Here is a 70,473-nt window from a genome sequence, read left to right as displayed (position 1 = left end):
TTTCTAAATGATATGATCAGTTTAAGCACATGCAATGTAATGTAATGCAGAAGAGAAGACCGAGGGATCATGTACACTGCAGGGAGTTGTGTAAGATACCACCACCCTCATGTGGTTTTCATTGTACCTGACGTACACATGCGGAACAGCCCACTGGGCACAAACTGATTGAATCAACGTTGTTTCAATATCAGTTTTCAACATTTTGTGAAGTGGAAACTACTAATTGGATTTGAAGAGTCACCTCTTCACTGTTGATGTTGAGACTGGTGTTTTGCGTGTACTATTTAATGAAGCTGCCAGTTGAGGACTTGTGAGGCGTCTGTTTCTCAAACTAGACACTCTAAAGTACTTGTCCTCAGGCTCAGTTGTGCACCGGGGCCTCCCACTCCTCTTTCTATTCTGGTTAGAGCCAGTTGGCGCTGTTCTGTGAAGGGAGTAGTACACAGCATTGTACGAGATCTTCAGTTTCTTGGCAATTTCTCGTATGGAATAGCCTTCATTTCTCAGAACAAGAATACACTGATGAGTTTCAGAAGAAAGTTATTTGTTTCTGGCCATTTTGAGCCTGTAATCGAACCCACAAATGCTGATGCTCCAGATACTCAACTAGTCTAAAAAAAGGCCAGTTGTATTGCTTCTTTAATCACGAGAACAGTTTTCAGCTGTGCTAACATAATTTCAAAAGGGGTTTCTAATGATCAGTTAGCCTTTTAAAATGATCAACTTGGATTAGCTAACACAACGTGCCCTTGGAACACAGGAGTGATGGTTGCTGATAATGGGCCTCTGTACGACTATGTAGATATTCCATAAAAAAATCATCAGTTTCCAGCTGCAATAGTCATTTACAACATTCACAATGTCGACACTGTATTTCAGATCATTTTGATGTTATTTTAATGGACGAAAAATGTGCTTTCTTACAATAATAAGGACATTTCTAAGTGACCCCAAACTTTTGAATGGCACTGTACAGGGAGCACCAGTACTGAGTCGATGTGCAGAGTACGAGGTAATTGAGGTAGCCGTATACTGTACATATAGTAAGGGTAAGGTTTCTAGGTAACAGGATAGATAAGACGGAAGCAGCAATGTGTGTGTATGTGGCATCAGAAAATAATGTATGCGCTTGCTACAGTATGTGTGTGTGGGCATACAGTATGTAGCGTGTGTATGTGTACAGTGCATTCGGAAAGTATTCAGACCCGTTGACTTTTAACACATTTTCTTAAGTTACAGCCTTATTCTAAAATGGATTAAATAGTTTCCCCCCGTCATCAATCTACACAAAATACCCCATCATGACAAAGCAAAAACAGGTTTTTAGACATTTTTGCAAATGTATTAAAAATGTTAAACTGAAATATCACATTTACATAAGTATTCAGAACCTTTACTAAGTACTTTGTTGAAGAACAATACAGCCTCGAGTCTTCTTGGGTATGACGCTACAAGCTTGGCACACCTGTATTTGGGGAGTTTCTCCCATTCTTCTCTGCAGATCCTCTCAAGCTCTGTCAGGTTGGATGGTGAGTGTCGCTTCACAGCTATTTTCAGGTCTCTCCAGAGATGTTAGATTGGGTTCAAGTCCTGGCTGGGCCACTTAAGGACATTCAGAGACATGTCTCAGAGCCACTTCTGCGTTGTCTAGGCTATGTGCTTAGGGTTGTTGTCCTGTTAGAAGGTGAACCTTCACCCCAGTCTGAGGTCCTGAGCGCTCTGGAGCAGGTTTTCATCAAGGATCTCTCTGTTCTTTGCTCCGTTCATCTTTCCTTCCATCTTGACTAGTCTCCCTGCCGCTGAAAAACATTCCCACAGCGTGATGCTGCCACCACCATGCTTCACCGTAGGGATGGTGCCAGGTTTCCTCCAGAGGTGACGCTTGGCATTCAGACCAAAGAGTTCAATCTTGGTTTCATCAGACCAGAGAATCTTGTTTCTCATTGTCTGAGAGTCTTTAGGCGCCTTTTAGAAAACTCCAAGTGGGCTGCTATGTGCCTTTTACTGACATGTGGCAACCGTCTGGCCACTACCATAAAGCTTGATTGGTGGAGTGTTGCAGAGATGGTTGTCCTTCTGGAAGGTTCTCCCATCTCCACAGAGGAGCTCTGGAATTATCTGTGTCCATCGGGTTCTTCTTCACATCCCTGACCAGGGCCCTTATCCCCCTATTGCTCAGTTTGGCCGGGCGGCCAGCTCTAGGAAGAGTCTTGGTGGTTCTACACTTCTTCAATTTAAGAATGATGGAGGCCACTGTGGTCTTGGGGACCTACAATGCTACAGACATGTTTTGGTACCCTTCCCCTGATCTATGCCTCGATACAATCCTGAAACAGGATGCACCTGAGCTCAATTTCGACTCTCATACCAAAGGGTCTGAATACTTATGTAAATGTGATATTTCATTTTTTTTATACATTTCCAAACATTTCTAAAAAAAAATTTTTTTGCCTGGTCATTATTGGGCATTGTGTGTAGATTGAGGAAAAAAACTATTTAATCCTTTTCAGAATAAGGATGTAACATTCGAAAATGTGGAAAAAGTCAAGGGGTCTGAATATTTTCACAATGCACTGTATGTTGGGGTGTCAGTGTAATTATGTGTGAGTGTGTGGTTAGAGTCCACTGTGTGAGCGCACAGAGTCAGTGTCAATGGAGGTCATCTGGGTAGCCATCTGATTAGCTATTTAGCAGTCTTGTTTAGCATTATTATTGCTTGGGGGCAGAAGCTGTTCAGGGTCCTGTTAGTTCCAGACTTGATGCACTGGTACTGGTTGCCTTGTGGTAGCAAAGAGAACAGTCTGTGGCTTGGGTGGCTTCTTTGAAAAAATGTTGGGCCTTCCTATGACCGCCTGGTGTAGTGATTATGGATGGCAGGGAGCTCGGCCCCAGTGATGTATTGGGGCAGAGCTAATTGTTTCCACATTTCAACATATTTTATACAAGGTTTGTCTATGATGAAATTTGTACTTGAATTTGATTTTCAACGTTATATCCTCGATTAGAAAACAACAATAGGCTGGGCAGCACCTCCTACTGGATCTTGATCTATCTACAGCTACCCTTTGGTCTCTCATCCAAGGTTTTAACCAAGCCAGCGCTGCTTAACTATAATATTTATGACTGACTATTACCAATGTGATATCATGAGAATGATTGCTGAGAGATCACCACTTGAAAACTAAATAGATTCGCTATTACTATCAAAGGGTATATTTAAAAGAGAATAGTTTCTCAATCATCAATGATGCTATCTAAGGTTTGATTACAAATGTTGATTACAAATTACTTTTGCTGTCTTATTGAGTGGGTGAATATAGGTTGTAATCTCATTGAGCAACGTCTCAACGAAATATTACCCAATTATCCACGTTGAATTGACGTATTATGCCCAGTTGGAGGACACCTGTGCGAGCCATGAATCTCTCTTGTGCGCGTCTTCCACTGAAGAGTTTGCTGGTGGAGTACAGTACACGAGGGAGACTTGTGACCACAAAGCCAGATAACGTGCAGGAGTTTAAGGATCAGATAAAATTCTGCCAAGTAGATAATGGCAGTAGATAGATGGGTTACCTCAGTTTACTACTCCTAGCTGACTTGTGTTGAAAAACAAGGTGTACAGAATGTATGTTTATTGATACTGCACTGTGAATTTAAAAGCAGATCTTTTGCCAAATTGCGATTGGTTACAGAATCCTAGGCATTTGACATTAGTTCCTAAAGATATTTATTTTGACTGAAATGTCTTCTTGGATATGTGAACTTTCAGGTGCCTTAATTACAAACTCATATATGAATAAAAATATGAAATGATGAGACTAGCTTAGCCAAGGAGAAAGCACTGAGCTACAGTATATAGGGAGAAAGAAAAGACAGGATGCTTATGGAGGGGCTAGACATGCCGAGAGATGAGTCCTGATTGGTCTGTCATGTCATGTAACAGTATACGTGATCCCCTGGTCAGTATATATATAATGTCAGGTCTGAAATGATTGGCACCCTTGATAAAGATAAATGTATGAAATAAATAATACAAATACTGAGCTATAGTATGCTTAAAACATTGGGAAATTATATTAATGTATGTCAATTCAATTGCTCAGAGATACAGATTGAGCTTAACAAGTAATACTTTTTTCTCAGAAAGATAGGAGTCAATTATTGGCACCAGTGTTTTCAATACCTTTCAAGACCTCACCTTGTGAAGATGCTAATGTCACTGAGCATTTTTCTAAATTGTTTCATGAGAGTGGAGAACACATTGGGATCTTAGACCATTCCTCCATACATAACGTTTACAGATCCATGATATCCTTTGTCTGCGCTTATGGAATGTTCTCTACAAATTAAACCAAACATTTTCAATGGGATTCAAGTCTGGAGACTGAGATGGCCACAGCAAAATGTTGATTTTGTGGTCAATTAACCCTTACTTTGTGGATTTTGATGTGTGTTTTTGCTGGACTATAACTTTATTTCTACGTAGAACCCAATGATGGTATGCATGGCCAAAGAGGTCTATTTTCATGTAATCTGACCATAGCAAATGTTCCAATCTAAATGCCAATGAGGAAACTCCAGGCATTTACATTTGTAGGATGACATGAGAATGTAGCTCTTTGGCCACGCACAAAAGTGATGAATTTAAGACAAACGAAGATGAGCATTTGCCCAATGAAGTCGGTTATGACGCTAAACTGCATTCAGGTCAATACCCTGGTCAGGACAGGGAGCTCGCAGATGAGCTTCCCTGAGACTGTTTCTGACTGTTTGTGCAGAAAATCTTCAGGTATGCAAACCCACAGTTTCATTAGCTGGTCTCGGACAATCCCGCAGGTGAAGAAGCCGAGTGTGGAGGTCCTGGACTGGCGTGGTCACACGTGGTCTGCGTTTTTCAGGCTGGATGGAGGTACTGCCAAATTCTCTAAAACGACGTTGGAGTCGGCTTATGATAGAGAGAGTAACATTAAATTCTCTGGGAGCAGCTCGGGTGGACATTCCTGCCTGTCAGCACGGGTGGACATTCCTGCCTGTCAGAACGCCAATTGCACGCTCCATCAGAACTTGAGACATCCGTGGCATTGTGTTGTGTGTGTCAAAACTACAGATTTTAGAGTGACCTTTTATTGTCCCCATCACAAGGGCTACCTGTGTAACAATCATTCTGTTTAATCAGCTTCTTCATATGCCACACCTGTCAGGTGGATGGATTATCTTGGCAAAGGAGACATGCTCACCAACAAGTGTGGAAACCCATTTGTGCACAACATTTGAGAGATGAGCTTTTTGTGCTTATGATAATATTTCTGGGTTGTTTTATTTCAGCTCGTGAAACATGGGACCAACAATTTACATGTTGTGTTAATATTTCTGTTCAGTTTTGGTTATCTTACAAACGAATGTAACATTCAACCTTAAAATGAGTTACATATCCATGGGCACATTTTGAAGTTACAGTAACTATAACTTTCTTGTTATATCATACAATAAGTTCATGTTCAAGATAGCATGCATAGGTCGTTGCTGGTCTTTGGAGATTTTCACAATTGCTGTAATTATCTGTGCATAAACTCAAAATTGCATTGAACACTTGCACCATGGACTTTTAAATTGTATCTCAACTGCATTCCAAGTCATTTGGTTCTGCTATTACATGAAGCACAATCTGTTTGATAAATAAACCAAACATCTGACATTGTATTCCCATTGGAACTTTGCTATGCTTTCAAATGATTGAAAGCTCAGGGATATACATTTTGTGGACAACTAAATCAAAGATCAGACATTGTTTCTCCATTGGAATTTAGTTCTCCTTTAAATAGTTGAAAGCATTGTGAGAACACATTGGATATTCAAATGACTTTTGGCTGTCTATTTGAGTGGGTGAATGTAGATTGTAATGCCATTGATCAATGTCTCAACCAAATATTACCCAATTATCAGTGGAGGCTCCTCAGAGGAGGAAGGGGAGAACCATTGTCAGTGAAATTTTGAAAAATAAAAAAGGGAAACATTAAAAAAATTATCCTTTTTAGATCAAACTATACTAAATATATTCATATCACCAAATAATTTATTAAAACCCACTGTTTTGCAATGGTCTACAGTAGCCTCAACAGCATTCTGTAGGGTAGCACCATTGTGTAGCCGGAGGACAGCTAGCTTCAGTCCTCCTCTGTGTACATTGACTTCAATACAAAACCTAGGAGGCTCATGGTTCTCACCCACTTCCTTAGACTTACATAGTAATTATGACAACTTGCGGAGGATGTCCTCCAACATATCAGCTCTCTTGCAGCATGAATTTACATGTTGTCCACCCGATCAAAGGATCAGAGAATGAATCTAGTACTGAAAGCATAAGCTACAGCTAGCAATCACTTAAGTGCATGAACTGTGTTGAGTAGTTGACTCAAAGAGAAAGACAATAGCTGAACAGTTCAACAAATAAATGTCTACCAAAATGAAGGAGAAGCAAGAGAGAGCGAGAGAGAGAGAGAGAGCTATATTTCAAATAACTTTTTTAAAACATTAATTTTGTTAGTTAGCTAGCAATTGCAGCTAGCTAGTTTAGCCTACTCAAACACCCGGTTTAAACAGAGGGATGCTATGTTAGCTAGCTGGCCATGGCTATCAAACCATGTAACTCTTCCAAGTCAAGGTAAGCTTTTGGTTTAATTAATTTATTGACCCTGGGGCGAGCCGGTGTAATAGCTAAACTGCTTGCTGTACACTGTACTGCATGATTGTAGCGTGTTTACTGACAAGGTAGTTATAGTAGCTATGTTGATTATGACTTTAATATGGTGAAAACAATGTAGGCTGTGTGTTGCGGTTAGCGGTTATGGTATGAAAGTTTGGCTTGGAAAGGATTTTTCACTTGGTCACAGACAGATGGTGAGTTGTTCATTGAAGTCCACAAGAAAAGAGAAAAGGTGAGAGGAGGAGTTTTTTATTTTATTTTACCGTTATTTTACCAGGTAAGTTGACTGAGAACACGTTCTCATTTGCAGCAACGACCTGGGGAATAGTTACAGGGGAGAGGAGGGGGATGAATGAGCCAATTATAAACTGGGGATTATTAGGTGACCATGATGGTTTGAGGGCCAGATTGGGAATTTAGCCAGGACACCGGGGTTAACACCCCTACTCTTACGATAAGTGCCATGGGATCTTTAATGACCTCAAAGAGTCAGGACACCCGTTTAACGTCCCATCCGAAAAACGGCACCCTACACAGGGCAGTGTCCCCAATCACTGCCCTGGGGCATTGGGATATTTTTCAGACCAGAGGAAAGAGTGCCTCCTACTGGCCCTCCAACACCACTTCCAGCAGCATCTGGTCTCCCATCCAGGGACTGACCAGGACCGACTCTGCTTAGCTTCAGAAGCAAGCCAACAGTGGTATGCAGGGTGGTATGCTGCTGAGTGCATAGATGTGAGAAGAAATTAAGTCTTGAACAAAAATATGATCGCAACATGTGTTTGTTCCATGTTTCATGAGCTGAAATAAAAGATCCCAGAAATGTTCTATACGAACATAAAGCTTATTTCTCTCCAATTTCATTCACAAATCTGTTTACATCCCTGTTAGTGAGCATTTCTCCTTTACCAAGATAATCCAGCCACCTGACAGGTGTGGCATTTCAAGAAGCTGATTACACAGCATGATCATTACAGACATAAATTCTGATTAGCTGGGCCTGGCTCCCTAATGGATGGGCCTGTGTCCTCCTAGGCCCACCCATGGCTTTGTCCCTACCCATCATGTGAAATCCATAGATTTGGGCCTAATGCATTTATTTATATTCATATGAATTGTAACTCAGTAAAATCGTTGAAATTGTTGCATTTATATTCTTTTTCAGTATATATACAACAAGCAAAGTGATCATGCGGTTTATATGTTGGCTGTTAGTTCTGTGTTTGTGTGTGATCAGGGGTGTATTCATTCTGCCGATTCTGTTGAAAAACCTTTCTTAAACTGAAGCAAATGGACCTAAATAGGGAGAAACATACCTAAATTTGTCCAATAGAAACTCTCGTTTGCAACTTCAGGACTAATGATTACAACCTAGATCAGCTAGATGCAGGCAAGAGTGTGTAACTGTCTGACACCTTAAATGCTCTAATTTCTATCGACCTGTGCACGCACCTACATTGTCAACATTTATTCGTAGGTTGTGGCAACCTCATGATGGGTATAGGGAACATTCTAGCATCATGTAGTAGCCTGAATATATCAATGTTACATTGAGCTGGGTGAATGGAATATAAATGACAGTTATCCAATATGCTGTAACAGAACTAAGGCCTTGCTCTTAAAAACATTTTTGTCCATCCTCATCTTAAACGGCACCGACCGCAACTCTGTGCCCAGTGAGAGAACACGTGCACAGACACCTGTGCGAACCATGAATCTCTGTTGCACGCGTGTTCCACTGAAGAGTATGCTGGTGGAGTACAGTACACACGAGGGAGACTCGTGACCACAAAGACAGATGACGCTCAGGAGATCAAGGACCAGATATAGTACTAATGTCATTGATTGGCATGTAGATAAAGGCAGGAGATAGATTGGTCACCTCAGATAAATAATCATAGCTTACTTGTGTTGAAAAGCAAGGTGTACACGACACTGTGAATTTGAACGCAGATCTTTGATTGATTTTTTTCTTTTATTTTAATTGAAAATTAGCCAATTTGTGATTGGTTACAGGATCCTAGGCGTTTGACCCTAGTTCCTAAAGATTACATTTTTTTTGTGGCTGAAATGTCTTCTTGAATATGTGAATTTTAATTTGCCTTAATTACAAACTCATATGTGATCTTTAAATATGAATAAAAATGTGAAACAGGTTAGCCAAGGTACTGAGCTATATAGGGAGAAAGACCGGATCCTTCCAGGCTAGCCATGATTGGCTGAGCTTATGGAAGGGCTGGACATGCCGAGAGATGAGTCCTGATTGGTCTGTCATGTCACAGGCCTCTGTAACAGGTCTGTAACAGAATGCGGCTTCCCTGGTCAGTCAGGTCTGAAATTATTGTCACTCTTGATAATGATAAGAAAAAAAGACCGTACAAAATAAATAACACAATTACTGACCTAAAGTGTATGCTATTGCTCAGAGATAAGGATTTTGTTTAACAAGTAATACTTTTTTCTCAGAAAGATAGGAGTCAATTATTGGCACCAGTGTCACTTCAATACCTCTCCTTGCGAGGATAATAATGTCACTGAGCCTTTTTCTAAATTGTTTAATGAGATTGGGGAACACATTGGGATCTTAGACCATTCCTCCGTACAGAATCTTTCAAGATCCTTGATATCCTTCGTCTGTGCTCATGGACTGACCCCTACAATTCAAACCACTGGTTTTCAATGAGGTTCAAGTCCAGAGATTGAGATGGCCACAGCAAAACGTTCATTTTGTGGTCCATTAATCATTTCTTTGGAGTTCTTGTTTTGCTGGAAGATAACTTTATTTTGATGCAAAGCCCAATGTAGGTGTACATAACCAAAGGGATGACCATAGGTGAGGTTCCAATCCAAGTTCCCATGCCATTTACCAACTCCAGGCGTATACATTTGTTGGATGACATGAACAAACAACTAAGTCTTTCAAATGACTTATTATCTCATTTGAACGACTTAGTATCTCATTTGAACAGCTTAGTATCTTGTTTGAATGACTTACTATGTATTTCAAAAGAGATATTATTGTGTCTCGTTTGAACGACTGAATTGTTCTTTTGTAGAACGAAGCATCATTTGTTATGCAGCTTGTCAGACCGTTTAATGGTTGCTGCAGCCATTCATTCACTGATTCCATCCATTGATAAGATTATTCATTGACACTTCTTTGACAGCCTAAAGCAGGGCTGCTTTTGAATGCCAGAGCATGTAAGTGGTCGAGTTTGGGGAGGACAGCGGAGCGTAAAAAAACAGTGGGGAAATGGCTGCCTAAATATGATCCCCAATCAGAGACAACGCTAAACAGCTGCCTCTGATTGGGAACCATACCAGGCCAACATAGACCTAAAACAACCTAGATTACCCACCTTAGTCAAACCACCAAGACCACCAAGGGGTTTGACTAAGGTGGGTAATCTAGGTTGTTTTAGGTCTATGTTTGCCTAACCAAAATAGAAAATAAAAAGGCTCTCTCTGGTCAGGGCGTGACAATAGGTATTCAGAACCTTTACTAAATACTTTGTTGAAGCACCTTCAGCAGCGATACAGCCTCGAGTCTTCTTCTTGGGTATGTCGTTACAAGCCTGGCACACCTGTATTTGGGGAGTTTCTCCCATTCTTCTCTGCAGATCCTCTCAAGCTCTGTCAGGATGGATGGGGAGCGTCGCTGCATAGCTATTTTCAGGTCTCTCCAGAGATGTTAGTTCGGGTCCTGGCTGGGCCACTCAAGGACATTCAGAGACATGTCCCGAAGCCACTTCTGCGTTGTCTTGGCCGTGTGCTTAGGGTTGTTGTCCTGTTAGATGGTGAACCTTCACCTCAGTCTGAGGTCCTGAGCGCTCTGGAGCAGGTTTTCATCAAGGATCTCTCTGTTCTTTGCTCTTGCTCATCTTCCTTCCGTCCTGACTAGTCTCCCTGCCGCTGAAAAACATTCCCACAGCGTGGTGCTGCCACCACCGTGCTTCACCGTACCGATGGTGCTGCTGTAGGTTTCCTCCAGAGGTGACGCTTGACATTCAAGCCAAAGAGTTCAATCTTGGTTTCATCAGACAAGAGAATCTTGTTTCTCATTGTCTGAGAGTCTTTTGGTGCCTTTTGGCAAACTCCAAGCGGGCTGCTATGTGCCTTTACTGACAAGTGGCAACTGTCTGGCCACTACCATAAAGCCTGATTGGTGGAGTGCTGCAGAGATGGTTGTCCTTCTGGAAGGTTCTCCCATCTCCACAGAGGAACTCTGGAGATATCTGTGTCCACCGGGTTCTTCTTCACATCCCTGACCAGGTCCCTTATCCCCCTATTGCTCAGTTTGGCAGCGCGGCCAGCTCTAGGAAGAGTCTTGGTGGTTCTACACTTCTTCAATTTAAGAATGATGGAGGCCACTGTGGTCTTGGGGACCTACAATGCCACAGACATGTTTTGGTACCCTTCCCCTGATCTATGCCTCGATACAATCCTGAAACAGGATGCACCTGAGCTCAATTTCGACTCTCATCCCAAAGGGTCTGAGTACTTATGTGATATTTCCACTGAGTCCACTGTGTGAGCGCATAGAGTCAGTGTCAATGGAGGTCATCTGGGTAGCCATCTGATTAGCTATTTAGCAGTCTTGTTTAGCATTATTATTGCTTGGGGGCAGAAGCTGTTCAGGGTCCTGTTAGTTCCAGACTTGATGCACTGGTACTGGTTGCCTTGTGGTAGCAAAGAGAACAGTCTGTGGCTTGGGTGGCTTCTTTGAAAAAATGTTGGGCCTTCCTATGACCGCCTGGTGTAGTGATTATGGATGGCAGGGAGCTCGGCCCCAGTGATGTACTGAGGCAGAGCTAATTGTTTCCACATTTCAACATATTTTATACAAGGTTTGTCTATGTTGAAATTTGTACTTGAATTTGATTTTCAACGTTATATCCTCGATTAGAAAACAACAATAGGCTGGGCAGCACCTCCTACTGGATCTTGATCTATCTACAGCTACCCTTTGGTCTCTCATCCAAGGTTTTAACCAAGCCAGCGCTGCTTAACTATAATATTTATGACTGACTATTACCAATGTGATATCATGAGAATGATTGCTGAGAGATCACCACTTGAAAACTAAATAGATTCGCTATTACTATCAAAGGGTATATTTAAAAGAGAATACTTTCTCAATCATCAATGATGCTTTCTAAGGTTTGATTACAAATGTTGATTACAAATTACTTTTGCTGTCTTATTGAGTGGGTGAATATAGGTTGTAATCTCATTGAGCAACGTCTCAACGAAATATTACCCAATTATCCACGTTGAATTGACGTATTATGCCCAGTTGGAGGACACCTGTGCGAGCCATGAATCTCTCTTGTGCGCGTCTTCCACTGAAGAGTTTGCTGGTGGAGTACAGTACACGAGGGAGACTTGTGACCACAAAGCCAGATAACGTGCAGGAGTTTAAGGATCAGATAAAATTCTGCCAAGTAGATAATGGCAGTAGATAGATGGGTTACCTCAGTTTACTACTCCTAGCTGACTTGTGTTGAAAAACAAGGTGTACAGAATGTATGTACATTGATACTGCACTGTGAAATGAAAAGCAGATCTTAAGCCAATTTGTGATTGGTTACAGAATCCTAGGCATTTGACATTAGTTTCTAAAGATATTTATTTTGACTGAAATGTCTTCTTGGAAATGTGAACTTTCAGGTGCCTTAATTACAAACTCATATATGAATAAAAATATGAAATGATGAGACTAGTTTAGCCAAGCAGAAAGCACTGAGCTACAGTATATAGGGAGAAAGAAAATACAAGATACTTCCAAGCTAGCCATGATTGGCTGAGCTTATGGAGGGGCTGGACATGCCAAGAGATGAGTCCTGATTGGTCTGTCATGTCACAGTCCTCTGTAACAGGTCTGTAACAGGTCTGTAACAGAATGCGGCTTCCTTGGTCAGTCACGTTTGAAATTATTGTCACTCTTGATAATGATAAGAAAAAAAGACCGTACAAAATAAATACCTCAATTACTGAGCTAAAGTGTATGCTATTGCTCAGAGATAAGGATTTTGTTTAACAAGTAATGCTTTTTTCTCAGAAAGATAGGAGTCAATTATTGGTACCAGTGTCACTTTAATACCTCTCCTTGCGAGGATAATAATGTCACTGAGCCTTTTTCTAAATTGTTTCATGAGATTGGAGAACACATTGGGATCTTAGACCATTCCTCCGTACAGACTCATTCCAGATCCTTGATATCCTTTGTCTGTGCTCATGGACTGACCCCTACAATTCCAACCACAGGTTTTCAATGAGGTTCAAGTCCAGAGATTGAGATGGCCGCAGACAAATGTATAGTTTCTGTTTAATTAATCATTTCTTTGGAGTTCTTGTTTTGCTGGAAGATAACTTTATTTTGATGCAAAGCCCAATGCAGGTGTACATAACCAAAGGGATGACAGGTGGGGTTCCAATCCAAGTTCCCATGCCATTTACCAACTCCAGGCGTTTACATTTGTTGGATGACATGAACAAACAATTAAGTCTTTCAAACAACTTATTATCTCATTTGAAAGACTTAGTATCTCATTTGAACAGCTTAGTATCTTGTTTGAATGACTTACTATGTCTTTCGAACAAGATATTATTGTATCTCGTTTGAACGACTGAATTGTTCTTTTGTAGAACGAAGCATCATTTGTTATGCAGCTTGTCAGACCGTTTAATGGTTGCTGCAGCCATTCATTCACTGATTCCATCCATTGATATGATTATTCATTGACTGTTCTTTGATAGCCTGAAGTAGGGCTTGAATGCAGAGCATGTAAGTGGTTGAGTGTGGGGAGGACAGCGGAGTGTAATTCGAGCACATAAAAAATGGTGTTGGCCTTCTCTCCCACTGCAATTTTGCTCTGGTACTGCTCAGCCACAAGTTCTGGACATGCTCTGCCTCACGTTTTTGTTTTCTTTATCACTATTGTTTTATTTAGGTCTATTCAGTTGTAATGATTTAGCCTACCCCACCTACAATAGCCTATATCTAGTTTATATTCTACTATATAACATTAGGATATATAGTTTTCTTTTTGAAGGACTTGAAAGTATTAACGGATGTTTTAGGTAGCCAATACATAGACTGTGAGATGTATTTTCGAAACACCTTAATATAAATCAATTGAATTAAGCTAAACAAAATGTGAAATAAATTGTAAATAATGAAGACTACTATCTGCTTCTTTCCATAAATAAAAGGGAATCAATAATCTCAAACTGCAGCCGTCAAGCAATTTGCGCACAGAAGCAAGAAACAACAAGCTACACGTGTATTGAGCATGGGAAATGTATTCTACATATTTATTATTATTATTATAAAGACAGAAATATACATTTAAAAGCTTAATTATACAAAGGAATATTATTGGGAATATAAACATATTATAAACAAGAGAAAGGAGAAGGGAATATATTTGAAAAGCCCAAAATTTAAAAGTAAATTGAGACGAAGCCGCCCCCGTGTGTGGATGCTATTTCTCCAAAAATAGGAATTGTCTTTGTGTGTATTTTGCTAATTCTTTAGATTTGATGGGAGAAAGAAAACAAGAAGGCGGCCAGTATGATGCAATAAACTTGAGTGATCTATTTACAGAAAATGTATACAAAATAATGGATGATTTTCAATCTGGATGATAGCAGGTTGAACAGGCTGTGGCTCGGTTGGTGATGTCCTTGATGATCTTTTTGGCCTTCCTGTGACATTTTTATTTTTATTTATTTTATTTTATTTCACCTTTATTTAACCAGGTAGGCTAGTTGAGAACAAGTTCTCATTTACAACTGCGACCTGGCCAAGATAAAGCATAGCAGTGTGAACATACAACAACACAGAGTTACACATGGAGTAAACAATAAACAAGTCAATAACACAGTAGGAAAAAAAAATGAGTCTATATACATTGTGTGCAAAAGGCACCCTCTCAGAGGGTGGTGCAAAACATAGGGTGCTATAGGTGTCCTGGAGGGCAGGCAGTGTGCATGTATTGGGCACACCGCACCACCCTCTGAGAGCCCTGGGGTTGCTGGCGGTGCAGTTGCCGTACCAGGCGGTGATACAGCTAGACAGGATGCTCTCAATTGTGCATCTGTAAAAGCTAGAGGCCTGTATCCCCTAGGTCAGGAATAACTTTACCTGCTCTGAGAAACAAGCCCTTAAATCTCCAGAATGTCACCTCTATAGTCATCCACGCAGCGGACAAGAGAGGCGCTGTTACTGTACAAGACTACACAGTCTATCAGACTGAAGTACTCAGGCAACTTAATGATCAGATGTTCTATAAGAGACTCAGTACAAATCCTACAAAACAGCATTAGGCTGTAATAGAACAGAGTATTGGTGCTTAAAAACAGCTCCATGTCAGTAACCTGCAGTCTCTAAAATACAGTTTATTATCTAAATCCCCAAAGGGACAGGACAAATCTTTGTGATATCAGACCAGGTTTGGCAGAAGGCATGAAGATCTCTGCTTGGCTTCAATTGCCCTGATTGATAAATATACCCCTATGTGTTGAGACAGTTGTTTAACAAAGACCCCATAATTAGACATTTGTTAAACTTCTTCCCGCTAATGAAAATTACTCCACACAACATTATTGTCCAAATAATCCGTGTGCACCTCAGGCAATCTTTGCCCAGAAGGTGGTTTTTGAGTCCTGGTAGCTTAACATATTTGAAATAGCCTAATTGGTCTGTGTCAGCCTGCACATAATAGTAAGGTAGTAATTCATTATTATTTTTAGCTTAATTCAAATGATGCATGTCCAGAGCAGTACAAGAGCAAAATTGCAGCGGGAGAGAAGGCCAACACAATTTTTTTACGCTCCGCTGTCCTCCCCAAACTATATGACCACTTACATGCTTTGGCATTCAAAAGCAGCCCTGCTTTAGGCTGTCAAAGAAGTGTCAATGAATAATCTTATCAATGGATGGAATCAGTGAATGAATGGCTGCAGCAACCATTAAACGGTCTGACATCAAACGGTCTGACAGGCTGCATAGCAATAGCATACACTTTAGCTCAGTAATTGTGTTATTTATTTTGTACGGTCTTTTTTTCTTATCATTATGAAGAGTGACAATAATTTCAGACCTGACCGCATTCTATTACAGACCTGTGACATGACAGACCAATCAGGACTCATCTCTCGGCATGTCCAGCCCCTCCATAAGCTCAGCCAATCATGGCTAGCCTGGAAGGATCCCGTCTTTCTCCCTATATAGCTCAGTACCTTGGCTAACCTGTTTCAGATTTTTATTCATATTTAAAGATCACATATGAGTCTGTAATTAAGGCAAATTAAAATTCACATATTCAAGAAGACATTTCAGCCACAAAAAAATGTATCTTTAGGAACTAGGGTCAAAAGCCTAGGATCCTGTAACCAATCACAAATTGGCTAATTTAAAATAAAAAATTAAATCAAAGATCTGCGTTCAAATTCACAGTGTTGTGTACACCTTGCTATTCAACACAAGTAAGCTATGATTATTTATCTGAGGTGACCCATCTTTCTCCTGCCTTTATCTCCATGCCAATCAATGACATTAGTACTATATCTGGTCCTTGATCTCCTGAGTGTCATCTGTCTTTGTGGTCACGAGTCTCCCTCGTGTGTACTGTACTCCACCAGCATACTCTTCAGTGGAACACGCGTGCAACAGAGATTCATGGTTCGCACAGGTGTCTGTGCATGTGTTCTCTCACTGGGCACACAGTTGCTGTCGGTGCTGTTTAAGATGAGGATTAACAAAAATGTTTTTAAGAGCAAGGCATTAGTTCTATTACAGCATATTGGATAACTGTCATTTATATTCCATTCACCCAGCTCAATGTAACATTGATAGGTTTAGGCTACTACATGATGCTAGAATGTTCCCTATACCCATCATGAGGTTGCCACAACCTACAAATAAATGTTGACAATGTAGGTGCACAGGTCGATAGAAATTAGAGCATTTAAGGTGACAGACAGTTACACACTCTTGCCTAAATCTAGCTGATCTAGGTTGTAATCATTAGTTCTGAAGTTGCAAACGAGAGTTTCTATTGGACAAATTTAGGTATGTTTCTCCCTATTTAGGTCCATTTGCTTCAGTTTAAGAAAGGTTTTTCAACAGAATCGGCAGAATGAATACAACCCTGATCACCCCTGATCACACACAAACACAGAACTAACAGCCACATATAAACCGCATGATCACTTTGCTCGTTGTATATATACTGAACAAGAATAACAATGAAACATGCAACAATTTCAACGATTTTACTGAGTTATAATTCATATGAATATAAATAAATGCATTAGGCCCAAATCTATGGATTTCACATGATGGGTAGGGACATAGCCACGGGTGGGCCAAGGAGGGCACAGGCCCATCCATTAGGGAGCCAGGCCCAGCTAATCAGAATTTATGTCTGTAATTAGGGGTTTATTACAGACATAAATACTCCTCAGTTTCATCAGCTGTCTGGGAGGTGGTTGCCAGACGATCCTGCTGCTAAAGAAGCTGGATGTTGAGGTCCCTGTGCTGGCGTGGTTACACTTGGTCTGTGGTTTTCATGCCGGTTGGACGTACATCCAAATTCTCTAAAACGACGTTGGAGGCAGTTTATACTCGCAAAATTAAAATTAAATTCTCTGGCAACAGCTTTGGTGGACATTCCTGTAGTCTGCATGCCAATTGCACACTCCCTAAGTACTTGAGGAATTTGTGGCATGTCGTTGTGTGACAAAACTGCCTTTTATTGTTCCCAGCACAAGGTGCATCTGTGTAATGATCATGCTGTGTAATCAGCTTCTTGAAATGCCACACCTGTCAGGTGGCTGGATTATCTTGGTAAAGGAGAAATGCTCACTAACAGGGATGTAAACAGATTTGTGAATAAAATTGGAGAGAAATAAGCTTTATGTTCGTATAGAACATTTCTGGGATCTTTTATTTCAGCTCATGAAACATGGGACAAACACTTAACATGTTGCGATCATATTTTTGTTCAAGACTTAATTTCTTCTCACATCTATGCACTCCTCCTCTCACCTTTTCTCTTTTCTTGTGGACTTCAATGAACAACTCACCATCTGTCTGTGATCAAGTGAAAAATCCTTTCCAAGCCAAACTTTCATACCATAACCGCTAACCGCAACACACAGCCTACATTGTTTTCACCATATTAAAGTCATAATCAACATAGCTACTATAACTACCTTGTCAGTAAACACGCTACAATCATGCAGTACAGTGTACAGCAAGCAGTTTAGCAATTACACCGGCTCGCCCCAGGGTCAATAAATTAATTAAACCAAAAGCTTACCTTGACTTGGAAGAGTTACATGGTTTGATAGCCATGGCCAGCTAGCTAACATAGCATCCCTCTGTTTAAACCGGGTGTTTGAGTAGGCTAAACTAGCTAGCTGCAATTGCTAGCTAACTAACAAAATTAATGTTTAAAAAAAGTTATTTGAAATATAGCTCTCTCTCTCTCGCTCTCTCTTGCTTCTCCTTCATTTTGGTAGACATTTATTTGTTGAACTGTTCAGCTATTGTCTTTCTCTTTGAGTCAACTACTCAACACAGTTCATGCACTTAAGTGATTTGTAACGAACGTCTACTTCGTCCTCCTCCTCAGACGAGGAGAGGCGAGAAGGATCAGATGACCAATATGCAGCGTGGTAATTTGACATAACGATGTTTATTAAAGAATAAAGACGAACATGAAAAACACTTGAGAATTTACAAAATAAATAAACGGAGTCAACAGACCTGAACAAACGAACTTACATAACACGAAGAACGCACAAACAGGAAAATAGACTACACAAAAACCGAATGAACAAACGAAACAGTCCCGTGTGGTGCAAACAGACACAGACACGGAAGACAACCACCCACAACAAACAATGTGAAACAACCTACCTTAATATGGTTCTCAATCAGAGGAAACGTAAACCACCTGCCTCTAATTGAGAACCATATCAGGTAACCCATTAACCAACATAGATACACATAACATAGAATGCCCACCCCAACTCACGCCCTGACCGACTAAACACATACAAAACAACAGAAAACAGGTCAGGAACGTGACATGATTGCTAGCTGTAGCTTATGCTTTCAGTACTAGATTCATTCTCTGATCATTTGATCGGGTGGAAAACATGTAAATTCATGCTGCAAGAGCGCTGATATGTTGGAGGACATCCTCCGCAAGTTGTCATAATTACTATGTAAGTCTAAGGAAGTGGGTGAGAACCATGAGCCCCCTAGGTTTTGTATTGAAGTCAATGTACACAGAGGAGGACTGAAGCTAGCTGTCCTCCGGCTACACAATGGTGCTACCCTACAGCACGCTGTTGAGGCTACTGTAGACCATTGCAAAACAGTGTGTTTTAATCAATTATTTGGTGATATGAATATATTTAGTATAGTTTGATCTAAAAGGGATAATTTTTGAATGTTTCCCTTTTTTATTTTTCAGAATTTCACTGACAATGGTTCTCCCCTTCCTCCTCTGAGGAGCCTCCACTGATGTTGATAATTGGGTAATATTTGTTTGAGACATTGATCAATGGCATTACAATCTACATTCACCCACTCAAATAGACAGCCAAAAGTAATTTGAATATCCAATGTGTTCTCACAATGCTTTCAACTATTTAAAGGAGAACTAAATTCCAATGGAGAAACAATGTCTGATCTTTGATTTAGTTGTCCACAAAATGTATATCCCTGAGCTTTCAATCATTTGAAAGCATAGCAAAGTTCCAATGGGAATACAATGTCAGATGTTTGGTTTATTTATCAAACAGATTGTGCTTCATGTAATAGCAGAACCAAATGACTTGGAATGCAGTTGAGATACAATTTAAAAGTCCATGGTGCAAGTGTTCAATGCAATTTTGAGTTTATGCACAGATAATTACAGCAATTGTGAAAATCTCCAAAGACCAGCAACGACCTATGCATGCTATCTTGAACATGAACTTATTGTATGATATAACAAGAAAGTTATAGTTACTGTAACTTCAAAATGTGCCCATGGATATGTAACTAATTTTAAGGTTGAATGTTACATTCGTTTGTAAGATAACCAAAACTGAACAGAAATATTAACACAACGTGTACATTTTTGGTCCCATGTTTCACGAGCTGAAATAAAAGAACCCAGAAATATTATCATAAGCACAAAAAGCTCATCTCTCAAATGTTGTGCACAAATGTGTTTCCACACTTGTTGGTGAGCATGTCTCCTTTGCCAAGATAATCCATCCACCTGACAGGTGTGGCATATGAAGAAGCTGATTAAACAGAATGATTGTTACACAGGTAGCCCTTGTGATGGGGACAATAAAAGGTCACTCTGAAATGTGTAGTTTTGACACACACAACACAATGCCACGGATGTCTCAAGTTCTGATGGAGCGTGCAATTGGCGTTCTGACAGGCAGGAATGTCCACCCGTGCTGACAGGCAGGAATGTCCACCCAAGCTGCTCCCAGAGAATTGAATGTTACTCTCTCTATCATAAGCCGACTCCAACGTCGTTTTAGAGAATTTGGCAGTACCTCCATCCAGCCTCAAAAACGCAGACCACGTGTGACCACGCCAGTCCAGGACCTCCACACTCGGCTTCTTCACCTGCGGGATTGTCCGAGACCAGCTAATGAAACTGTGGGTTTGCATACCTGAAGATTTTCTGCACAAACAGTCAGAAACAGTCTCAGGGAAGCTCATCTGCGAGCTCCCTGTCCTCACCAGGGTATTGACCTGAATGCAGTTTAGCGTCATAACCGACTTCAGTGGGCAAATGCTCATCTTCGATGGTCACTGGCACGATGGAAAGTGTGCTCTTCCAGTTCCTGCCAAAATCCAGCAACTTCGCACATCCACAATCAACACCCTGATCAACTCTATGCAAAGGAGATGTGGTAAATGAGGTAAATTGTGGTCACACCAGATACTGAGTTGTTTAGTGATCAACGCCCCTACATTTTGTCTTAAGGTATTTGCGACCAACAAATACATATCTGTATTCCAGTCATGTGAAATCCATAGATTAGGGCCTATTGAATTTATTTAAATTGACTGATTTCCTTATATGAACTGTAATTCAGTAAGATCTTTAATATTCTTGCATGTTGCGTTTATAGTTTTGTTTAGAGTCAGCTGTTCAAATGTGATACTGAGTCCTTCAAAAAAATATGTTGTTTGAACAACTAAATTGTTTGTCTTAAATTCATCACTTGTGTGCATGGCCAAAGAGCTACATTCTCATGTCATCCTACAAATGTAAACGCCTGGAGTTTCCTCATTGGCATTTAGATTGGAACATTTGCTATGGTCAGATTACATGAAAATAGACCTCTTTGGCCATGCATACCATCATTGGGTTCTACGTAGAAATAAAGTTATAGTCCAGCAAAAACACACATCAAAATCCACAAAGTAAGGGTTAATTGAATTGACCACAAAATCAACATTTTGCTGTGGCCATCTCAGTCTCCAGACTTGAATCCCATTGAAAACTTTTGGTTTGATTTGTAGAGAACATTCCATAAGCCCCGACAAAGGATATCACGGATCTGTAAACGTTATGTATGGAGGAATGGTCTAAGATCCCAATGTGTTCTCCACTCTCATGAAACAATTTAGAAAAATGCTCAGTGACATTAGCATCTTCACAAGGTGAGGTATTGAAAGGTATTGAAAACACTGGTGCCAATAATTGACTCCTATCTTTCTGAGAAAAAAAGTATTACTTGTTAAGCTCAATCTGTATCTCTGAGCAATTGAATTGACATACATTAATATAATTTCCCAATGTTTTAAGCATACTATAGCTCAGTATTTGTATTATTTATTTCATACATTTATCTTTATCAAGGGTGCCAATCATTTCAGACCTGACATTATATATATACTGACCAGGGGAGCACGTATACTGTTACATGACATGACAGACCAATCAGGACTCATCTCTCGGCATGTCTAGCCCCTCAATAAGCATCCTGTCTTTTCTTTCTCCCTATATACTGTAGCTCAGTGCTTTCTGCTTGGCTAAGCTAGTCTCATCATTTCATATTTTTATTCATATATGAGTTTGTAATTAAGGCACCTGAAAGTTCACATATCCAAGAAGACATTTCAGTCAAAATAAATATCTTTAGGAACTAATGTCAAATGCCTAGGATTCTGTAACCAATCGCAAATTGGCAAAATATCTGCTTTTAAATTCACAGTGCAGTATCAATAAACATACATTCTGTACACCTTGTTTTTCAACACAAGTCAGCTAGGAGTAGGAAACTGAGGTAACCCATCTATCTACTGCCATTATCTACTTGGCAGAATTTTATCTGATCCTTAAACTCCTGCACGTTATCTGGCTTTGTGGTCACAAGTCTCCCTCGTGTACTGTACTCCACCAGCAAACTCTTCAGTGGAAGACGCGCACAAGAGAGATTCATGGCTCGCACAGGTGTCCTCCAACTGGGCATAATACGTCAATTCAACGTGGATAATTGGGTAATATTTCGTTGAGACGTTGCTCAATGAGATTACAACCTATATTCACCCACTCAATAAGACAGAAAAAGTCAGTTACATTTGAAATCAACAAGAGCTTGAAACCTTAATCCTATTTTATTGTCTATTTGTAGTTGAATTCTGGGTTGAATTTAAACAATTGCTATCGATGACTTTGCTACTGTGACATAGGCCTAAATAGCATCATTGTTGATTGAGAAAGTATTCTCTTTTAAATATACCCTTTGATAGTAATAGCGAATCTATTTAGTTTGCAAGTGGTGATCTCTCAGCAATCATTCTCATGATATCACATTGGTAATAGTCAGTCATAAATATTATAGTTAAGCAGCGCTGGCTTGGTTAAAACCTTGGATGAGAGACCAAAGGGTAGCTGTAGATAGATCAAGATCCAGTAGGAGGTGCTGCTCAGCCTATTGTTGTTTTCTAATCGAGGATATAACGTTGAAAATCAAATTCAAGTACAAATTTCAACATAGACAAACCTTGTATAAAATATGTTGAAATGTGGTTACAATTAGCTCTGCCCCAATACATCACTGGGGCCGAGCTCCCTGCCATCCATAATCACTACACCAGGCGGTCATAGGAAGGCCCAACATTTTTTCAAAGAAGCCACCCAAGCCACAGACTGTTCTCTTTGCTACCACAAGGCAACCAGTACCAGTGCATAAAGTCTGGAACTAACAGGACCCTGAACAGCTTCTGCCCCCAAGCAATAATAATGCTTAAAAAGACTGCTAAATAGCTAATCAGATGGCTACCCAGATGACCTCCATTGACACTGACTCTGTGCGCTCACACAGTGGACTCTAACCACACACTCACACATAATTACACTGACACCCCAACATACAGTGCATTCTGAAAATATTCAGACCCATTGATTTTTTCCACATATTGCTACGTTACAGTCTTGTTCTGAAAAGGATTAAATAAATACAAAATAATCATCAATCTACACACAATGCCCCATAATAAACAAGCAATACATATTTAAAAAAAAAAGTGTTTGCAAATGTATAAAAAAAAACAGAAATATCACATAAGTATTCAGACCCTTTGGTATGAGAGTCGAAATTGAGCTCAGGTGCATCCTGTTTCAGGATTGTATCGAGGCATAGATCAGGGGAAGGGTACCAAAACATGTTTGTGGCATTGTAGGTCCCCAAGACCACAGTGGCCTCCATCATTCTTAAATTGAAGAAGTGTAGAACCACCAAGACTCTTCCTAGAGCTGGCCGCCCGGCCAAACTGAGCAATAGGGGGATAAGGGACCTTGTAAGGGATGTGAAGAAGAACCCGATGGACACAGATAACTCCAGAGCTCCTCTGTGGAGATGGGAGAACCTTCCAGAAGGACAACCATCTCTGCAACACTCCACCAATCAAGCTTTATGGTAGTGGCCAGACGGTTGCCACTTGTCAGTAAAGGCACATAGTAGCCCACTTGGAGTTTGCCAAAAGGTACCTAAAGACTCTCAGACAATGAGAAACAAGATTTTCTGGTCTGATGAAACCAAGATTGAACTCTTTGGCTTGAATGCCAAGCGTCACCTCTGGAGGAAACCTACAGCAGCACCATCGGTACGGTGAAGCACGGTGGTGGCAGCACCACGCTGTGGGAATGTTTTTCAGCGGTAGGGAGACTAGTCAGGATGGAAGGAAAGATGAGCAAGAGCAAAGAACAGAGAGATCCTTGATGAAAACCTGTTCCAGAGCGCTCAGAAGCTCAGACTGAGGTGAAGGTTCACCTTCTAACAGGACAACAACCCTAAGCACACGGCCAAGACAACGCAGAAGTGGCTTCGGGACATGTCTCTGAATGTCCTTGAGTGGCCCGGCCAGGACCCGATCTAACATCTCTGGAGAGACCTGAAAATAGCTATGCAGCGACGCTCCCCATCCAACCTGACAGAGCTTGAGAGGATCTGCAGAGAAGAATGGGAGAAACTCCCCAAATACAGGTGTGCCAAGCTTGTAACGACATACCCAAGAAGACTCGAGGCTGTATCGCTGCCGAAGGTCCTTCAACAAAGTACTTAGTAAAGGTTCTGAATACTTATTGTCACGCCCTGACCATAGAGAGCCTTTTTATTCTCTCTTTTGGTTAGGTCGGGGTGTGACTAGGGTGGGTAATCTAGGTTGTTTTATTTCTATGTTGGCCTGGTATGGTTCCCAATCAGAGGCAGCGTTTAGCGTTGTCTCTGATTGGGGATCATATTTAGGCAGCCATTTCCCCACTGTTTTTTTGTGGGATCTTGTTTATGTATAGTTGCCTGTGAGCACTCCATAGCTTCACGTGTCATTTGCTATTTATTGTTTTTTTGCGTTTCACTAATAAAAAGATGTGGAACCCATATCATGCTGCGCCTTGGTCCGAATGTTATTTTGACGATCGTGACACTTATGTAAATGTGGTACTTCAATTTTTATTTTTTTAAATACATTTGCAAAAATGTCTAAAAACACGTTTTTGCTTTGTCATTACTGGTTATTGTGTGTAGATTGATGAGGGGGGAAAACTATTTAATCGATTTTAGAATAAGGCTATAACTTAACAAAATGTGGAAAAAGTCAAGGTGTCTGAATACTTTCCGAATGCACTGTACACATACACACGCTACATACTGTATGCCCACACACACATACTGTAGCAAGCGCATACATTCATTCTGACGCCACACACACACTGTGTAGATAAAGATGTTTTTATCGTTATTCGTTATTCACAGTATATTTATACCTCGTGTCACTAATGCTATTTTTTTCTGCATTGTTGGAAAATAACCCGTCAGTTAGCATTTCACTGTTAGTCTACACCGGTTGTCTACGAAGCATGTGACAAATACATTTTGATTTGATGAAGAAATTATCTTGTGGTTGAAATTTCACCCTCATAACAACAGTTTACGTTGATATTTTTTTTCAAATCCAATTAGTATTTTCCACTTCACAAAACGTTGAAAAATGATATTGAAACAATGTTGATTCAATCAGTTTGTGCCCAGTGGGCTGTTCCGTATGTGTGCGTCAGGTACAATGAAAACCACATGAGGGTGGTGGTATCTTACACAACTCCCTGCAGTGTACATGATCCCTCGGATTTCTCTTCTGCATTACATTACATTGCATGTGCTTAAACTGATCATATCATTTAGAAATTCTCTGCACGTCTGTCTCACCCCGGCTTGTTTGCAAGTTAGAGTTTTTCATCATGAATCTTGTTCTGGAGGCAGCTTTGCAGATTGGTCACAAGCTGGCACAGCCACAAAGTCATAAAATCAGATTTGAAAACTAATCCTACTCACTGAGCACACACTGGTTGCATCAACGTTGTGGAACCAATGTGGAATAGACATTGAATTGACGTGTGTACTCAGTGTGTAATCTTAACCCTAACCTTAACCACACTGCTAACCCCAATGGCTAACTCTAACTTTAAATTAAGATCAAAACGCAAATTTTTGTTATAATTAATATTTACAATGTACTGTTGCTAATTTTGACTTTGCAGCTGGCCCATCAAACAGAAATCACTCAATTCTGCTTCCAGGGCAAGATTCATGACAATAAACGTCAACCTGCGTCTCTGTCGTTTTCATTAACCTTCTTCCTCTACCTCCTTCTTTTAAAGTTATCACATAATAGGCAAAGGTTTCTGCAATAGGCCAACACAAAAATTAAATGTAATGGTACTGGTATTTATGGGAGTTACTATTGGCAATGATCCTGCAGCTGCCCCTCTCTCTCTCTACCTGCATCTGTCTCGCTCTCATTGTCTTTTTATCTCTGTGTTAGATGAAGATGTCCCCCCCCACACAGGCTACCACGACATCTACCACGGCTAGCAGTCCCTTCACGGCAGGATAGTGTACACCAGTGCTGCCCCCAGTGTTCCAGGAATGCTGACCCTCCTCCTCCTCTTCCCACAAAGCAGATAAACCTGATAATCAATGCCATGGAATGTGAGTATCTTCACAAGTTAGACACTGACTATCCAACGTCAGAGAGGAGAAGTTACTTACTTACTTACTTTCTTACTCTCCCTTATCTCAATCCTAATCTCAATCTATTTGTCACATTCTCTTGACTGTCACATGTACATTCCAGGCGAAATTTCAGATTTTTTTTAGAAGTAGAGCATGACACTGGTAGTCTGTCTGGCTGACAACAAACTTGGAGCTGTTTCTCCTCTGTGTCTTCTCACTCACAACCCAAATGGACAGCCACACAGCCCCCGAGCACTGCACCCTTCCAATACAACTGTTGGCTTTTCAAATCCATACAACGAGAGGTCTCAAGCCCACAGGATTTTTGTTGTTGTTGTTGAGAGAACCAATCAAAGCTCAAGCTAAATTCTGCATGAATACTGCACTAACAGCGGACTCCTGTCCAGATCAGTGTGTCACCGCTCTCCCTCACTGTGTACTATGTGAGTTTTGTCAGCCAAGCTACAACACAGAAAAATGACCAGTCACTATGGCCAATGTATTGACAACACTACAATGAATTTATCAATCATACCTCTCAAGTACATTGACATTTTTTATTGACGTCATGTTCTGGCTTAGTTTACAGTCATCATTGGTAGCAAACTCCGTAACCTGGGGCTATATTTGCCAACGTATTGACATGCATCTTCAACGGGATCTACAAATCTCCGCGGGAACCAGTTTTCTCATAAAAATCTCAGGGATGATTGATTCAATTGGCACATAATGGTGTCTGCCTGGGTTTCCTTGCTTCTATTCAATACTTTGTTATTTTTATTATTCCCACAGTTCATATCAGTGTGTATTGTAGGTCGCACTTGAATGGAAAAGGTGGAGACAACCAAGCTTGGACATAACGTTCTGAGAACCAAATATTTATCAGAGTTTGGTGAGAGCGTGGTTGTCCTATCGTTATTTTGAGTACAACCTTCCCACAACTTTCTAGTAAAGGTGCAGAATAGTTGCTTGGATTTGGAACATTCTCAGAATTCTCAGCACAGAAAAACATGATTTTCTTGGTGTTTCATTACTTTAACAGGTTTACTAAAAGTTCTAAACATTTAGTTTCAATTATTGTAATGTTCTAGGAACATTCTGCAACTGGCTTGACATTGGGAATGTTCTCAAATATTTCAGAGAAAGTTATGAAACAACGTTCTTTTGTGGGAATTTCAGTATTTCAGCATAACGTCTCTTACAGGCAGGGACGTATTTATTTATTTGTATTTATTTAACCTTTATTTAACTAGGCAAGTCAGTTAAGAACAAATTCTCAATTACAATGACGGCCTGGAAAAAGGCAAAAGGCATCCTGCGGGGACAGGGGCCTGGGATTAAAATAAATAAATAAATAAATATAAATATAGGACAAAATACACATCACAACAAGAGAGACAACACAACACTACATAAAGAGAGACCTAAGACAACAACATAGCAAGGCAGTAACACATGACAACACAGCACGGTAGCAACACAACATAACAACAACATGGTAGCAACACAACATGGTAGCAACACAAAACATGGTACAAACATTATTGGGCACAGACAACAGCCCAAAGGGAAAGAAGGTAGAGACAACAATACATCACACAAAGCAGCCACAACTGTCAGTTAGAGTGTCCATGATTGAGTCTTTGAATGAAGAGATTGAGATAAAACTGTCCAGTTTGAGTGTTTTTTGCAGCTCGTTCCAGTCGCTAGCTGCAGCGAACTGAAAAGAGGAGCGACCCAGGGATGTGTGTGCTTTGGGGACCTTTAACAGAATGTGACTGGCAGAACGGGTGTTGTAGTGGAGGATGATGGCTGCAGTAGAAATCTCAGCTAGGGGGGAGTGAGGCCTAAGAGGGTTTTATAAATAAGCATCAACCAGTGAGTCTTGCGACGGGTATACAGAGATGACCAGTTTACAGAAGAGTATAGAGTGCAGTGATGTGTCCTATAAGGAGCATTGGTGGCAAATCTGATGGCCAAATGGTAAAGAACATCGAGCCGCTCGAGAGCACCCTTACCTGCCGATCGATAAAGTATGTCTCCATAATCTTGCATGGGCAGGATGGTCATCTGAATCAGGGTTAGTTTGGCAGCTGGGGTGAAAGAGGAGTGAATGCGATAGAGGAAACCAAGTCTAGATTTAACTTTAGCCTGCAGCTTTGATATGTGCAGAGAGGACAGTGTACCGTCTAGCCATACTCCCAAGTACTTGTATGAGGTGACTACCTCAAGCTCTAAACCCTCAGAGGTAGTAATCACACCTATGGGAAGATGGGCATTCATCTTACCAAACCACATGACCTTGTTTTGGAGGTGTTCAGAACGAGGTTAAAAGAGTAGAGAAAGCTTGTTGGACACTAAGAACGCTTTGTTGTAGAGCATTTAACACATAAACAGGGTTTGAATTTTAGTGAAGTCAGAAAGGCTGGAAAGGAGGAAGGATGAACACTTCTTTTGAAGCAGGACAGTTTTTCTTCTGAAAAGAGCAAACATCCTTTTATTCAAACGAGTCAAGGAGTGTGAAGAGATTCCCCCAATCTATCTGTTCATCTATGCAGTTTGTTTCTATGTCAGGTGGCAAATAAAGTTCAATTTTGGATGTATTTTGTCTGAAGCTGTTGTATTGTTTAAAACACTATGATGAACTTCAGTCCAAATAGCCTACTGTCAAATCATGTCACTTTATTTAGGTTGACTGGGTCACTATGAGGACTACTCTGAAACCAAGTGTCATGTTTTGTCATTGATTATCATGTCTTGTCCCTGTGCTTCCCTTCTATTCGTTTCCCTCTGCTGGTCTTATTAGGTTCTTTCCCTCTTTCTATCCCTCTCTCTCACCCTCCCTCTCTCCCTCTCTCGCTCTCTCTCTCTATCGTTCCGTTCCTGCTCCCAGCTGTTCCTCATTCTCCTAACTACCTCATTTACTCTTTCACACCTGTCCCCTATTTTGCCCTCTGATTAGAGTCCCTATTTCTCCCTCTGTTTTCCGCTTCTGTCCTTGTCGGATCCTTGTTTGATGTTTGCTGTTCTGTGTCCTTGTTCCGCCCTGTCGTGTTTTTGCCTTCTTCAGATGCTGCGTGTGAGCAGGTGTCTATGTCAGCTACGGCCTGTGCCTTCCCGAAGCGACCTGCAGTCTGTGGTCGCGTCTCCAGTCGTTCCTCTCTACTGACGAGAGGATTTCAGTTTTCCTGTTTTGGATTTACCTAAGATAATATCCAGGAGTATCGTGTTTTGTTTAAGACTGGAATAAAGACTCTGTTTCTATAAAGTCGCTTTTGGGTCCTCATTCATCAGCATAACAGAAGGATCCGACCAAGAATGGACCCAGCGACTACGGATTCTCGCAACACTGCCGTCGAGTTCCAGGGAGCAATGCTCGGCAGACACGAGCAGGAATTGTCTGCTGCTCGTCATGCCGTTGAGACCCTGGACGCTCAGGTCTCCGACCTCTCAGGACAGTTTCAGAGTCTTCGTCTAGTGCCACCAGCTACTTCCTGGTCTTCCGAGTCTCCGGAACCTAGGGTTAATAACCCACCATGTTACTCTGGGCAGCCCACTGAGTGTCGCTCCTTTCTCACCCAGTGTGATATTGTGTTCTCTCTCCAGCCCAACACATACTCAAGAGAGAGAGCTCGGATCGCTTACGTCATATCACTCCTTACTGGTCGGGCTCGGGAGTGGGGCACAGCTATCTGGGAGGCAAGGGCTGAGTGTTCTAACACACCAAGATTTTGGAGTTTGCTAAAGCTGCACTGTTTCATTGTTCTTACGGTACAAGTTAATCTTTCATTATTGTCATTGTCACGGGTACTGCATACATTTTCCTGGCAAAGCTCACCTGACCTTCTGCTTTCCAAATGGGCGTTATTTTTACAGTATTACACAATTTTGAACACACAACTTGAAACTCACCGGCTGAGTGAAAAGCGGAGGTGTGTTTATTATTTCTAGTTGAGGTGTGCCACTGAATATAAAGAGGAAGGATGGGAGGCTGAGCGCACAGGACTGACAGGTAAAGACAGGTACGGCTTTAAGGTAAGATGATTCTGGCATTGATGCTCACAGACATATACATTTATGGAACAATATGCCCTGCTTTTAAGATATGACATGTTTGAAATGGCACACATCTCATTGACTAGGCTAGGCTAAGAAGTTACAGCTGTTTCACTGCATTTATGCCAAATCATGTGATGGGAAGTCAGTGACTATTCATTTCTTTTGTTTTCATGCTTCCTAGTAATTTACCAAGGTATGAATTGCAAAGAGTGTGAGGTTGGGGTATGAAAATACATTGTTTATTGATGTTTAAAATAATTTTCCGGACGTTTCTATGGCCAAATTTCAGCCATACTTAATCACTTATATCTACATGTCAACGAAGAAAGCATTATGTGCATGTTCAAAAGTAACATTTCCAATTAATATAGGATTTTTAGTGTGGAATAAAAGATTGCAGTAGGCCTATGGAATATTTAGAATTTCTGCCATCTGTCACTTGCACTTATCAAAAACATCAGAACTGTCAGTGGTCATGTGCAAAGTTCTGAAGAACCAACAGAACACTTCAACAACGGTTACAGAAACGTTTCTAAAAATTAGTGTTGGCACTCGGGTGACTGGTTAGGCCAGGGGGACTGGTTAGGCCAGGAGAAGAAATTGGTGAACAGGTGAACCAAACTAAGATGGTTTGGCAGAAGGAAGGAAACTGAGTTGGTTAGTCTCAGTCTGGTTGAGTTTTAATTGATTCATTGTGTGCTTGAATGAAAATCTGAGAACAAACAATAATAAATAAAATGCCATAATGCATAAATCAAATCATAAAGATAGTCACTATTCAATAATGGCAAACAATCAGAATTCATCCCGGTAGTTTCAACATGACATAATTCATTCTAACTAATTTCCTAACTCAGACCAGAAAAGATTAGCTCTAATTAACAGAATTAATTCAGAAATAAAAGACATAGGAAACGGAGTAATCAGCTCGATACTTTACCCGGCAACATAACAAAGGAAAATGTGCTCCGGGAGCCGTATATAGGTTTACAAACAATCGTGAAGCAACTCAAAATATTCACCCGCATCAGTGAAAACTGTCAAACAAAATACATGTCTATTTACTCATGTTTGCTTCTTGGATACACAAAGAAAACAAAAAGGATTCAGTGTTGCTGGAGAACCTGACAGATATCCAACAACAGAAAAAAGTGGAGTTTTAATGCCAGCCTTTCCCAAAATACATTTTGGTCGCGTTCCCCTGCTTAGATGTTGCATGCATTAACCAATGGCTGCGTGCCATGTCAAAGACTGTCATCGAATGACAGATTGCTATAACATATGATGTGGTTATTTGGTATGTAAAAATCCTATCTGGGTCAAATGAAGATCTTACATCTGTAGCCAGGACACCGGGGTAAACACCCCTACTACTCACTATGACTGTGATATTGTATGTGGTTGTTTATCTACCTTAGTTGAATACACCGACTGTCAAATCAAACCAAATGTATTTATATAGCCCTTCTTACATCAGCTGATATCTCAAAGTGCTGTACAGAAACCCAGCCTAAATCCCCAAACAGTAAGCAATGCAGGTGTAGAAGCACGGTGGCTAGGAAAAACTCCCTAGAAAGGCCAAAACCTAGGAAGAAACCTAGAGAGGAACCAGGCTATGAGGGGTGGCCAGTCCTCTTCTGGCTGTGCCGGGTGGAGATTATAACAGAACATGGCCAAGATGTTCAAATGTTCATAAATGACCAGCATGGTCAAATAATAATAATCACAGTAGTTGTCGAGGGTGCAGCAAGTCAGCACCTCAGGAGTAAATGTCAGTATCTTTTCATAGCCGATCATTAAGAGTATCTCTACCGCTTCTGCTGTCTCTAGAGAGTTGAAAGCAGCAGGTCTGGGACAGGTAGCACGTCCGGTGAACAGGTCAGGGTTCCATAGCCGCAGGCAGAACAGTTGAAACTGGAGCAGCAGCACGGCCAGGTGGACTGGGGACAGCAAGGAGTCATCATGCCAGGTAGTCCTGAGGCATGGTCCTAGGGCTCAGGTACTCCGAGAGAGAGAAAGAAAGAGAGAAAGAGAGGATTAGAGAGAGCATACTTAAATTCACACAGGACACCGGATAATACAGGAGAAGTACTCCAGATATAACAAACTGACCCTAGCCCCGCGACACATAAACTACTGCAGCATAAATACTGGAGGCTGAGACAGGAGGGGTCAGGAGACACTGTGGCCCCATCTGATGATACACCCGGACAGGGCCAAACAGGAAGAATATAACCCCACCCACTTTGCCAAAGCACAGCCCCCACACCACTAGAGGGATATCTTCAACCACCAACTTACCATCCTGAGACAAGGCCGAGTATAGCCCACAAAGATCTCCGCCACGGCACAACCCAAGGGGGGGGGGGGCGCCAACCCAGACAGGAAGATCACGTCAGTGACTCAACCCACTCATGTGACGCACCCCTCCTAGGGACGGCATGAAAGAGCACCAGTAAGCCAGTGACTCAGCCCCTGTAATAGGGTTAGAGGCAAAGAATCCCAGTGGAGAGAGGGGAACCAGCCAGGCAGAGACGGCAAGGGAGGATCGTTGCTCCAGAGCCTTTCCGTTCACGTTCACACTCCTGGGCCAGACTACACTCAATCATATGACGCACTGAAGAGATGAGTCTTCAGTAAAGACTTAAAGGTTGAGACCGAGTCTGCGTCTCTCACATGGGTAGGCAGACCATTCCATAAAAATGGAGATCTATAAGAGAAAGCCCTGCCTCCAGCTGTTTGCTTAGAAATTCTAGGGACAATTAGGAGGCCTGCGTCTTGTGACCGTAGCGTACGTGTAGGTATGTACGGCAGGACCAAATCGGAAAGATAGGTAGGAGCAAGCCCATGTAATGCTTTGTAGGTTAGCAGTAAAACCTTTAATTCAGCCTTTGCCTTAACAGGAATTCAGTGTAGGGAGGCTAGCACTGGAGTAATATGATCAAATTTTTTGGTTCTAGTCAGGATTCTAGCAGCCGTATTTAGCACTAACTGAAGTTTATTTAGTGCTTTATCCGGGTAGCCGGAAAGTAGAGCATTGCAATAGTCTAACCTAGAAGTAACAAAAGCATGGATACATTTTTCTGCATCATTCTTGGACAGAAAGTTTCTGATTTTTGCAATGTTACGTAGATGGAAAAAAGCTGTCCTTGAATCAGTCTTGATATGTTCGTCAAAAGAGAGATCAGGGTCCAGAGTAACGCCGAGGTCCTTCACAGTTTTATTTGAGACGACTTTACAACAATCAAGATTAACTGTCAGATTCAACAGAAGATCTCTTTGTTTCTTGGGACCTAGAACAAGCATCTCTGTTTTGTCCTGTAAGTGTCTGTAAGTCACTGTAAGTGTCTATAAGTCACTTTGGATAAGAGTGTCTTCTAAATGACCAATATATAACAATTAACATGTTCAAAGCACACTGGGTATTATAATGAGCTCCGCCCCCAAACAAGACCAAATTTGGTCGGTCTGGACAGAATCTGAATCAATCATAGATGTCCATGTTTCACAAGTTTGGACAGCACAGTACAGTAGAGCATAGTAGAGTACAGTAGAGTAGAGTCCAAACTTGTGAAATATCAATGCCTATATTTTGGTCAAATCAAGGCCAGTACGGATTCGACCAAATCGGAACCAATCATAGATGTCTACGTTTGTGGACGTTGTGGATGTTGAAATTAAGACCAGGGCGGACTGACGAAATTTCAACCACTTTTCTACGTGCATGGACGTCTCGTGTTGGTCGGTGCTTTAGTGGTCTCTCCATTCATGATTGTCTTTATCTCGCTTTCAGATGAATCGACTTGTGGTTATCGTTGCGACACTCTTTGTCCCCACTACATACAGTGCTGCAGGCGGTTGTAAGTGATTATTCCATTATTATGTTGGACTGTGACTCTTCTATCAATGTTGTGACTCTGCATAACTTCTTCCCTTCTTCAATTTTAACAGTGTGGTGTTACCATGATCCTAGTTGTGGTAAGTATTGGTTTTACCTCCTGGTTACAGTGTAATTTGTATTCACAAATTGAAGTGATTGTGATGGCAGTGGATAATAGACTATAGAATTGATGTATTAGCATATTATATGACCCTCATAAAACAATGGTACATTGACACCATGGTATGATTGATTCCATGTTAAGATGACACTACTTGGTCCACCATTGTCAGTGAACATTGTAATGGATCCCGTCAGTCTCCCATCAACATCGTCTCTGCATTGGCAGTGGGCGATGAAACCCTGACTTCCTTCACTTTCACCAAATACGGAGACAACGCTACGATGAAGAATATCAAGAACACTGGCAAAACTGGTGAGGAGAATGGATGGATGCCTTGCCTTCTCAATCCATACACACAAAGTCCCACTTGAGGATAATGTATGAACCAAACCAGGAACCCTTATGTGCAAAATGTAACCAATTCCTCTGTTTTGTTCCTCCTCTCTTTCTTTCAGTCAAAGTGGAGCTGAGGAGTGGAGTCCAGGTTACAGGTGGGGCACTGTCTGAGGCCTATGACAGCCTGCAGTTTCACCTCCACTGGGGGAACGGTACCTCAGTACCTGGGTCGGAGCACACAGTGGATGGAACACGCTACCCCATGGAGGTATGGGAGGTTCAACGCAACATTGCTGCATTCCGATTCTCTAACCTTCTCCAGAAGTGTCCCCTCATCCACCCCCCCCCCCACCCCCCCCTTCAAAGATTTGTGCAAGCATGGCTGGAGGGAGTTTCCACCATATTGCAAGCACTAATCCATTACTTTTAAATGCATGTGTGGAAGTGTATTAGTACACTTTGGGAGAAGGGTTAAGAATCTGAATGTAGCCCATGTCACATGGGGTGTCACTTCTCATACTGATGCACATATAACACACTGCAATGGATCAATGTCAAGGTCTTCATTTAGCCTTAGTCCAGTCTGAATTAATTCCCCTCCAGCCAAACTGCATCCCTGCTACTTGGTTTACTAGAAAGCTGACAGATGGGGAGACGTAACCTCTCTCAAATTCATAAATGGTGCAATAATCCGACTGTTGTACTGAGCTCATGAGGCATTTATAAGTTCTATTCCTCAAGAATCATTGGGCATATATGTCATTAATTTAAATGACCCTTGAACAGCTGTACATATGGCAGATTGTAGTCCACCTTTTTAAATGTATCATTACAACATTTGAATTGTCCAATGGATTTAGATAACTTTTTACATCAACTGTTATGCTTCCCCTTTCAGTTGCACATAGTAAATGCAAAGTCTTCGCACAACGGTAACACGACCACGGCCGTTACAGACAGCACGGGACTTGCTGCTCTTGGATTCTTCATAGAGGTGAGTGGATGCTTTAACCTTCCTAGAAATTGCATCCATTTTTCCACAGTAGATTAGCATTTAAATGTTTTATTGCTGTTTTTTTATGACTAAAGTCTTTGTTCTTCAAACAGGCCATGCCGGGTAATGCAACTGGTTCCCCAGCAGCATGGAATACTCTGACATCATACTTGGCCACCATCACACTAAAAGGTGAGAGGAGAGATTTAACTGGTTCTGATCTGATCAAGATATACTTTCTCAAAATAAAGTCTGGAATGATTTTTTCTTTGAATTCAAAATGAGTAATTTCTTGTTCAATTTCAGTTGCATATAATTTCATATACGTTGTTTCTTTCTCTCTTCCTCAAGATGATATTGTAAACATTACTCATGCTATTTCATTGGATGAGCTCCTGGAAGGGGTGGACCGTACCAAATACTACCGTTACCTTGGCTCCCTGACCACTCCAAATTGCAATGAGGCTGTGGTTTGGACCGTGTTCAAGGACCCGATCAAAGTCAGCCAGGATTTGGTGAGTTTGTGCAACAATTTCACCAGAAACTGAACACCATTTCTACTGAGCAGAAAATGAACATGCCTCCGACAAGAAACATGGACTGTATTTTAATATCTTTAAGTGCAGGATCCATTCCTTATCAATTCTGCTTTTGAAACATTATAAAAATAATGATAAAAAATATTACCAAACATGATCTTTCATCTGGGGTGGTACAACAAAAGAGATTGTGATGTATTAATTGGCTCTTCAAGAAGTCACGAACATACAGATCCCGTATCTTAATTTGAGCCAGTTTCAAACAGCAGGAAATACTTGCAGCAAAAGGAAATATGGATTGTTATGTGGATTATAATTAAAGGACTTTTTTTTATAGGGATTGCTACATTTTTTGTTAGGGCAAATCAAGTCGGATAATTTAACGTGGCGATTACAAACTTTAGGAGCCTTTTTTAAAAACTTTACACTAAAAGTTAGCATGTCATGCTGTGCAGGAAAATTCATGCAGCAGGATGTACGGCATATGTACACATATTTAATACATTTCTTATTTTAATCACATGTTTAACCGAAATGCAATGACATGCCTTAAAGCTGTTGTTTTTGTCATCTATTTATGTATTTTCTTGGAGAGCAATTGCCTCAAAGTTTAGTTCAATTCACGTTACTTGGCAGCTCAACTAAAACTAGATGTTTAACTGACGTTTGTGCCCAGTGGGTAAAGCCATTGGACCAACCTGATGTCACACTTATGTCTATGATCCAGTAATTCATTAACCTTCTCCCCTCAGATTGATCTCTTCAGCACAACATTGCACATTGACCACAACTCCACCTCTGCCTTGATGACCAACGTCTTCAGGAACATCCAGCCTGGCAACGACTGGGTGGTGACGACCCAGGGCCGTCCAGCGTCGGGAGCCTCCACAATGTGCTCTTCTCTGGGCCTCATGGCCCTGGCCTGGATGCTGCTGAGGGTTTAGTGACGGCGAATAACTCCTTACCTGAAGGGCACTGCCATATCTCCATGAACCCTTAATCTACCAACACATTTTCCTTATATCGATTACCAACAAGGGTCATCTTGACCCCAAGGAGAAACTATTGGAAAAAGCAACAATCATAGCGAAATGTGTTAAACTTATTTATTTTCAATATATAATTATTTAGAAATGTAATGAATGTTATCTGATATAAAATGCCCTAAACAAACTGTTATTTTTTCTCAAAAAGAAAACAATGTTTTTCCTTAATATAATGTGCAGCTTGAGTTCAATCCATCTTAGTACAAAAATCATATTTACCATCATTTGATTAAAGTATAATTTAGTTTTCAGAATTTTGAAGTAAATATCAATGTTGTCATATTAATGTGGTAAAAATGACTGCCATTTAAAGGGGCAGTACACAAATTCAACAATACATTTTATTGACAAAAGGTTGTTCAATTCACTTTTAAAAGTGATCCTAAGAGACATTGACACAAAATATGATTTAGTGTTCTTTTTTTACTAACTCCACATTAGCATCACTGCTGGTGAAACAATGGGAGTGGTAGGGGCTATGGCAAAATTCTTCAAAATACATGCCAGAATCCTCTAAGTCACTTCAAATCAAAACGGTATAGCACCCACAATGTTATATGTTGCACATATATAACACTGAGGAAGAAAGGAATTCAGGTATTCATATAACATTTTCAGTAGAATAAAAACATTTCCGAGAATACACACCAATACAAACTGTGTACATTCTGAGTATAGCTGGTTTCTGTATTACAGTTCCTCCAAGTACTCAGACCACCGACAGACTTTAATGACTTGGTTTGATTGCAACTAAGCACACATCCAAGGTAGTATTGATTTTGATGGGGATTTGTTATTATTTTGCTAATTGGATTTCTAAGGGGCTTCAGAAATCGACTCTAGGGGGTCAAGCAGTATAATCCAGCCATCCACCTGCAGCTGTATGCAAGGTTCTTTATATCAAGTAGCCAGCAAAGACGGCAACATGTAGGCTATTGACCACACCTGACGTCGTCATAGCAAACTAAATGAGGCATGGTACTGGCAGCTAAACTCATTGCCATATAGAGCTCTCAATAGACCAGCGAAGGTCATTCTATCATTACATGACTGTCTACTAGGCCTATGTGTGAAAGCTAACTACATGTAGCATGAGCTAATGCAGCAGTATGTCCATTTCTCATATGACACATGGCCGGGTAACCTAGATGAGGGAAGATGAGCTGTCATCTTGGTACATCAGAAATATTCTGCCTATATAATTAGGCAACTGTACATAGTGTGAATCCGCCTGCCATGAACCTAGCCAACGCCTGCATTAAGATGCACCGCCGGATGGCTTTGCTGAGGCAGGATGAGCTGTCATATCAGGATATTCTACCTATGCAACTGGAACACGGGGCTGACACAAACATGATCATACAGCAATACTGCAGGAACTCATGTAGGTTCCACTATCTCAGAATCAATCATATGTAATGTTGTAGCATCAGAGGATCATTGGCCCATGAGAAGCAGTAGCAGCGCCGATGTCGAATTGGGCAGCCCATAGCTCAGAGCTAGCCCGCAGTGCTGTCGAAGGAACCAGAGCTGTGATTAGTTCCAGTATCTAGTCATTGGTTACCAGCATCAACGTTGAACAGATTCGCCATGTCCCGCCCGTGCTCAGCATGCAAGCAGCACAACATGAAAGAGAGGAAAAAGCAGTGTTAGTTATGGTGATGACAACTGATGTTCCATGCTAATTATTTCATCTAATGAGAATATGGCTAAAATGTGAGTTTCAATTATGGAAACATAACATCATGCAAGACTAAAGGGAAGGAACATTTAGTGTATTTCAGATTGAAGAACCCATAAAAGCCATCATAAGTATCGCCTCTGGAAAAGCATAATGTTACACAACGAAGGATCCTGACGCCCAATATGAACTGAATCGCTGCTATCGGAACATGATAAGAAAAGGCAGAATTTTCCTGACTGAAATTGTAATAGAAAAGGCATTAATGGTTATATAACAGAAGACAGTGTGCAGAGAGAAGAGCAGGCAGTAAATACACTATCCAAACAAATCCCCCAAAACCGCAACTAAACGTTAGCTAGGTAACCACCTAAATAGTCCTACTGATACTGCTCAGCAGTAGCTGATGCATCTGAAGCGTGCACGGCATGCACAGTGAGAGTGACATTATCATTTAAAACATACATATAGTCTACCTGAGCTAAAGCTTAGGTCTAATGGTATATGCCGGTATGCCATGAGAATAGAATAGACTTGAGAAATAGACCCCATAGATACTAGAATAAGCCTGCTAATAAGTGTCTGAAATAAGGTCTCTAACAGACATTTCCATTAGAGGCAATGAACACTTGCTCAACCATCAGCTGATCGAGATATGGGTGTTTAGCAAACCCACCGTATTCTAGGTAACGCCTGTATCAACGGCCCATCCAACATGGCTGAAAGCTATAGTGTGCCTTGATTGGTCATCGCACAGCTATACAACGTCCCCACTAAGGTCCAAGGTGATAACTTGAAATCTGAGGAAGAAAGCTTAGGGATAGGAAGTAGTATCAATATAAAACGAGACTGTACTTCTGTGAATATATGCTTACTGAAAGACCCAGTACCGTTTAGCCGACGACAGACTAACGCATAATAGTAGCAAAGGATATCACGTTGCTCAACAGCGCATGTGGAGGCCCACAGCATTTGAGCCATAGATTTGGGTGGTAGATATGAGTCACGCTCAGCTAAAATTACTGTAGCAGAGTGAGCTGCATCAGGGTATAAGATGCCTTGCATATGCACTATGTACAAGCATGCATGAAAACATGCGTAAATTTGCTTACTACAATCCTAAAATATAGTTTACTCCTAAGATTTGTCTAACCTTATGCTTATGATCACAGGCAACGCTCCTAGTGGCCGGTGATTTTAAAGCAGTAAAAACTGAAATCCGTTTCACCTCATTTCTACCAGCATGTCACCTGTGCAACTAGGGCTGACCCCAGTGAGTTGACTGGTCGATTGTTCGTCGACCAAGATGTTTTGTTGTTGAGCAGTCGCAAATATATATGGCACACATGACACCCGTCTGATTCAACCCTGTCTCAATGGACTAATCCATTGTGGAGGCCATAGGGATGGCACACCATTATCACCAGTACTACATTTACCGTTCTAATCTACAATGTTTGTCCTGTTAAGGTAATTTCTGTAAATGCATTCAATATACAGAAAACAATTATTACAGTCTTTTATCGTTCTGATTGTTGAAGTGGAAACATTGTCTGCACGGATTATTTGGACAATCATGTTGTGTGGAGTCATTTTTAGTAGTGGGAAGAAGTTGAACTAATGTCTAATGGTGGGGTCTTTGGTAAACAAATTGTCACAACACTCAGGGCAATTGATGCCAATCAGGGGAATTGAAGCCAAGCATAGATCTTCATTCCTTCTGCCAAACCTCGTCTGATATCGCAAAGATTTGTCCTGTCTGCACCGCCCGCAACCCCAGGGCTCTCAACTGCACCGCCCACAACCCCAGGGCTCTCAACTGCACCGCCCACAACCCCAGGGGTCTCAACTGCACCACCCGCAACCCCAGGGCTCTCAACTGCATTGCCCGCAACCCCAAGGCTCTCAGATGTGTGTATGTGTGTATTGTTGTGAATTGTTAGATAGTACTTTATTGTTGGAGCTAGGAACACAAGCATTTCGCTACACCTGCAATAACATCTACAAAATAAATTGTATGTGACCAATAAAATCTGATTTGATTTGTACTACATAACCACAGCTGGGTCAATAGGTCCAGGTGGAATGAACGTAGAACTTTTCGTGGGGACAGAGGGGTTGCAACCTCTGAAGAACCACTTCAGTTACAAAGTGCATATGAATTAGCAATATAAACAACATGTCGTTATGATATTCAGGCTGTTTTTCTCCTATGTATATGTTTTATTTAACTAGGCAAGTCAGTTAAGAACACATTCTTATTTACAATGACAGCCTAGGAACAGTGGGTTAACTGCCTTGTTCAGGGGCAGAACAACAGATTTTTACCCTGTAGCTCAGTGATTCAATCTAGCAACCTTTTGGTTACTGGCCCAACGCTCTAACCACTAGGCTACCTGCTGTATTATTTTGTATACATTTTCTGTAAATAGTTCACTCAAGTTTATTGCACCATACTGGCCGCCTTCTTGTTTTCTTTCTCCCATCAAATCTAAAGAATTTGCAAAATACACACAAAGACAATTCCTATTTTTGGAGAAATAGCATCCACATGGCTTCATCTCAATTTACATTTCAATTTTGGGCTTTTCAAATATATTCCCTTCTCCTTTCTCTCGTTTATAATATGGTTATATTCCCCAAAATATTCCTTTGTATAATTAAGCTTTTAAATGTATATTTCTGTCTTTATAATAATAATAATAATATTAAATATGTAGAATACATTTCCCATGCTCAATACACATGTGTAGCTTGTTGTTTCTTGCTTCTGTGCGCAAATTGTTTGACGGCTGCAGTTTGAGATTATTCCTTTTTATTTATGGAAAGTAGCAGATACTGGCCTTCATTATTTATGATTTATTTTAGATGTTTTTTTAGCTTAATTCAATTGATTTATATTAAGTTGTTTCTATTCCAAGAAAAAACGAAAATACATTTGACAGCCTATGTATTGGCTAACTAAAACATCCGTTAATACATTTGAAGTCCTTCAAAATGGAAACTATATATCCTAACGTTATATAGTAGAATATAAACTAGGTATAGGCTATTGTAGGTGGGGTAGGCTAAATCATTACAACTGAATAGACCTAATTAAAACAATAGTGATAAAGGAAACAAAACACGCTAGGCAGAGCATGTCCAGAACTTGTGGCTGAGCAGTACCAGAGCAAAATTGCAGTGGGAGAGAAGGCCAACACCATTTTTTTAATGTGCTCGAATTACACTCCGCTGTCCTCCCCACACTCAACCACTTATATGCTCTGCATTCAAAAGCAGCCCTGTTTTAGGCTATCAAAGAACAGTCAATGAATAATCATATCAATGGATGGAATCAGTGAATGAATGGCTGCAGCAACCATTAAACGGTCTGACAAGCTGCATAACAAATGATGCTTCGTTCTACAAAAGAACAATTCAGTCGTTCAAACGAGACACAATAATATATTGTTCGAAAGACATAGTAAGTCATTCAAACAAGATACCAAGCTCTTCCATTGAGATACTAAGTCGTTCAAATGAGATAATAAGTCATTTGAAAGACTTAGTTGTTTGTTCATGTCATCCAACAAATGTAAACGCCTGGAGTTGGTAAATGGCATGGGAACTTGGATTGGAACCCCACCTATGGTCATCCCTTTGGTCATGTACACCTACATTGGGCTTTGCATCAAAATAAAGTTATCTTCCAGCAAAACAATAACTCCAAAGAAATGATTAATGGACCACAAAATAAATACAAATCTTTGGCCATCTCAATCTCTGGACTTGAACCCCATTGAAAACCTGTGGTTTGAATTGTAGGGGTCAGTCCATGAGCACAGACGAAGGATATCAAGGATCTTGAAAGATTCTGTACAGAGGAATGGTCTAAGATCCCAATGTGTTCTCCAATCTCATGAAACAATTTAGAAAAAGACTTAGTGACATTATTATCCTCGCAAGGTGAGGTATTGAAGACACTGGTACCAATAATTGACCCCTATCTTTCAGAGAAAAAGTATTTCTTGTTAATAAAATCCTTATCTCTGAGCAATTGTATTAGTAAAAAATAATATGATTTCCCTTTTTTTTTTGCATACGCTATAGTTCAGTAATTTTGTTATTTATTTTATCCAGTCTTTTTTCCTCAACATTATCAAGAGTGACAATCTGTTACAGACAGAAGCCTGTGACATGGCAGACCAATCAGGACTCATCTTTCGGCGTATCCAGCCCCTCCATAAGCTCAGCCAATCATGGTTAGCTCAGTAGCTCAGTGCCTTGGCTAAAATATTTCACATTTTTATTCATATTTATAGATCACATATGAGTTTGTAATTAAGGCAAATGAAAATTAACATATTCAAGAATACATTTCAGCCCCCAAAAATGTAATCTTTAGGAACGAGGGTTAAACGCCTAGGATCCTGTAACCAATCACAAATTGTCTAATTTTCAGGTGCGGCATTATAATGAAAACACATTTTCAATCAAAGAGCTGTGTTCCAATTCACAGTGACGTGTACACCTTTCTTTTCAACACAAGTAAGCTATGAGTATTCATCTGAGGTGACCCATCTATCTCCTGCCTTTATCTCCATGCCAATCAATGACATTAGTACTATATCTGGTCCTTGATCTCCTGAGCGTCATCTGTCTTTGTGGTCACGAGTCTCCCTCATGTGTACTGTACTCCACCAGCATACTCTTCAGTGGAACACGCGTGCAACAGAGATTCATGTCTCGCATAGGTGTCTGTGCACGTGTTCTCTCACTGGGCACACACTGGCGGTCGGTGCCATTTAAGATGAGGGAGGACAAAAATGTTTTCATGAGCATGGCCTTAGTTCTGTTACAGCATATTGGATAACTGTCATTTATATTCCATTCACCCAGCTCAGTGTAACATCGATAGGTTCAGGTATGTATATCCCCGTTTAGGTCCATTTGCTTCAGATTAAGAAAGGGTTTTCAACAGATACGGCGAATGAACACACCCCTGATCACACACAAACACAGAATTAACAGCCACATATAAACCGCTTGATCACTTTGCTCGTTGTATATATACTGAACAAGAATATAAATGAAACATGCAAAAATGTCAATGATTTTACTGTGTTACAGTTCCTACAAATATAAATAAATGCATTCGGCCCAAATCTACGGATTTCACATGATGGGTAGGGACAAAGCCATGGGTGGGCCTAGGAGGGCACAGGCCCATCCATTAGGGAGCCAGGCCCAGCCAATCAGAATTTATGTTTGTAATAAAGGGCTTTGAGGCCGGTTGGACGTACAGCCAAATTCTCTGATACAACGTTGGAGGAGATTTATGTTTGCGAAATGAACATGAAATTCTCTGGCAATAGCTTTGGTGGACATTCCTGCAGTCTGCATGCCAATTGCAAACTCCCTCAATACTTGCGGAATTTGTGGCATGTCGTTGTGTGACAAAACTGCACATTTTAGAGTGGCCTTTTATTGTTCCCAGCACAAGGTGCATCTGTCTAAAGATCAGGCTGTTTAATCAGCTTCTTGAAATGCCACACCTGTCAGGTGGATGGATTATCTTCAGATTTGTAAATGAAATTGGAGAGATATAAGCTTTATGTGCATATTGAACATTTCTGAGATCTTTTATTTTAGCTCATGAAAATGCGACAAACATTTTACATGTTGAGTTCATATTTTTATTCAGTATATAAATCCTTCTTGCATCTTTGCGCTCCTCCTCTCACCTTTTCCCTTTTCATGTGGACTTCAATGCACACACATCAGCTGTCGGTGGCCAGGCAAAACAAATCCTTTCCAAGCCAAACATTCAGACTCTAACCGCTAATCACAACACACAGCCAACATTGTTTTAACCATATTAACGTCATAGTCAACATAGCTACTAGAACTACCTTGTTAGTAAACCGCTACAATCATGCAGTACATTGTACAGCAAGCAGTTTAGCAATTACACCGGCGGCGCCCCAGTAGCAATAAATTGATAAAACCAAAAGCTTACTTTCACTTGGAAGAGTTCCAGCGTTGGATAGCCATAGCCAGCTAGCTAACATAGCATCACTCTGTTTTAACCAGGTGTTTGAGTAGGCTAAACTAGCTAGCTGCAATTGCTAGCTAACTAACAAAATGAAAAAAATAAAGATATACTCTATGAAATATAGCTCTCTCTCGCTGTCTCTTGCTTCTCCTTCACCTTGGAAGAAAGTCATTTGTTAAACTGTTCAACTATTGTCTTTCTCTTTGAGTCAACTACTCAACGAATTATGCTTTCAGTACTAGATTCATTCTTTGATCCTTTAATCGGGTGGACAACATGTCAATTCATGCTGCAAGAGCGCTGATTTGTTGATGTACATCCTCCGGAAGTTGTCATAATTACTATGTAAGTCTAAGGAAGGGAGTGAGAAAAGTAAGCCTCCTAGGTTTTGTATTGAAGTCAATGTACTCAGAGGAGAACTGAAGCTAGCTGTCCTCCGGCTACACCCTTGTGCTACCCTAGAGTTCTGTTGAGGCTACTGTACACCATTGCAAAACAGTGTGTTTTAATCAATTATTTGGTGACATGAATATATTTAGTATAGTTTTTTCTAAAAAGGATATCTTTTTGAATGTTTCCCTTTTTTATTTTTCTGAATTTCACTGACAATGTTTCTCCCCTTCCTCTGAGGAGGAGCCTCCAATGATGTTGATAATTGGGTAATAATTTGTTGAGACATTGATCAATGGCATTACAATCTACATTCACCCACAATTGCTGTAATTCAACTGCCGAAAGTCAGTTGAATTACAGCAATTGTGAAAATCTCCACAGACCAGCAACGACCTATGCATTCTATCTTGAACATGATGATATATGATATAACAAGAAAGTTATAGTTACAGTAACTTCAAAATGTGCCCATGGATGTGTTACTCATTTTAATGTTGAATGTTACATTAGTTTGTAAGATAGCCTTAACCGAACAGAAATATGAACGCAGCATGTAAGTCGTTGGTCAGGCCTCCCAGGTGGGGCAGTGGTCTAAGGCACTGCATCACAGTGCTAGCTGTGCCACCAGAGACTCTGGGTTCGAGCCCAGGCTCTGTCGCAGCTGGCCGCGACTGGGAGGTACATGGGGCGACGGACAATTGGCCTAGCGTTGTCCGGGTTAGGGAGGGTGTGGTATCCTTAAAGGCTTCTTAGAGTTACGACTCATGAGACTTACGTACGGTTTAGTATTTAATTGTAACTTAGAATTACATTCTCTTATGCACCTGGCTTAAGCTACCTGAAGCTTTCTTAATCATAGTTATATAGGCAGACATAGGAAAAAGCTACGGATAGCGGGAAGCAAACCCCCATCTTGAGTCAATACTGCCATCTATTGGTAAACATAAATATACCAGGTTACTACATTCCCCCCCTTTAAAGCTAATAACCCAATTGAATTCCTTTCTGAGCTATGCTATATTCTTATTTCAATTTTTTCAAAAATGATCTCCTTTAGGATCTGAAAAAGTCTGGCGGACGTCTCTCTCTAATAGAGCATCTCAGAGTTGGTGTAGCTGGTGCCACCAGATCTTCACCCCTTGATGGTGAAACAAAGTCCTTTTGTGGAGACTTCACAGGAGGAGGTCGTCCCGGACTGGTGGTCTCAGGAAGTTGAGCATTGTTGGTCTCAGGTGGTTTGTCCAACTGCAACTCTGGGGAACGTTCCAATGTCCTGTACTGCTCGTTTAAGAATTGATCCAGTTCTCCCCATGGAACTGGAATTCGAGCTCGGATCTGATCCACGTGTCTCCTTAGTCTTTGTCCACTTCCGATGATCACAGTATAAGATACTGGTCCTGAGCAATCCTCAATGGTAGCTGGAATCCATTTAGGACCAAACCCATAGTTTCTTGTATAGACATCATCTCCAGGTGAGAAACTTCTGGGTTTGGCTCGGGTGTCATGATTCCATTTTTGATTCCATTGCTTTTGTTTTATTTTCATTTTCAGGTCTGGTCTGATGAGATCCAAGGTTGACCTCAACCTCATTGACATCAACATTTCTGCAGGTGACAACCCAGTCGTAGCTTGAGGAGTAATCCTGTAGCTGAACAAGAATCTTGACACCTTTGTTTCAATGCTGGGCCCTTGCATCTTCCTCATCCCCTCCTTCAAGGTCTGAACCGCACGTTCTGCTAATCCGTTTGAAGATGGGTGAAAAGGGGCCGACGTTACATGCTGAATTCCATTTTGTTTCATGAAACTTGTGAATTCAGTGCTTGTAAAACAAGTAGCATTGTCACTAACCAACATTTGAGGCAATCCCATAACACTGAAGCTTTGTCTCAACTTCTCAATCGTAGCGTACGATGTTGACGTGTTCATGGGGTAAACATCCATCCACATTGAATGAGAATCAATCAGCACAAGGAACATTTTTCCTAGGAAAGGTCCAGCATAGTCCACATGTAGTCGTGTCCATGGTTTTTCTGGCCATTCCCATGGATGTAATGGTGCGGTGGGGGGTGACTTCCTGTTACTCTGACAATCTGCACACCGGCTAACCTCATTTTCCACATCGTGGTCCATTTTTGGCCACCAGACAAATGAACTCGCTAGGACTTTCATCCTCGACATACCTGGATGCGACTGATGCAACAACTTCAGTAGCAACCCCCGCCCTTGTGGTGGGATAACTACTCATGAACCCCACAGAACACATCCATCTCGGACACGCAATGCCAAGCGGCGAGTGTAGTAAGGCATGATCTGAGGCTCTGTCACTGTAGGCCATCCTTTCAGGATAAATTCATGCACTTGTGATAACGTCACATCCTTTGAAGTCCATTGCCTGATTTGTGCTGTGTTCACCGGTGCATCATCCAACACATCGATCATCAAAACCTGGTCATTTTCTTCTTCCTGAATGATGATTTCTGGAACGGGCAGCCTACTCAGAGCATCAGCATTCCTATGGTATCTACCTGGTTTGTAAATTATTCTGTACTCGTAGGCCCTGAGCCACACATTCCAACGTTGAACTCTTGGAGAGACCATTTGTGGTACTGGCTTTTGTTCATGGAACAGAGAGATCAGAGGCTTATGATCCGTCACAATAGTGAATGTTCTCCCTTACAAGTACTTGTGGAACCTCTGTATTCCGAATATGACAGCCAGTCCTTCCTTGTCCAGCTGAGAGTACTTTTTCTCCGCTGGCGACAACGTTCTTGACATGAACCCGATAGGTTTCTCTGCACCATTCTCCATCCGGTGGGATAGCACCGCCCCCACACCATACGATGAGGCATCACACGATAAGATGAGATCTCTGTCTGCTGAGTAGTGCACTAGCACTTCAGCTGATTGCAGTAACACCTTTGACTTTGCAAAAGCTTCTTCCTGTCTTTCTGACCATTTCCAGGCCACATCCTTCCTTAGCAGTTGATGTAGAGGAGCTAAGAGGGTAGAGAGGTTCGGGAGGAAGCGATTGTAATAGTTCAGTAAGCCTAGATAGGCTTTCAGCTCTGTAACGTTTGTCGGAGCTGGAGCTTCCACAACAGCCCTCACTTTAGCTTTGACAGTGTGTAACCCCTTGGCATCCAACTTGTGACCCATGTACTGCACTTCATCAGCTAACAGTGTACACTTGCTCCTCTTCAGCCGGAGACCGGCGTCCTCCATCCTCCTCAAAACTTCACCTAAGTTTCTGAAATGTTCCTCCTTCGTGACTCCCGTGACAAGAATGTCGTCGAGGTAAACCGCTACCTTGGGTATCCCCTGCAGAATTCCCTCCATAGTTCTTTGGAAGATAGTTGGTGCAGAAGACACCCCGAAAGGTAAGCATTTATAGGTAAACATCCCTCTGTGGGTGTTTATGGTCAGGTACTTCTGTGAAGCTTTATCCATTAGCACTTGCTGATATGCGTGACTCATGTCCATTTTTGTAAACTGTTGCCCTCCGGTTAACGTTGAAAGCAAATCCTCCACTTTGGGTATGGGGTACTGCTCCAGAGAGGAAACTCTATTTACAGTCAGCTTATAGTCACCGCATAATCTGATTGAACCATCTGGTTTTAGTATGGGAACAACTGGTGCTGCCCACTCAGAAAACTTGACAGGTACAATTATATCCTCTGCTAAGAGTCTGTCAATTTCCACATCCACTTTAGGCTTCATGGCATATGGAACTGATCTTGGCCTATAGAATCTGGGAGTAGCATCAGCAGCAACATGAATGGTAGCTTGGACCCCTTTTAATGTCCCTGGCTCTTCTTTGAAAACACACTCATGCTTTGAAAGCACCTGCTGTAGTGTCAATGTCTCTGTGGTGACATGTTTGATTTCATCCCAGTTCAATTTTATTTCCTCCAACCACCCTCTTCCTAGTAAACTGGGGCCAGTACCTTCCACTACTAAGAGAGGCAGACTTTTCTTTTGTCCATGATATTCCACTTGAACATCAGCAACTCCAATCACAGTGATCTTCTCCCCTGTGTACGTTTTGAGTTTAATAGGGGTGTCTCTCAGTTTAGGCACTTCAACGGTTTTCCACTTCCTATAGAATTGGGACCTGTTCATCAGTGTGACACTACATCCTGTGTCTAGTTCAAACGGTACCTTAAATCAATTTATTCCCATTTCCACAATGAAAGGCTTCACCTTCTTCATATTCGCCCCCTGTACACTGTACATTGAGAATGCTTGCTCTGCGTCTGCGCACTCACTTTCACTTTCTATCACTTGATTAGAGCGGTAGCTAGAGCGTCTGGAGGTATTCGGTTTTCTGTCCATCCTCTTTTCTGCAGCCCGTGGCTTTTTTTTATTGCGGCACGCCCTCACAATGTGGCCTATTATCCCACAGGCATAACACTTTTCGTGTTTGAATTTACAGTCAAACGCTACGTGTTTGCCTTTGCAACGATAACAGTCTCTATTGGCTGCTGCACCACGGCTTTCTGTTCTTTGAAATTCTACGCGCTCAGCGCTTCTCTCTTTTACTGAATGGCACGCAGTTGTGCCCCTTGCCTGCAAATCCAGTACATTTCTATTTGCGGACTCCATGGCCTGAGCCAGTTTGAGTGCATTCTCAAACGTGAGATTAGGCTCTGATAACAATCGTATTTGTATCCTGTCATCATTAATCCCACACACCAGCCGATCGCGTAGCATTTGCGATAATGTATTCCCATAGTTACAGTCCAATGCTAGTTTTCTCAACTCAGCCACATATTCCCCCACTGATTCAGTGGGTTTTCTCATGCGTGAATCAAACTTGAATCTTTGTACTATTTCACTGGGTTTGGGGTTGAAGTGATTTTTTTAATAGCTCGACTAAATCTATGAATGACTTTTCTCCTGGTTTATCTGGGATCAACAGGTTTCTCATTAAGCTGTATGTCTGTGTACCGACAACGCTTATGAGTATGGATTTCTGTATAGTGCCATCAGTTATTTCATTAGCAGCAAAGAAATGTTCCATTATTTCACAGTACTCCTCCCATTCCTGATTTTTAGGATAAAATGGTGGTAGCGAGCCTATTGTTGCCAAAGCCATATTTTCCGATTATTTTCCGTATCCAGGGAATCAATCCTTCAGAATCTTCCAACGTTCACTTGAGTCTCACCTGCCGCGTCGCACGCCAAACACTCCGTTAACTTCGTGGCAAAAAAATCCAACGTAGTTCTCCGTAGTTATCCTCATCGCCAATATGTGGTATCCTTAAAGGCTTCTTAGAGTTACGACTCATGAGACTTACGTACGGTTTAGTATTTAATTGTAACTTAGAATTACATTCTCTTATGCACCTGGCTTTAACTACCTGAAGCTTTCTTAATCATAGTTATATAGGCAGACATAGGAAAAATCTACGGATAGCGGGAAGCAAACCCCCGTCTTGAGTCAATACTGCCATCTATTGGCAAACATAAATATACCAGGTTACTACAGAGGGTTTGGCCGGTAGGGATATCCTTGTCTCATCGCGCACTAGTGACTCCTGTGGCGGGCCGGGTGCAGTGCACGCTAGGTGTATGGTGTTTCCTTTCGACACATTGGTGCGGCTGGCTTCCGGGTTGGATGCGCGCTGTGTTAAGAAGCAGTTGGGTTGGTTAGGTTGTGTTTCGGAGGACGCATGGCTCTCGACCTTCGTCTCTCCTGAGCCCGTACGGGAGTTGTAGCAATGAGACAAGACAGTAACTACTAACAATTGGGGAGAAAAAAGGGGGAAGATTTTTTCATAAATAAAATAAAAAAATTGTTGGTCCCATGTATCACGAGCTGAAATAAAAGATCCCCAAAATATTTCCATACGCACAAAAAGCTCATCTCTAAAAAGTTGTGCACAAATTTGTTAACATCACTTGTTAGTGAGCATTTGAAGTGAAGATTTATAATGCTTTTTATGAGTTTTGTTGACTGCACAATTTGGCGGGTAACTGTATGGCTTACTTTTGTGGCTGAACACTGTTCTCAGATTATTGAATATTGTGCTTTTGCCGTAAAGCTTTTTGAAATCTGACACAGAGGTTGCATTAACCTGATGAGGACAGAGGGCGCTGTTTTCACTTTGGGGGAAATTCGTGCCCAATTTAAACGGCCTCGTACTCAATTCTTGCTCGTACAATATGCATATTATTATTACTATTGGATAGAAAACACTCTTTAGTTTCTAAAACCGTTTGAATTTTGTCTGTGAGTAAAACAGAACTCATTTGGCAGCACACTTCCTGACCAGGAAGTGGAAAGTCTGAAATCGATGCTCTGTTCAAGGGCCTGCCTATAAATGGGCATGATACGTATTAGTATACATGCACGTCATACACCTTCCCCTAGATGTCAAGAGGAAGTGAGAGAAGAAATGAAGTGTTTATCTTGGTCTGAGGTGGAATAAATCCTCTTGGCACGACGAGTCACCCATTTCCTGTTTTCTGGAAAGCGCGAAGATGGACCTGGAATTGCCTTCTGGAAAGCTGTCGTTATAGGCGACTACTATCTCCGGCTTTGATTTTATTTGATACATGTCACAATATCATCGTAAAGTATGTTTTTTCAATATAGTTTTATTAGATTATTGAAATTTATTCGGGACGTTAGGCGTGTTGCGTTGGGTGCTTTTGTTCAGGAAGGAGAGCTTCGCGCCACTTGGCGAGTGTGCTTGCTAATTCAAGAGGGACAAAGGACGTTCTAAAACCAAACAACGATTGTTCCCGACAAAGGACCTCTTGTACAACATTCTGATGGAAGCTCATCAAAAGTAGGACCCATTTTATGATGCTATTTCATATATCTGTCGAACTGTGTACTATTAGTTTTGCGCCCAGGTTTTGGTCACTATCTCGCCATAACGTAAGCCTTATGTTGTAAAGAAGTTATTTTTAGAATTCTAACACTGCGATTGCATTAAGAACTAGTGTATCTATCATTTCCTATACAACATGTATTTTTTTGTAATGTTTATGAATAGTTATTTGGTCAGAATAGGTGAGAGTCTAATAGAAATATCCGCACATTCTGGGAAAAAGATGCTACGTTAGCACAATGTATAACCACTGATTTCAGCTCTAAATATGCACATTTTCGAACAAAACATAAGTGTATGTATAACCTGATGTTATAGGACTGTCATCTGATGAAGGTTTATGAAGGTTAGTGAAAATTAATATATTTTGCTGGTTTATTCGCTAACGCTAACGTGCCTATTGCTATCGCTAACGTGCCTTGATGAATGAATGCGGTTGTGTGGTAGGCTATTGTAGTAAGCTAATATAATGCTATATTGTGTTTTCGCTGTAAAACACTTAAAAAATCGGAAATATTGGCTGGATTCACAAGATGTTTGTCTTTCATTTGCTGTACACCATGTATTTTTCAGAAATGTTTTATGATGAGTATTTAGTTATTTCACGTTGGTCTCTATAATTACTCTGGCTGCTTCAGTGCTATTTCTGACGGTAGCTGTGATGGTAGCAGCAATGTAAAACTGATTTATACCTCAAATATGCACATTTTTCGAACAAAACATAGATTTATTGTGTAACATGTTATAGGACTGTCATCTGATTAAGTTGTTTCTTGGTTAGTTTGGTTGGTTCTTGGTTAGTTTGGTTGGTTTCGTGCATGCTACCTGTGCTGTGAAAAATGTCTGTCCTTTTTTGTATTTGGTGGTGAGCTAACATAAATATATGTGGTGTTTTCGCTGTAAAACATTTTAAAAATCGGACATGTTGACTGGATTCACAAGATGTGTATCTTTCATTTGCTGTATTGGACTTGTTAATGTGTGAAAGTTAAATATTTCTAAAAAATATTTTTTGATGGGCTTAGACCATTCCTCCATACAGAATCTTTTTAGATCTTTGTTATCATTTCTCTGCGCTTATGGACTGCCCTATTCAATTCAAACCACAGGTTTTCAATGGGGTTCATGTCTGGAGACTGAGATGGCCATTGCAAAATGTTGATTTTGTAGTCACTTAATTAACTACTTTTAAATTTGGTGGTGGCTCTTTGATTTCATGGGGCTCTTTTGGTTCCACTGGTCCTGGGCACATTAAGGTCAATGGCAATTGGGCGGTAAATGGGGTTTCATTTGGGTGTTGTTTTTACAGTACCACACAACTTTGAAACCACAACTTGAACCACCCCTGGGCAAATGTGGCACCACAGGTCTCAGAGTTCTGGGGAAATTCATTTATTTTTTGATGGTAACCAGGTAAAACTCATGAACCTAGCTGTAGCAAGGACCTGAAGGGTTGCCCTATTGCCTGGGGCAAGTGAATTGAACAATCGGCCAAGTTGAGCATTCACTAAATGCTCCAATGAGGGTGAAGTGATAAAGAATTCCACATGATTCATGGACATGAGAGTAATTGGAGTGATTTGGTGTAACTAGAGGGACGTTGTCTGCTGTCAGGAGGAAGCTGTACCACATTTTGACACGAATTTGAACAATGAACAACATAGCAATTTAGATGTGGAGTATATTACCGTAGACTTATTTGAGCTCTCAATCTGAAGCACTTGTCATTCACACAAAGCAGTTTACAGACTGTGAACAAGTGTAACATACTGTACAGTACAGTTTGACTGCACAGCCTTGCATTGATGCTAATGCAGCTTGTGTTCAGATTTCTTGGCAGTACTGTAAGTGAAATGACGTTTGCACTTATCACATGAAACACACCCACAGTCTCCCAGAAAGCAGATACACTTGATAATTATTGACATGGAATGTATTTTCACTTTAGAGACTGACAATCTAACATCAAAGAGGACAGGTGTTGACGAATGCCGGGTGTCATAAGTAAAAAATGCATTGATACCATTGTTACCGCCTTTCTGCTCCACAAACCCTTATCTCAATCCTTATCTTGATCTCGATCTGTCACATTGTGTTGACTCACATTTGAGAAGTAGAGCATGGCACGGGTAGTCTGACTGAAATCTAACTTGAAGTCCTCCTGACTTCAGAGTCTGGAAAGGCTATTTACAGTTGAAGTCGGAAGTTTACATACACCATAGCCAAATACATTTAAACTCCGTTTTTCACAATTCCTGACATTTAATCCTAGTACAAATCCCCTATCTTAGGTCAGTAGGATCCCCACTTATTTTAAGAATGTGAAATGTCAGAATAATAGTAGAGAGAATTATTTATTTTAGCTTTTATTTCTTTCATCACATTCCCAGTGGGTCAAAAGTTTACATACACTCAATTAGTATTGGTAGCATTGCCTTTAAATTGTTTAACTTGGGTCAAACGTTTCGGCTAGCCTTCCACAAGTTTCCCACAATAAGTTGGATGAATTTTGGCCCATTCCTCCTGACAGAGCTGGTGTAACTGAGTCAGGTTTGTAGGATCCTTGCTTGCAAACGCTTTTTGAATTCTGCCCACAAATTCTATAAAGAATTGAGGTCAGGGCTTTGTGATGGCCAGTCCAATACCTTGAATTTGTTGTCCTTAAGCCATTTTGCCACAACTTTGGAAGTATGCTTGGGGTCATTGTCCATTTGGAAGACCCATTTGTCACCAAGCTTTAAATTCCTGATTGATGGCTTGAGATGTTGCTTCAATATATTTACATAATTTTCCATCCTCATGATGCCATCTATTTTGTGAAGTGCGCCAGTCCCCCCAGCAGCAAAGCTCACCCCACAACATGATGCTGCCACCCCCAAGCTTCACGGGTGGGATGGTGTTCTTCGGTTTGCAAGTTTCCACCTTTTTCCTCCGAGCATAACGATGTTCATCATGGCCAAACAGTTCTATTTTTGTTTCATCAGACCAGAGGACATTTCTCCAAAAAGTACGAGCTTTGTCCCCATGTGCAGTTGCAAACCGTAGTCTGGCTTTTTTTATGGCGGTTTTGGAGTAGTGGCTTCTTCCTTGCTGAGCGGCCTTTCAGGTTATGTCGATATAGAACTCGTTTTAGTGTGGATATAGATACTTTTGTACCTGTTTCCTCCAGCATCTTCACAAGGTCCTTTGCTGTTGTTCTGGAATTGATTTGCACCTTTCACACCAAAGTACGTTCATCTCTAGGAGACAGAACGCATCTCCTTCCTGAGTGGTATGACGGCTGCGTGGCCCATGGTGTTTATACTTGCATACTATTGTTTGTACAGATGATTGTGGTACCTTCAGGCATTTAGAAATTGCTCCCAAGGATGAACCAGACTTGTGGAGGTCTACAATTTTTTTTCTGAGGTCTTGGCTGATTTCTTTTGATTTTCCCAGGATGTCAAGCAAAGAGGGCACTGCGTTAGAAGGTCGGCCTTGAAATACATCCACAGGTACACCTCCAAATGACTCAAATGATGTCAATTAGCCTATCAGAAGATTCTAAAGCCATGATGTCATTTTCTGGAATTTTCCAAGCTGTTTAAAGGCACAGTCAACTTGGTGTATGTAAACTTCTGAACCACTGGAATTGTGATACAGTGAATTATAAGTGAAAAAAATCTGTCTTTAAAACTTTATTGGGATAGGGGGCAGCATTTTCACTTTTGGATGAATTGGTGCCCATAGTGAACTCCCTCCTACTCTGTCCCAGATGATAATATATGCATATTGTTATTACTATTGGATAGAAAACACTCTATAGTTTCTAAAACCGTTTGAATTTTGTCTGTGAGTATAACAGAACTCATATGGCAGGCAAACTTCCAAACAGGAAGTGAGAATTCTGAGAAGGATTGATGTGAAAGTCATCACCTATTCAATTCCCTGTAATATATGGATCTGTTTGCACTTCCTACGCCTTCCACTAGATGTCAACAGTCAGTAGAACGTGGAATGAAGCCTCTAGTGTGATGTGGGGCCGGATGGGAGCTATTAGAGTCAGTGGTCTGGCAGAATGCTAGTTCCTGGTCACGTGCGCTAGTCATGGAATGGCCATGTGTGCCATTACTTATACAGACATGAAGAAATGCTCCGGTTGGAACGTTATTGGATATATATGATAACAACATCCTGAAGATTGATTCTCTACTAAGTTTGACCAGTTTATTCGACTTGTAATATAACTTTTTTAAGTTTTCGTCCGACGTTTGCCTTCATCTGCGCCAGTGTTTGGACACGTGTACTACACATGCTAGCTAAAGATGTTAATTGTACATAAGTAATGGACATTATCGAACAAAACAAAGATTTATTGTGGAAATAGCATTCCTGGCATTGCATTCTGATGAAGATAATCAAAGGTAAGGGAATATTTATGATGTAATTTCGTATTTCTGTTGACTCCAACATGGCGGAGAAATTTTGTTAAATCTGAGCGCCGTCTCAGATTATTGCATGGTGTGCTTTTTACTAAAGTTTAAAAAAAATCTGACACAGCGGTTGCATTAAGAACCAGTGTATCTTTAATTATATGTAAAACATGTATCTTTCATCAAAGTTTATGATGAGTATTTCTGTTATTTGACGTGGCTCTCTGTAATTACTCCGGATATTTTGGAGGCATTTCTGAACATGGCGCCAATGTAAACCGAGATTTGTGGATATAAATATGCACATTATCGAAGAAAACATAAATGTATTGTGTAACATGATGTCCTATGAGTGTCATCTGATGAAGATTATCAAAGGTTAGTGATTAATTTTATCTCTATTTCTGCTTTTGTGTGACTATCTTTGGCTGGGAAAAATGGCTGTGTGTTTTTTGGATTTGGTGGTGATCTAACATAAATATATGTTGTATTTTCGCTGTAAAACATTTTAAAAATCGGACACGATGGGTAGATTAACAAGATGTTTATCTTTCATTTGCTGTATTGGACTTGTTAATGTGTGAAAGTTACATATTTCTAAAATATATTTGAATTTTGCGCGCTGCCTTTTCAGCGGAATGTTGGGGAGGGGGTTCCGCTAGCGGAACGTGTGTCCTAGAAAGGTTAAACAATTGTTGGAGAAATTACTTGAGTCATCCACAAAGTAGATGTCCTAACCGACTTGCAAAAACTATAGTTTGTTAACAAGAAATTTGTGGAGTGGTTGAAAAGCGAGTTTTAATGACTCCAACCTAAGTGTACGTAAACTTACGACTTCAACTGTATATTACAGTAGCTATGGGGTTATTTTGTGCATATGCATCTTTTGATGCAAACCCACCACTGGTGTGCATGGTAAAAAAGCTCTATTTTAATGTCATCCAACAAATAGAATAGCTTGGAGTTTGCTAAATGGCATTGGCACTTGGACTGGAACCAGTGCTATGGTCAGATGACATGAAAATCACTTTGGCCATACACACCTGTGGTGGATTTTGTGTTGAAGAAAGATGCATATGCAGAAAACAATGCCATACCTACTACATTGCAAAATGTTGATTTTGTAGTCACTTAATTAACTACTTTTAAATTTGGTGGTGGATTTTTGATTTCATGGGGCTCTTTTGGTTCCACTGGTCCTGGGCACATTATGGTCAATGGCAATTGGGCGGCAAATGGGGTTTCAGTTGGGTGTTGTTTTTACAGTACCACACAACTTTGAACCCACAACTTGAACCACCCCTGGGCAAATGTGGCACCACAGGTCTCAGAGTTCTGGGGAAATTCATTTATTTTTTGATGGTAACCAGGTAAAACTCAGAAACCTAGCTGTAGCAAGGACCTGAAGGGTTGCCCTATTGCCTGGGGCAAGTGAATTGAACAATCGGGCATGTTGAGCCTGCTCTAAATGCTCCAATGAGTGTAAAGTGACATAGAATTTCACATGATTCATGGACATGAGAGTAATTGGATGAACAACATAGCAATTTAGATGTGGAGTATATTACCTTAGACTTATTTGAGCTCTCAATCTGCAGCACTTGTCATTCACACAAAGCAGTTTACCGAATGTGAACAAGTGTAGTTTGACTGCACAGCCTTTCATTGATGCTACTGCAGCTTGCGTTCAGATTTCTTGGCAGTGCTGTAAGTGAAATGACGTTTGCACTTATCACATGAAACACACCCACAGTCTCCTAGAAAGCAGATACACTTGATAAGTATTGACATGGAATGTATTTTCACTTTAGACACTGACAATCTAACATCAAAGAGGACAGGAGTTGACAAATGCTGGGTGTCACAAGTAAAAAATGCATTGATACCATCTTTACCGCCCTTCTGCTCCACAAACCCTTATCTCAATCCTAATCTTGATCTTGATCTGTCACATTGTATTCACTTTCACATTTGAGAAGTAGAGCATGACACGGGAAGTCTGACTGACACCTAACTTGAAGTCCTCCTGACTTCAGAGTCTGGAAAGGCTATTTACAGTAGATATTGTTGGCAAGATGCGTCAATAATAAAAGGGATGTGTTTTTTTACTGATTGTTTCTCCTCTGTGTCTTTCTCATTCACAATTTGCAGTTGGCTAAGAACAAGGCAGCACGGATGGCCCTTAAAAGTACCCGGAGAGCTGATATTAATGGCATGCATATCAATTTCTCATTGCTCAAAGTGGAAGAGAAATTGACATCATCATTACTTGTTTTCGTAAGAGGTGTTGACAAGCTGAAGGTACCGAGCACCCATGCATACCCCACAAGACATACCACCAGAGGTCTCTTCACAGTCTTCAAGTCCAGAATAGGCAATGGGAAACACATAGTACTACATAGAGCCATGACTACATGGAACTCTATTCCACATCAGGTAACTGATGCAAGCAGTAGAATCAGATTTTAAAAAGCAGGTAAAAATACACCTTTAGGAACAGCGGGGAGTGTGAAGTAACACATACATGGGCACAGGCACATACAGTTAAAGTCAGAAGTGTTTTATTTTTTATTTTACCTTTATTTAACTAGGCAAGTGAGTTAAGAACAAATATTTTTTTTTATGACAGCCTAGGAACACTGGGTTAACTGCCCTGTTCAGGGGCAGAACGACACATTTTTAAAATGTCAGCTCGGGGATTTGATCTTGCAACCTTTTTGTGATTAGTCAAAGCTCTAACCACTAGGGTAACTGCCACCCCAGTTTACATACACTTAGGTTGGTGTCATTAAAACTTGTTTTTCAACCACTCCACAAATTTCTTGTTAACAAACTATAGTTTTTGCAATTCGGTTAGGACATCTACTTTGTGCATGACACAAGTAATTTTTCCAACAATTGTTTACAGACAGATTATTTCACTGTATCACAATTCCAGTGGGTCAGAAGTTTACATAAACTAAGTTGACTGTACCTTTAAACAGCTTGGAAAATTCCTGAAAAAGATGTCATGGCTTTAGAAGCTTCTGATAGGCTAATTGACATCATTTGAGTCAATTGGAGGTGTACCTGTGGATGTATTTTAAGGCCTACCTTCAAACTCAGTGCCTCTTTGCTTGACATCATGGGAAAATAAGAAGAAATCAGCCAAGAATTCCGAAAAAAATTGTAGACCTCCACAAGTCTGGTTCATCCTTGAGAGCAATTTCCAAACGCCTGAAGGTACCACGTTCATCTGTACAAACAATAGTATGCAAGTATGGGACCACGCAGCCGCCATACCGCTCAGGAAGGAGACTCCTAGAGATGAATGTACTTTGGAAAAAGTGCAAATCCATCCCAGAACAACAGCAAAGGATCTTGTGAAGATGCTGGAGGAAACGGGTACAAACGTATCTATATCCACAGTAAAACCAGTCCTATATCGACATAACCTTCACGGTTGGGAACACCATCCCAACCGTGAAGCACGGGGTTGGCAGCATCATGTTGTCAGGGTTCTTTGCTGCAGGAGGGACTGGAGCACTTCACAAAATAAATGGCATCATGAGGACGGAAAATTATGTGGATATGTTGAAGCAACATCTCAAGACATTAGTCAGGAAGTTAAAGCTTGTTCGCAAATGGGTCTTCCAAATGGACAATGACCCCAAGCATACTTCCAAAGTTGTGGCAAAATGGCTTAAGGACAACAAAGTCAAGGTATTGGACTGTCCATCACAACGTCCTGACCTCAATCCTAAAGAGAATTTGTGGGCAGAACTGAAAAAGCGTGTTTAAGCAAGGATCCTACAAACCTGATTCATTTACACCAGCTCTGTCAGGAGGAATGGGCCAAAATTCACCCAACTTTTTGTGGGAAGCTTGTGGAAGGCTACCCGAAACGTTTGACCCAAGTTAAACAATTTAAATGCAATGCTATCAAATACTAATTGAGTGTAAGTAAACTTCTGACCCACTGGGAATGTGATGAAAGAAATTAAAGCTGAAGAAAATAATTCTCTCTACTAGTATTCTGACATTTCACATTCTTAAAATAAAGTGGTGATCCTAACTGACCTAAAATTGAATTTTTACTCGGACTAAATGTTAGGAATTGTGAAAAACTGAGTTTAAATTAATTTGGCTAAGCTGTATTCAAACTTCTGACTTCAACTGTACATGCATACACACACATGATAACATACTCACTATACACACACGTACACATGGATTTTGTGTTGTAAATATGTGATAGTTGAGTATGGGCCTGAGGGCTTACACTTAGTGTGTTGTGAATTCTGGAATGAATGTAATTTTTTTTTAAATGTTCAACTGCCTTAATTCTGCCGGACCCCAGGAAGAGTAGCTTCTGACTTCGCAGCAGCTAATGGTGATCCATAATAAATAAAAATTCTCAAACACCCACATGGACAGCCACACACAGCCCCCGAGCAGTGCCCCCTTCCAAAACAACTGTTGTATTTTCAAATCCAAACGAGAGGTCTCAATACCCCAGGAAAATGTTTTTACGTTTGAGAAAACCAATCAAAGCTCAATCTACTTCTGCATGAATACTGCACTAACAACCGACTCTAGTCCAGACCTGTGTGTCACAGCTCTCCCTCACTGTGTACCGCGCCAGCCAGGCTACAACACGGTCACACGAGAAGTCACTATAGCCAACAGAATAACACAACTACATTGAATTTATCAATCATACCTCTCAAGTACGATGACATCGTTCTCTGGTTTATTTTACAGTCATCATTGTTAGTAAACGCCGTAACCTGGGTCTATATTTTTAAACCACTGATTAAATACTGTAGTAAATTTTAGTTACAGCATTGGGGTGGGTGAAGGGTAAATGTCCGATGACAGAGAGAGAGAGGGGGGGGGGGGTCCATAGGAAGAGCAGTAGCGGGGAAGGGGGTGTAGGAAGACCAGGGGAGCAGCTGCTGACTAGTGGTGGTATTTAGCATGATAAACACCCATTGGCCAAGGGGCAGTGTAAAATGTCCATTGAGGTTGGGGATAGACAAGTCCTCCAGTTTTTGCCGTGATGCTCCTATACTGCCCACGTCTGAGTAATGGAAGTGGAGAGAACAGGCCATTGCTTGGGTGGCTGGGGTCCCTGATGATCTTCTTGGCCTTGCTGCAACAACCTGGTGCGACACAGGTGTCAGAGCTACAGTGCCTTACAAGGTATTCACCCCCTTGGCATTTTTTCTATTTTGTTGCATTACAACCTGTAATTTAAATGGATTTATTTGGATTTCATGTAATGGCAATACACAACGACGAAGGAAAAAGGAAACCGCACACTGCTCTTGACAGTATCACCGATATCCAATAAGCTTACGTATCGGCCACACGGCCTTCGTCAGAGCTTTTGGGATTTTTTGAAAGTTGCACCCTTATGTAGACCTGGCCCCACCCACATCCGTTCTACACATCGAAGGGGGTTGGAGGCAAAGGAAAATAAATAAGTGCTACCAAATATAACAATGTGCATTTCATAAATATTACAAAAGTGTATAAATAAGGCGTATTGAACACTTCTGTATAATCTCAATGAGGACATAGCAAGTTCATTAGTCATTGGGTACATCATATGAAAAACGTCAGAATAATCTACAAGAGACACACATTTCATGTTCCAATTCACAGCATAACATACAAAGGCATTTCATCATTAAGTCCTTTTGGAAACAATGTCTGGAGGGTGAAAATCCAAAAACATTCTCTTTTACTCAGAGTATTATTAATATCACCTCCCCTGTCTGATATCTTAACTTTCTCTATGCCACAAAATCTAAAGGTGGAAATGTCATGCTTCATGTCATTGAAATTGAAATGTACAGCGACTGGATAATCCCTGTCGTTTCTCCTGATTGAACTTTTATGTTCACTAATTCTCTGTTTGAGAGAGCGGGTGGTTTTACCGACATAACAGAGCCCACATGGACATTTAATAATGTAAATAACATGGGTGGTGGAACACGTAATAATGTCATTTATTTGGAACCTTTTTCCTGTGTGTGGGTGACAGAAATATTGACACTTCATCATATTGTTGCACTGTGCGCATCCTCTGCATTTATAGCTACCATTTGGTAGAGGGCGTAAAAGTGCTTGGCTAATTTTCTTAAGTGGCTGGCAGTTGGCATGAACCAATTTATCGCGTAAATTGTGACCTCTCCTATACACAATACGTGGTGGATATTTAAATTCAGCCGGCAAAGCTGGGTCCGATGATAAAATATGCCAGTGTTTCTTGACCACCTCTCCCACTTTTCGCGAATTCAAAGTATATGTAGTTGTGAACATTACGGAGTGTTCTGTAGCTTTAGCGGGTCTTTTTTGTAGCAGTTCATCTCGTGTTTTTTCCAATGCCAAGTTATGAGCTTCATCCACACATTGTGACGAATAGCCTCTTTTTAGAAACCTCATGCGCATCTCCGCTGCTTTTTCTAGATAATCATCTGTGGAGTGGCATATACGGCGCAGTCTAAAAAATTGGCTTCTTGGAAGTCCTCTTTTTAATGGCTCAGGGTGGAAGCTGTCACCCTGTAATAGAGTATTTCTGTCCGTTTCTTTTCTATATAGACTTGTAAACAAGGTTCCATTTGATTTCTCAATCCACATATCGAGATAATGAACACGTTTAGTGTCACGTTCAATAGTGAATTTGAGATTGGGGTCAATGTCATTGAGTAGTGCCATAAAATCTGACAGTTCTTCTTCAGTTCCTACCCATATACAAAAAATGTCATCAATATATCGATACCACTTAAGGACTTTATTCAAAAATGGATTCTCGTTTTCATTATTAACAAAACGTTCTTCAAAAAGACCCATATAGAGGTTGGCATAGCTCGGAGCAAATGTAGAGCCCATCGATGTTCCATTCGTTTGGAGATAGTATTCATCATCAAACCTGAAATAGTTGTACGTCAAAACATATTCAGCCAACTCTAGAATGAAGTTTGTTGGTGGATATTCATTAGTATCTCTGTCTCCCAAATAGTGTGCTAGTGCTGCCAGCCCCCCCACATGGGGAATGCTGGTATAAAGACTCTCGACATCTAATGTGACCAAAATATAGTCTTCTTTTAAACCCGTTATTGGTGAGATCTTGTTTATGAAGTCTATAGAGTCCTTTACATATGATGGCAATGATTGCACATGAGATTTAATAAAAGAGTCTACAAAGTTTGACAATGGCTCTAGCATTGAGCCTATTCCTGCAACCACTGGTCTGCCTGGATAGTTGCCTTGTTGTGTTTTAGGTTTGTGTAATTTCGGTAAAATGTATAAGCATGGACGTATGGCACATTTGCAACAAAGATATTCATATTCAGGTTTTGAGATAAGGTTGTTTAATAGGGCTTGCTCCAAATTAGAGCAAATATCCCTTTGGAACACCTGTGTGGGATCAACACTCAGTTTTCTATAGAAACGTTCATTGCTGAGTTGTCTCTGAATTTCTTCTTTATATTTGTCATAGTCTAAAACAACCACAGCACCACCCTTGTCTGCAGGTTTTATAACCAAAGATGAATCTTTCATTAATTCTTTGAGTGCCAGTTCTTCTGTTCTAGTGAGATTCTTCTGAATATGTTTTGTTTGTCTTGTATATACTGACATGGCTTCTTGTTCGACTAACCTACAATAGGTATTAATCGAGGAGTTGTTAACCATAGGACAGAATTAGCTTTTGGGCTTAAAATGGGTGCCAGTTCCTTGATGTGTTACTAGGCCCGAATCAGTGTTTTGCGAAAACACATGCTTAAGTTTAATCTTGCGAAAGAATTTAAACAGATCTACTTTCGTATCGAATGGTTTATCTGTACATGTAGGTACAAAAGAAAGGCCCTTAGATAAGACTGAGACTTGAGCGTCAGTAAGGTCTTTTTTGGAGAGGTTAATTACCGCGTCCCGCGTCCCGCATGTAATGGCAATACACAAAATAGTCCAAATTGGTGAAGTGAAATGAAAAAAATGACTTGTTCAAATGTTTTAATTTTTTTTAAAGTGGTGTGTGCATATGTATTTACCCCCTTTGCTATGAAGCCCCTAAATAAGATATGGTGCAACCAATTACCTTCAGAAGTCATATAAATAGTTAAATAAAGTCCACCTGTGTGCAATCTAAATGTCACATGATCTGTTACATGATCTCAGTATACATACACCTGTTCTGAACGGCCCCAAAGTCTGCAACACTACTAAGCAAGGGGCACCAAGAAACTTTGAACATCCCACGGAGCACCATTAAATGCATTATAAAAAATTTAAAGAATATGGCACCACATCAAACCTGCCAGGAGAGGGCCGCCCACCAACCTCAAGGACCAGGCAAGGAGGGCATTAATCAGAGGCAACAAAGAGACCAAAGATAACCCTGAAGGAGCTGCAAAGCTCCACAGCGGAGATTGATTATCTGTCCATAGGACCACTTTAAGCTGTACACTCCATAGAGCTGGGCTTTATGGAAGAGTGGACAGAAAAAAAGCCAATGCTTAAAGAAAAAATATAAGCAAACCCGTTTGGTGTTTGCCAAAAGTCATGTGGGAGACTCCCCAAATATATGAAAGAAGGTACTCTGGTCAGATGAGACTAAAACTGAGCATTTTGGCCATTAAGGAAAATGCTATGTCTGGCAAAAACCCAACACCTCTCATCACCCGAGAACACCAATCCCACAGTGAAGCATGGTAGTGGCAGCATCATGCTGTGGGGATGTTTGTCATCGGCAGGGACTGGGAAACTGGTCAGAATTGAAGGAATGGTGGATGGCGCTAAATACAAGGAAATTCTTGAGGGAAACCTGTTTCAGTCTCCAGTCATTTGAGACTGGGACGGAGGTTCACCTTCCAGCAGGACAATGACCCTAAGCATACTGCTAAAGCAACACTTTAGTGGTTTAAGGGGAAACATTTAAATGTCTTGGAATGGCCTAGTCAAAGCCCAGACCTCAATCCAATTGAGAATCTCTGGTGTGACTTAAAGATTGCTGTACACCAGTGGAACCCATCCAACTTGAAGGAGCTGGAGCAGTTTTGCCATGAAGAATGGGCAAAAATCCCAGTGGCTAGATGTGCCAAGTTTATAGAGACATACCCCAAGAGACTTGCAGCTGTAATTGTGGCAAAAGGTGGCTCTACAAAGTATTGACTTTGGGGGGGTGAATAGTTACGCAAATTTCTTCAGCATCCTGAGGTTGAAGAGTCGCTGTCAAACCTTCTTCGCCATGGTGTCTGTGTGTTTTGACCATTTCAGCTCTTCAGAGATGTGTACGCCGAGGAACTTGACGTTTTTGACCGTCTTCACACTGACCCCGTTGATGAGGATGGGGGCGTGCCTAGCCTGGTTCCTCTTGAAGTGTGCAATCAGCGCCTATGTTTTGCTGACGTTGAAGGAGAGGTTGTTTACTGTGCCTGGCACAACACCGTGAGAGTGCCTACCTCCTCCGTGCAGGCCGGCGAGCTCGTTGTTGGTAATCAGTCATACTACTGTTGTGTCGTCAGTGAACTTGATGACGGAGTTGGAACTGTGTGAGGCCACACATTAGTAGGTATACAGGGAGTACAGGAGGCGACATAACAATACACTTTGTTTTGTTTCTGACACAATGTACTGGAGGGGTTGACAATCTGCCCTGACGACGACTCAAATTAATACAATGGATCTTAAATAATATGATGAATTGCCAGTATGCATCGACATGCATCTTCAATAGGATCTACAAATCTCAGCTGAAATATTTTTCTCATGAAAACAGGGATGATTGATTCACTTGGCATATAATGGTGTCCGCCTGAGTTTCCTTGTTTCTATTTTAACATGTTCTTTCAATTCTCCACACAGTTCATATCAGTGAGTTGTGTAGGTTGTACTTCAATGGGAAAGGTGGAGAGACTACCCAGCTAGCGCATAACATTCTGAGTACCATATATTTATCAGCGCTTGGTGAGAGCGTGGTTGTCCAAAAGTTATTTTGCGTACAACCTTCTAACAAATATCTGGGAATGGTGCAGGATAGATGCTTGGCTTTGGAACATTCTCATCACAAAATAAATACATTATTTTCTTGGTATTTCATTACTTTAACAGAAGGTTTCATAAAAGTTCACATTTAAATTTAATTTAAATTCTGGTAGTGTTCTAGGAACGTTCTGCAACTGGTTCGACATTGGGAATGTCCTAAAATAGTTCAGAGACGTTCTTCTGTGGGAATTTCTGTACTTCAGCATAACATTTTCAAGTTAGTCTTTCATTGCTGTCATTTCCGTAGGTACTGCTTAACTTTCCTGGCAAAACTCACCTGACTTTCTGCTTTGCCAAATGGGTGTTCTTTTTACAGTATTACACAACTTTGAATCCACAACTTGAAACCCCCCAAGCCTATTGAAAAAAGGAGGCGTGTTTATTGTTTCTAGTTGAGGTGTACGACTGAATAAAATGAGGGAGGATGGGAGGCTGAGCTCACAGGACGGAGAGCTGAAGACAGGTGCAGCTTCAAGGTAAGATGATTTTGGCATTCACGCAAACAGACATTTATGGCACAATATACCCTGCTTTTAAGATATGACATGTTTGAAGTGGCACACATCTCATTGACTAGGCTGGGCTAAGAAGTAACATCTGTTTCACTGCATTTATGTCATTTAGAGCCACAGCAGGAAAAACAGTCAAACAGAAAAACATGTCTATTTACTCACCTTTGCCGCTTGGACACACGAAGGAAACTAAAAATATTAAGTATTGCAGGAGAAGCTGGAAGATACCCAACAACAGGTGAAGGTGGAGTTTTAATGCCAGCCTTTCCCGACAAACATTATGGCCATGTTCCCCTGCTAAGACATGGCATGCATTAACCACATCGACTGTGTCATCGACTGACAGATTGCTACAGTATTACATATGATGTGGATAGCTGACACATAAAATACCTATCAAGGCGTTGTAAGAGCTGGCATGTGTCAGCAATGCCTGGGCGGAGGTACAGTACATGCCCATTAAGTTACAGGAGCATTAGCAGCTCTTAAAGGGCCAGAACCACATTTTGGCCTTTGTAACACAGGCTCTGCTGAGTTATACTTACTAAAATATGCTTTACTTGCTATAATAAGTAAATCATTATAATTGATTGCATTTATATGACGCCTTCCAGCTGCTCAAAGCGCTGTAATGGGGGGCAAACTCACCTCATCCACCATAGATGTGTAGCACCCACTTGGGTGATGCATGGCAACCATCTGTGCCAGAACGCGCACCACACATCAGCTATCAGGTGGAGAGGTGAGGAGTGTTATTTGCCAATGTGGAATGAGGGGGATGATTAGGTGGCCATGATGGAAATGGGGCCATGATGTGAATTTACGGACAGGATCTAAATTTGATCACCTTGATCACAAGGAAATTGAAACCTTTGTAGTGTATTTGAGGTTTAAATAGGCTTCTATGGTCTGTAATTTCCACTTTGAATGTTTAATTTATATTTTTGTTCGGCATATACTGAAAACATACTACCGTTCAAAAGTTTGGGGTCACTTAGAAATGTCCTTGTTTTTTAAAGAAAATTTTAAAAATTGTCCGTTTAAAATAACATCAAATTGATCAGAAATACAGTGTAGACATGGTTACTGTTGTAAATGACTATTGTAGCTGGAAATGGCTGATTTGTTTATGGAACATCTACATTGGCATACAGAGGCCCATTATCAGCAACCATCACTCCTGTGTTCCAATGGTACGTTGTGTTAGCTAATCCAAGTTGATCATTTTTAAAAGGCTAATTGATCATTAGAAAACCGTTTCGCAACCCCGTTCCGCTAGCAGAACCCCTCGCCAACAGACAATGAAATTGCAGGGCGCCAAATACAAATCAACAGAAATCTCGTAAATCAAATTTCTCAAACATACAAATATTAGGCACCATTTTAAAGATACAATTCTCATTAATGCAGCCACAGGGTCTGATTTCAAAAATGCTTTACAGCGAAAGCTCCACAAACGATTATGTTAGGTCACCACCAAGTCACAGAAAAACCCAGCCAATTTTTCCAGCCAAAGAGAGGAGTCACAAAAAGCACAAATAGCGATACAATGAATCACTAAGCTTTGATGCTTTTCATCAGATGACACTCATAGGACTTCATGTTACACAATACATGTATGTTTTGTTCGATAAAGTGCATATTTATATCCCAAAATCTCATTTTACATTGGTGTGTTTTGTTCAGTAGTTCCAAAATATCCTGTGATTTTGCAGAGAGCCACATCAATTCACAGAAATACTCATTATAAATGTTGATGAAAATTCAAGTGTTATGCATGGAACTTTAGATAAACTTCTCCTTAACTTAAGGATCGGACCCTTTTTTTCAATATTCACCTAAAATGACGTGTCCAAATTTAACTGCCTGTAGCTCAGGACCTGAAGCAAGGATATGCATATTCTTGATACCGTTTAGGAAACACTTTGAACTTTGTGGAAATTTGAAAGGAATGTAGCTGAATATAACACATTAGATCTGGTAAAAGATAATACAAAGGGAAAAAAACTTTTTTTTTATCAGATTTTTTCTATCAACTTTGAAATGCAAGAGAAAGGCCACAATGTATTATTTAAGTTTAGGCACATTTTGGATTTTGGCCACTAGATGGCAGTAGTGTATGTGCAAAGTTTTAGACTGATCCAATGAACCATTGAATTTCGGCCTAAATGTGCCTAATTGGTTATTTAATACATTTTTAAGTTCATAACTGTGCACTCTCCTCAAACAATAGCATGGTATTATTTCACTGTAATATCTACTGTAAATTGGACAGTGTAGTTAGATTAACTATAATTTAAGCTTTCTGCCCATATCAGATATTTCTATGTCCTGGGAAATTTTCTAGTTTCTTACAACCTCATGCTAATCACATAAGCTCACGTTAGCTCAACCGTCCCATGGAGAGAATTGTAAAAGTTTCTAGCAATGATTGTATCTAAGGAAGGAAATATATCTATTCCCAAATATTTAAAGTAGAAATGGAGTCCTCCATGGTCTTAAGAGGCAGTAGGGCAGATTTGGTTGGATTTATTTTATAACTTGAGATGGAACTGAATTTGAATATGATATTTAAAGCGTTTGGGCGGAATTGAGATACATTGTCTAGATAAAGTAAGATATCATCGCTGTATAATGAGATGACGTGATCTGCAGAATTGAGAGATATTAGTGTAATCTCTTTCGATTGTCAAATTTGCCTAGGCCAGGGGTTCCATAGACAATAAAAAAACAGTGGTGAGATGGGATGACCTTTCCTTCTACTTCTAGTTATTTGGAACAGAACAGAGCAGGTATTGCCTGTTATTACTATGGCTGAGGGATTGGCATACAGTATTGTAATCATATCAATGAAATTGGAGCCAAGTCTCATACTGTACGTTCCAAAACTGACCAAAGATGTGACCATTCTAATCCATCAAAAGCTTTTTCTGCGTTGAGAGAGAGAACTGCCCAAGGAGCTTTGGTTTCTGATGAAGCATGTAAGATATGTAATAGACAACAGAGGTTATCGGGGATAATAGTTTTTTACAAACCCGCTTTGGTCGGATGTACCAATTTGGGTAAGTGAGTTTTGAGACGGGACGGCATGATTTGAGAAAATAGTTTAATATCTGTGTCTATCAAAGATAAAGGGGATAGTGAGAGCACTTGTTGGCCTCCTTACCTTTTTTTATGAAAGCGAAATTAGTGCTGTATATACATCCATTTCAAATGAACCTTTGTGAACAGCTGTGTTAATCATTTCAAGTAACAGTGGACCTAATTGGTTCCAAAATTTTAAATAGACCTCAGGAGGAATATCATCCCAACCAGGTGATTTGCCTTTA

The 70,473-nt window shown here is 40.8% G+C and overlaps 1 protein-coding gene and 1 pseudogene across 1 annotated transcript; one reads left to right on the top strand and one right to left on the bottom strand.

The window, feature by feature from the left end:
- Positions 1-30,238: 30,238 nt before the first annotated feature.
- Positions 30,239-37,492, top strand: LOC139550375 (carbonic anhydrase 4-like). The gene is made up of 9 exons (XM_071361239.1): positions 30,239-30,295; positions 34,113-34,179; positions 34,271-34,297; positions 34,465-34,635; positions 34,779-34,927; positions 35,558-35,653; positions 35,767-35,845; positions 36,005-36,168; positions 36,945-37,492. Exons 2-9 carry the CDS (start codon positions 34,113-34,115, stop codon positions 37,134-37,136), a joined length of 945 nt encoding a protein of 314 aa, XP_071217340.1. The 5' UTR covers positions 30,239-30,295; the 3' UTR covers positions 37,137-37,492.
- Positions 37,493-49,513: 12,021 nt separating this feature from the next.
- On the bottom strand, positions 49,514-50,369 carry LOC139551231 (uncharacterized; annotated as a pseudogene).
- Between the last annotated feature and the right edge of the window lie 20,104 nt (positions 50,370-70,473).

This window comes from Salvelinus alpinus, chromosome 23, assembly GCF_045679555.1.
Source record: "Salvelinus alpinus chromosome 23, SLU_Salpinus.1, whole genome shotgun sequence".
NCBI classification, from domain to species: Eukaryota; Metazoa; Chordata; class Actinopteri; order Salmoniformes; family Salmonidae; genus Salvelinus; species Salvelinus alpinus.
This window is presented reverse-complemented; position numbering and strand designations above follow the sequence as displayed.

Excerpts from the sequence above, each read along its gene's own strand:
- LOC139550375 (XM_071361239.1), top strand. The coding sequence starts at position 34,113 with ATGAATCGACTTGTGGTTATCGTTGCGACACTCTTTGTCCCCACTACA. Across the intron at positions 34,928-35,557 it reads GAACACGCTACCCCATGGAG|TTGCACATAGTAAATGCAAA; the intron begins GTATGGGAGGTT and ends TTCCCCTTTCAG. Across the intron at positions 36,169-36,944 it reads TCAAAGTCAGCCAGGATTTG|ATTGATCTCTTCAGCACAAC; the intron begins GTGAGTTTGTGC and ends TTCTCCCCTCAG.